This window comes from Mus musculus, chromosome 4 (assembly GCF_000001635.26).
Source record: "Mus musculus strain C57BL/6J chromosome 4, GRCm38.p6 C57BL/6J".
Classification (NCBI taxonomy): Eukaryota; Metazoa; Chordata; class Mammalia; order Rodentia; family Muridae; genus Mus; species Mus musculus.
This window is the reverse complement of record NC_000070.6, coordinates 6168584-6240672: the sequence shown is the minus strand read 5'-3', so window position 1 is coordinate 6240672 and position 72089 is coordinate 6168584. Positions and strand designations below refer to the sequence as shown.

Sequence of the window (72089 nt, the reverse complement as noted above, 5' to 3'; positions counted from 1 at the left end):
TAGGAGCCTAGAAAAACTGCCATCAGAGAGGCTTCACCCAGCAACTGATGGAAACAGATGCAGAGACCCACAGTCAAACATTGGGCAGAGATTGGGGAATTCTGTGGAAGAGGGGGAGGAAGGATTGAAGGAGCCAAAGAGGTCAAAGACACTACAAGAAAACCTGTAAAATCAAACTATCTCGTGCTCATAGGGGCTCACAGAGATGACAAACAGAGAACATGAATGGAATCGACCTAAGCCCTCTGCACATAAGTAATAGCAGTACATCTCAGTCTTGGGTCCCTTTCCCCTAACTGCTGCCTTGCCTAGCCACAATAAGCGAAGATGTGCCTAGTCCTACTGCAACTTGACATGCCAAGGCTGCTGATATCCATGGGAAACCTCCCCTTTTCTGAGGAAAAAGGAAGGAAGGAGGTGAGAAACGGGATGGGGAGGAGAGGAGGGAGGGGACATGCAATAGAATGTAAAGTAAATAAATAAAAAATAAAGAAATAATTTGCTTATAAAGGAGCAAAAAAGAAAAGCAAACAAATTGAAAAAAGGGGAAAGTGAAAGGACTTAGGAAGAAGGGGGGTTGTTCAGTAAGAGGGGAGGGGGATGAGAGGATAAGGAGAGAGGAACTGTTAAAGAATAAGTAAATAAAAACCAAGCAAAATATTTTCTATTTTCTAGGTAGTAGTGGGTAAAGCAAAGGACCAAGTACAGTCAGTCATAGACAGATAGACATTACTATGTTGTTCAAGATTTCACAGAGGAGAAGGGTTTGTCTGAGGACTCACTGATAGTTAATCCATGGACTTGAGTTTTAGTTATACTTTCCCCAACCCATGCCATTTATGCACACTGCATTGTTCCTCTGGAAGCTTGCATGGAACACAGGCATTAAGAAGTTAATGAGCTCAAGTGTGTAATTTGATGAGCTCAGTTGGGGATGCTGATCTAGTGGAATTTAGTGAGGCACTGTTTTAAGCATCTGGCCAGGGGACAAGCTGTTCTTCTGTTCTTCTTGCTTGCTCAACTGATTCTAGCCACAGGGAAGTTCAAGGAAGGAAAACAAGAACATTTTCACACTCTGGCCTCCATTTTATATCAGGACATATTTTGTTGGTCACAGGGTAAGTTCTACAGAAGTTTTGAAAAATAAATCTTAAAGAAATCATTGGTTGTACACAGATACAATAACTGAACTGCGACAACTATGTTTTCCTTTGTTCTATTCAGTTCTTAGATATTCAAAGTTCATACAATAGGCTCATAAAAAGGCGAGTTAGTGATTCATATGTATTAGAACCAAGAAATATCATAAGTAAGGTGTGCATGTGTGTACTAGATAGCTTAGACATGCCAAGAGTTCAGTAACTAAAGAGCTAGCTGTATGGTTTCCAAAGTCAATATAGTCTTGTGTTACATAGAGAGCCAGATCCAAGATCAAGGTTGTTTACTGACAAGAGTAGACCTTGAACTGAACTTAACAAGGTCTTTGGGGGGAGGGGCCATTGGCATCAGACTAAACTTGCATGTAGCTTTGATCTTTTGGGTACTTATGCTTATATTAAGGTAATTATATATTCTTAGGCTTACAAGCTTTAGTCAGATGATATGCCAAACCAAACAACACAGTAATGCTACAGATCCATCTTAAGAATAAGAAATCAAACCTCCATAAACTGGCAGGCAAATGCCATTTACTACAACTTCTGAAAAAGGCAAATTGCTTTCTACAGAATTGCTCCTGTGTTGCAATTCCTTCTGGGGACACCAATTGACTTGGTTAGGGACTCAGTTTATTATTTAGCAAAGGTAGCTATCAAGAAAAATAAGGCATGTACAGTTCCTTTCCAAGGTTTTGTTTCTTCAGAGATAGAGTGCATGTAAAACCACAGACATTTCCAAGTTCAATATCTGTGTCATTGTAGAATGAGTCTAAACCATACATAAAGGATAGCAAGATGGTGGTACATAAATCAAATTGGCCAAGGATGCTCATGAAAATGAAGTCGGGGGTTGGAGAGAGAGCTCAGTGATTAAGAGCAGTGACTACTCTTCCAGAAGTCCTCACTTCAATTCCCAGAAACCACATGGTGACTTACAACCATCTGTTATCGGTTCTGATGCCCTCTTCTGGTGTGTCTGAAGACAGCAGCAGAGTACTCATATACATAAAATTTAAAAAATCTTTTTTTAAAAAAGAAAGAAAATGAAGTTAGCTGGCAATGCTGGAGAATGCTGGGAAAGGCTCGATATGGAATGAGAATTAAGATCTATCTCAGACAAAAATTAGAAGGAAGGGATCTGGAGCCATATATGCCCACCATATATCCTATCCTCTCTCTCCTCCTCCCTCCCTATCACTCCACTAACACTGTATCCTTGGGGCTTGGTGTGGTTAACAAATATGTAACTATCTCTGTATCACTTATTATTTCCCCACATTTGGAATATACTATTAGCTGTTGTTTGTAAATATTTCTGTATCAGTTATTATTTTTCCACGTTTGGAATATACTATTAGATGTTGTTTATCTTGCAAGTGAAGACAGAATTGTGAGTCACATTTCCAGAGACACACAAGAATAAGTAGCAGAAATAGGAATCATAGATCTTTCTCAGTCTGGGTGATCAATTACACCAGGCTATTCAGAACTGACTGAGATGGATATTTGCACTGGAAGTGAGGGGAACCCCTAGCTACTTAACATCTAAATAGCTGATAGACATGTTTTAGTGACTCTAAATATTGATCTCTACTTTCAGATCTCTAAAGAAGTAAGTAGGAATTAATTTTGATACAGCATTTTTCTCTTAAAATTTATCAAAATTAATCTTTATCAAAATTAATTTTCTTAGGTGAGTTTGGATATTAGTTACTTTTCTATTGCTGTAGTAAAATATCATGACCAACAGCTACTCAAGGAAGAAAAAGAATATTTGGATTTCAGCTCCAGAGGTAGAGTCCATGACGGCCAGGGCAGGATGACAACAAGTGGCTGGAGTAGGAGGCTGAGGGGTCACATCTCAACCACACACAGGAAGCAGAGTGAGAAGAGCATGCGGGGTACAGCTATAAACCCTTAAATCCCATCCCCAGTACTGACTTTCCAATAAGGCTGCATTTCCTAAAGGTTCGTAACCTTCCGAACAGTGCAATGGAGGAACCACGTGTTGTAGTATATGATCCAATAGGAAGCACTTCTTACCTAAATCATAAATTTGTTAAACAAAGTAGAATGATTTTCTATTTTCCAACAGAAATGAGAAGAACTTGAGACAAATTGAAATAAAAATATGGAAAAATACCCACTATTAACAAGTGAGGGGTAAGGCAAAGAGAATGACAACTATGCCATTTTCAGAGTTGAATTGTGTGTTTCTTTTTTTTTTAAAGGCCAGGTAGATGTCAGTTAATACAGAAGACCAGATTTTTAAAATTTTATTTAATTATTTTTTACAGAATGCAGAGGTTATTTGGGCTTACAGTGACAGGGCTAAGAGAGAGTCCATCATGGCAGGGAGGCATAACAGCAAGGAGCAGGTGAGACGACCAGATCTTTTTTTTTTTTTTTTTTTTTTTTTTTTGGGTTTTTTGAGACAGGGTTTTTCTGTACAGCCCTGGCTGTCCTGGAACTCACTTTGTAGACCAGACTGAACTCGAACTCAGAAATCCACCTGCCTCTACCTCCCAAGTGCTGGGATTAAAGGCGTGTGCCACCACTACCCGGCTGAGATGATCAGATCTTAACTATACACTACTAAAATATTTGAAGACCAGAGAGTATAATGATTTCAGATTTAATAATGATATTGGGGGGCAGTACAAAAATATAACTTTATTTAAGGGGTCTTGACAAGATCTGGAAATCACTTGCAATATGCTTTTTTTAATTAGATATTTTCTTTATTTACATTTCAAATGTTATTCCCTTTTCTGGTTTCCCCTTATCCCTTTCCCTTTCCCCTGCTCATGAACCTACCCACTTCCACTTCTGACCCTGGCTTTCCCCTACACTGGGGCATAGAGCCTTCACAGGACCAAGGGCCTCTCCTCCCATTGATGACCAACTAGGACATCCTCTGCTACAAATGCAGCTAGAGCCATGAGTCCCACCATGTGTACTCTTTGGTTGGTGGTTTAGTCCCTGAGTTCTGGGGGAACTGTTTGTTTCATATTGTTGTTCCTTCTCTTGGACTGCAAACCCCTTCAGCTCCTTGAGCTCTTTCTCTAGCTCCTTCATTGGGGACCCTGTGCTCAGTCCAATTGTTGGCTGAGAGCATCCACCTCTGTATTTGTCAAGCACTGGTAGAGCCACTCAGAAGACAGCTATATCAGGCTCCTGTCAGCAAATACCTGTTGGCATCCGCAATAACGTCTGGGTTTGGTGACTATATATGGGATGGATCCCCAGGTGGGGCAGTCTCTGGATGGCCTTTCCTTCAGTCTCTGTTCCACATTTTGTCTCTGTAACTCCTCCTATGGGTATTTTGTTCCCCCTTCTATGAAGGAGCGAAGTACCCACACTTTTGTCTTCCTTCTTGAATTTCATGTGAAGTTTGACTCCAGAAAACCAAATAACCCTATTTAAAAAGGGATTAAAGAGCTAAACAAAGAATTCTCAACTGAGGAATACCGAATGGCCGAGAAACACCTAAAGAAATGTTCAACATCCTTAGTCATCAGGGAAATACAAATCAAAACAACCCTGAGATTCTACCTCACACCAGGCAGAATGGCTAAGATTTAAAACTCAGGTGACAGTAGATGCTGGTGAGGATGTGGAGAAAGAGGAACACTCCTCCATTGCTGGTGGGATTGCAAGCTGGTACAACTACTCAGTTTGGTGGTTTCTCAGAAAATTGGACATAGTAGTACCTGAGGACCCAGCAAAACCACTCCTAGGCATACACCAGAAGATGCTCCAACATGTAATAAGAACACATGGTCCACTATGCTCATAGCAGCCTTATTTATAATAGCCAGAAACTGGAAAGAACCCAGATGTCCTTTATCAGAGAAATGGATACAGAAAATGTGGTACATTTACACAATGGAGTACTATTCAGCTATTAAAAACAATGACTTCATGAAATTCTTAGGCAAATGGATGGAACTAGAAAATATCACCCTGAGTGAAGTAACCCAGTCACAAACGAACACACATGGTTATATACCCACTGATAAGTGGATATTAGTCCAGAAGCTCGGGATACTCAAGATACTATGCAATATGCTTTTTAAGATTTGGGAAGGAAGGAGTGCTTTGCACTCGTGCTTGACAGTGTTGTCACTGTTTGTTTCTTGTCTTCCACTCCTGCATCTGGATGAAAGTTCACTGACATTGGTGTTACCTAGGCAAGCTTGCCTGAATGAGAGGTCTATGATTTAAGCTATAGTGCCCATCCTCACTTCTGGCTAAATAAACTCACAGGGGTCAGGTGTGGCTTTGCACTGTTCTGGCTCCTTAGCATGTTTTACAATTGGTGCTATTTTCCTCTCAAAAACATCTCTTTCTTGTTTTATTGACTTTAATGTAGAAAGATGTTTTTTAAAAGTTTATTTATTTATTCACTTTACATCCCAATATCAGCCCCTCCTCTCCTGTCAGAATCCTCTCATGAAGATCCTCCAGCCATTCCCCCTCCCTTCTCCTCTGAGAGGGGAAGTGCCCCTCTGGGTATCACCCCACCCCCACTCTGGCACATCATGCGACAATTCACTGCATGAAGAGGTGCATCCTTTCCCACTGAGACCAGACAAGGCAGCCCAGAGAGGGGAATGGGATCTATAGGTAGGCACCAGATTCAGAGACAGCCCCTGTGCCAATTGCTAGGGGACCCACATGAAGACAAGCTGCATATCTGCTACATTTGTGGGGGGTTGCATGGGGGTTGGCTAGGTCCAGCCTGTGGTTGCTCTTTGGTGGTTCAGTCTCTGGGAGTTCCACAGGGTCCAGGTTACCTGTTGGTCTTCCTGTAGAGTCCCTATCTCCTCTGGGAACCTCAACCCTTCCCTAACTCTTCCATAAAACTACCCAAGTTCCATCTAACGTTTGGTTGTTGGTCTCTATATCTATCCATTGGCTCCTGAGTAGAGACTCTCATAGGACAGTTATGCTAGGCTCCTGTGTGCATGAATATCAGAAGGAGTTACAGAAACACGTATGGAACAGATACTGAAGGAAAGATCATCTAGAGATTGCCTCACCTGGGGATCCATCCCATATACAATCACCAAACCCAGGCACTATTGTGGATGCCAACAAGTACTTGCTGACAGGAACCTGATATAGCTGTCTTCTGAGAGGGTCTATCAGTGCCTGACAAATACAGAAGTGGATGCTCTCAGCCAACCATTGGACTGAGCACAGGGTCCCCAATGAAGGAGCTAGAGAAAGTATCCAAAGAGCTGTAGGGGTTTGCAGATCCATAGAAGGAACAACAATGTGGACTAACCAGTACCTCCAGAGCTCCCAAGGACTAAACCACCAACCAAAGAGTACACATGGTCTGACTCATGGCTCCAGCTGCATATGTAGCAGAGGATGTCATCAATGGGAGGAGAGGCCCTTGGTCCTGTGAAGGCTCTATGCCACAGTGTAGGGGAAAGCCAGGGCCAGGAAGCGGGAGGGGGTGGGTTGGTGAGCAGGAGGAGGGGGGAGAGGATAGGTGGTGGGGGCTTTCGGGGGGGGGGTGGGAACCAGGAAAGGGAATAACATTTGAAATGTAAATGAAGAAAATATCTAATGAGAAAAATCGTGTCAGGGATTTGTGCATGCCCATGGGGTAGGTCTCAATTTGGGCCAGTCACTGGTTGGTCAATCCCTCCATCTCTGCTCTATCTTTGTCTCTGCATGTCTTGAAGACAGGACACGTTTTGGGTCGAAAGTTTTGTGGGTAGGTTGCTGTCCATATCCCTCCACTGAGAGTCCTGCCTGGCTATGGGTGCGGTCACTTTAGGATCTGTATTCCTCATTCCTAGGGGTCTCAGCTAGAATACCCCCATAGACACCCTGGAGCTCCCCCGCCCAATTCCATGTCTCTGGCATGTTCTAGACATTGCCTTCTACACCCGATAATGATATTTATAAAAGATGTTATTATAGATGTTTCTGAAAACAATGGTGACAGTGAATAGAACCCAAGTGGTTCCACTTGATAGCTGAAGCAATTCACGTGTTTATATGAAGCACCTTCAGAGAAAATTTGCACACAGAAGCAAGATAAAGAAAATATGAAACCATTATAGATATATGAACATGCAAAGATATATTTTAACATTATGTACTTTAGTTTTAAGATGTCAAAAGCTAGAGAATTATGAAGAATCAGTAAAGAAAAAAGTATATTGCTTCAGAGTTAGAGTAAGAAAGTATTAGGGATCATCGAATTGTTTAATGCCTATGAGAAATGAATAATTATATAGTAGGCATTATGTAATAGAAATATTTACTATCACACAGGCACCAAAGAATAATTTTGTAGTCTTACAGGGGGAGAAAAAGCTGAGTGAGAATGAACATAAGAACCAACAGTGGAAATAAAAATAAAACTAAGTGAAATATAAAATAACAAGAAAGGAGTTAGGAGAACTGAGAAAGAAGAACATAGATGGGCTAATCCTCAGGGTGGTAGTGGGAAAGGCCAGCAGTTGTTAAACAACCCATAGTTCTCAGAAGCCCCAATTTTCTGGGACAGTGAGGTGAGGCACCAAAGAGGACAGACATGTCCTGACATAAAGTCGCCAGTGATGAGAACTCAGGTTTCCAATCCACACCTGTGTGTAAAGCCTAGGCTCCACTCAAACCATTTCACCATTTTTTTGTGTTAGTAACAGTGTCTTAGTTAGGGTTTTACTGCTGTGAACAGGCACCATGACCAATACAAGTCTTATAAAAGACAACATTTAATTGGGGCTGGCTTACAGGTTCAGAGGTTCAGTCTAGTATCATCAAGGTGGGGACATGGCAGTATCCAAGTTGTATTTGTGTAGGAAGAGCTGAGAGTTCTACATCTTCATCTGAAGGCTGCTAGTGGAAGACTGGCTTCCAGGCAGAAGGTAAACAGCTCAAACCATCTTGAGAAAATCCCTGAATCTGACCATTTCACTAGGACCCTCCCTCCCAAGACTATATGGTAAAGACTTCTGAGAGTCCCTCTGAGACAAGTCAAGATGCAAAGAAGATTCTGAGACTAAACCAGCTAGCAGCCTGGAAGAAGCAGAAACCAGATGAGCTGCATAGACCAACTGATGCACCTGGAAAAGACACTCTCCAACTTGCTGAGCTGCCTGCAGGCTGAGCAGTGCGTGTTAGAATTCCAGTGATTAGTAGCTGCCACCCATGCTGGGGTGAGCTTTGGTGAAGTAGCTGTTTTTGAGTCATTTCTGCTCACATAAGGAGCCCCAATAACACTCATTAGTTCACCAAGTTGGACTTTGATGGTGTCTGGGGTATAGATGCATGGGTTGTGTTTTTCCACAAAGTTTTTTTTTCACATAAGTGTACATATATACGGTAGATGAGGAAGATGTTCTCATATTTGGGATATTTCATATTCTAAAGTACAAAAAGTAAACGTACAAAGATGCTTGTAAAGGTTTTTCTGGCACAAGGGCATCTTTACAGTCTGGAGCCAAGGAAGTCCACAAAGTCACACCATGCAGCAAAGCTCACCCAGATTTATTGGGGAGAAGAAAAGGATGGTGCTGTTATCTGAATGGAAAGAGACATCAGAGGGCTGGAGGAGACGCTCAGGGACATGATCTTAGTGGGAAAGTATCTTATGATAGGAACCATTGTTAGGTCATTAACACTGAGTCGAGGGGTGGGATTTCCAAGTCTCTAAGCTTAGGTCAAAACAGGGGTAGGGTGCTTTTCCTTTGTCCCATGTCCTCAGGCTTGGGGGTCAAGTTGGGGCCGGGATGTTCTTTTCCTAGCACTTTTACCCTACAACTTTTGGTCCCAAGCACTTCAGACCAGTGACATTCAGTCTGTATTTGAAAACTGAGGAATTGAAGGGACAGACACTGGGGTTCCTATTGGAACTGCATGGCCGTTGTCCTCCTTGCATTGAGGTCGCTGCAGCAGGAATGTTTTAGCCGTGGTGAAGAGTAAGGAATGAGCAGATAACGAGCACTGAGAGTCCTGATGCACAAGGTGCTGGGCAGACTCCACAGGCACGACCCAGATGGTCTCTGTTAATGTTATTTCCCCATGAGGACGTTGGGTTCCAGGAGGTTGAGTAACTTGGGTGAGGTCTAACAGGAGTCTCAATCTATGCTGTTTTCCACAAAAGCACCGAGGCTTACCAACAACTGAAATGGAAGGGGTTACAAAATAGATTTTGTATGTATATGTATGTGTGTAATTTGTTCATCCCCATTCATATATATGACATATGTGCACATACATGCTTATATAATAGCTAAACGTGATTCCACATATGAGGAAGAACATTTCCTTTCCCCACTGCCCACTCCTGTTCTACCCGTCCCTATCCCTCTCCCTTTGACCACTTGCCCTCCTCACACAGTCCTTCTTCCTTTTCACATCCTATGTGTACATATTTTTACAATTTCCATTCTGCATCTGAGAGAACACATGACATTTGTCTTTCTGAATGTGTTGGACATTATTTTCTTACAGATGATGTCATTTCATTCCTCTTTATGGCTGGAAGTTTCCAAGGAAGGCTTGCTAGATTTTAAGTTGAACTTAACAGAAGCAAAGCTGAGTTAACCATGGAGGGACACATCTGCGGTCCCAGGGCTGCACAGTAAGATTTTACATGAAGCAATCAAACAAACAAACAAGCAAGCAAAAATACCAGGTGATGTATACATACTACAGGCTCTATGTGTGTATTCATACATACAGTGCAGTAGGAGGTAGCTAATAATAGTCAGTCATCACACCATTAGATTTGGTCAGTGAATTAAAATAATAGCACTGATGACTTTATTTTTCACTGTACAATTTTATCTTCTTTTTCCCTCTGCCATTCTCTAGTGACAAGAACATAATATTTTTGGTAATACTTGGGCAAATCACACACGAAGTTTATCTCCCTAACAACCTATCACCTAATAATTTTAACACTAACTGGTAATCATTTGCTGAATCAGTTTCCCCAGGGTCTTCAAAATGATGATGTGTTTTTACTATTTCATTTATTATTTGTAGTTATTAGCTAGCATTCTGCCTTAGGAGAATAGGCCTACATGTTACTCACAAACACAAGTCCAACTAGAAAGGGAAAATAATGAATACTTCCCTCCACATATCCACTGTTAATGCAGAGTTGGCTTAAAGGCTACTTCAAATGGTGAAAGAGGTCTTGATGGCTTGAGAGTCGGGGTGGGCTTACACATTTTCACGATCCCGTTTGTTTGGTTATATGTATCTCCATGTTCTCAACGGATGCCAAAGTAAGTGGTAGGGGATGAATCAACCCTTAACATATGACTCTGCTGGTCTTCCCATACTTCTGGTGACAAGATAATCTGAGCTTATGTTATGTTTTCCTGTCTCAAGCCTGTGAGTAATCAGTCATTTATTCAAAATTCTATGCTCGGTTTTCGTGAAGAGTAATAACTGAGATCAAAATTTGGTTTAAAACAGTAAACACCCAAACCCACCAAACTAAAATAAATTGTATTCCTAAGGTAAGTTTATTTTCTTTGTTTTATCATGAATTCCTCACATGAATTTAGCATGAATTCCTTATATTCTATAAGACACTCTAAGACCACTGAACACTGTGCTTTAAGGATATCATGTTCTTTCATAGGCATGTGTGGATGGTTTGGAAAGCATTAGGGTTTGGAAAATACTGTAGCGGTCCTGAACATTTTCACTGACTATATTTGTGAATGTTATTCTTTACCAGATATCTCACACATGTAACTAGACTAGTGTGTGTGTGTGTGTGTGTGTGTGTGAGAGAGAGAGAGAGAGAGAGAGAGAGAGAGAGAGAGAGAGAGAGAGAGAGAGACTAGGGATTGGACCTAGGACTGTGTATGCACTAAACAGGCACTTGAACATTAAAATACACTTCCTCTTTAAAATGTTTCCAGTAAGACCTGCCAAATTTTCTTATCAGAAAACTAACAAAGAAGAGAAGAACACAAGCTATATTTTCCTAAATTCACTTAGTACTTCTCAATGACTTGAGTCATTTCTCTATCTTTAAATCCATCTGAGCATCTTCAGGCACACATTGAGTACCTACTTTTGTGAAATAGAAGGAGAACTGAAGGACTGTGTTTCGATCTTCTATCTTTACTGAAATTGTATGTGTTTGAGATACACAATGTGACATATTGACAGACACACAAGACTGTAGTGATTACCACAGTGAAAGAAATTAGTGTATCATGTTACACATACTTTGTGGTGAAAACACTTGAGATCTGCTCAGCAGTTCTCAAACATACATTTAGTATTATATTGTTCTTCAGCGCTTATTCATCTTAGAACTCAGTCTGTGGAGATGAGTCAGTATCCCAGTCTGTAATGACATTTACACCCCGATCTGTAGTAACCGTTCTGTCATTACAGTGAGCTCATGTTTTTCCTTCCCACACTGCACCACGTAGTATTTGTCTTTGGCCTTAGGGTTATTTCCCTTAGCACAGCATCTCCCAGGCTTGACCATGTTATCACAAATGGCAAGGGTCCCTTCTTTTTAAAGGCTAATAGCCCTGTTATATGTATGCATCAGTCTAACTGTTAACCTCTTGTAGAACACTTAGGTTGATACTATCTTCTGTCTATTGTAAACATGCCGCATTAAACACAGGGATGAATATATTTCAAGACAGGGATGCTATTCCCTTTGGCTATATACTGAGTAATGGTGGCTGTGGAGCTGGACTTTTTTCTACAGTGGCTATACCAAATCACAGTGTCTGATAGCTGCATTCTGCAGATGAGAGAGTTGAAGCTTCAATGTTGATGGGAATGATTCATCTTGGTTATCTCCTTCACCAGGAAGAGATGTCTAGGGAACTGGTAAAGTATGTTCTTATTCCTGAGTACATCTGTGAGGGAATTTGTAGAGACAACTGGTATGTGGGTCAAGGAAGTGACCTACAGTCAGGGTGAGGCAGTATACAATAAACTAGAAGACTGGAATAAAAAGTGGCCTACTGCTTTCTGAGTAGGCATGTTTTCACTAGTACCATTGTCCACAGACAGCCGAGTTCAGACTCATTCTTTGACTCTTCAGGAGGCACCTGGACCTTCAGCATTGAACTATGGCTCAACCACTGGTTTCCATTATTCTCAGAATTCCTATTTCCATGAACGAGCAGCTACTATGTTCAGCAGCTTTCCAGGTTACAGAAAACGCCAGTAGTACTATTTAGCTTATGATTTTATAAGCTAGTTTAATAATGCTAAATGAGTATGTGCACACATGTGCATTTCCTGTTAGGCCTCTTTCTCTGATGGAGCCTAGTACATTGGTGGTATGAGGAATTTAGGATACTCAACTCCTATGCTAATCCCCACTCATTTTAGAATTCTGCCCCTCAAGTCTCTGTTATTGGACATGGTAATTATAAATTTGCACCAGCAACCAATATATTGGGAAAAGATCTTTACCAACCCTACATCTGATAGAGGGCTAATATCCAATATATACAAAGAACTCAAGAAGTTAGACTCCAGAGAACCAAATAACCCTATTTAAAAATGGATTAAAGAGCTAAACAAAGAATTCTCAACTGAGGAATCCCGAATGGCCAAGAAGCACCTAAAGAAATGTCATCAGGGAAATGCAAATCAAAACAACCCTGAGATTCCACCTCACACCAGGCAGAATGGCTAAGATTTAAAACTCAGGTGACAGTAGATGCTGGTGAGGATGTGGAGAAAGAGGAACACTCCTCCATTGTTGGTGGGATTACAAGCTGGTACAACTACTCAGTTTGGTGGTTCCTCAGAAAATTGGACTACCTGAGGACCCAGCAATACCACTTCTGTATACCCAGAAGATGCTCCAACATGTAATAAAAACAGATGGTCCACTATGCTCATAGCAGCTTTACTTATAATAGCCAGCAGCCGGAAAGAACCTAGATGTCCCTCAACAGAAGATTAGATACAGAAAATGTGATACATTTACACAATGGATTACAACTCAGCTATTAAAAACAATGACTTCATGAAATTCTTAGGCAAATTCATGGAACTAGAAAATACCATCCTGAGTGAGTAACTCAATCACAAGAGAACACACATGGTATATATTCACTGAGAAGTGGATATTAGTCCAGAAGCTGAGAATACCCACAAAACAATTCACAGATCACATGAAGCTCAAGAAGAAGGAAGACCAAAGTGTGGATATTTTGGTCCTTCTGAGAAGGGGGAACTAAATACCCATGGGAGGAGTTAGTTACAGAGACAAAGTGTGGAGCAGAGTGCGGGAAGCTGGTACGGCCGCATGGGCCTAGATGGCACCCTGGCCCATTGCCAGGCCCCGAGAACCCCACATGTTTACTGCCTTGACCGAGCATGCGCAGTGAAAACGCATGCGTGAGCTGCCTGCCAGGTTGGATTGTTCCTCGTGATCCGGACGTGTCAGCCTATCGGTGACCGACCTGAGCTCATGCCTGGAGCGTGTGTGATTTCTGATTGGATGAGGTGGGGTGGAGCGAGATGAGGTCAGTCGGGGTGAGTATAAGAAGGTTGTTGTTGTTGTTGCTGCCCTTGCCTAAGTGGAGAGGTTGTTGTAAGTAAAGCTGCAAGAAGGAGTAGAAGAAGCTGCTGGGGAAGAGAGCTGTAGGAGAAAAGGCCACAAGTAAAGAAGCTGCTGCGTGAACCTGCCTTGGCGTCCGTGTCGTTCTTGTCTCTGCGGAAGAAAGGACTGCGACAGCAGAGACTGAAGGAAAGGCTATCCAGAGACTGTCCGACCTAATCTATCCCATATACAACCACCAAACCCAGACACTATTGTGGACGCCAGGAAGTGCATGCTGACAGGAGTCTGATATAGCTGTCTGCTGAAAGGCTCCACCAGTGCCTGACAAATACAGATGTGGATGCTTTCAGCCAACCATTGGACTGAGCACAGGGTCCCCAATGGAGGAGCTAGAGAAAGTATCCAATGAGCTGAAGAGGTTTGCAGCCCTATAGGAGAAACAACAATATGAACCAACTAGTACCCCCAGAGTTCCCAAGGACTAAACCACTAACCAAAGAGTGCACATGGAGGGACCCATGGTTCTAGCCTCATATGTAGCAGAGGATGGCCTTGTCTGTCAGCCATCAATGGGAGGAGAGGCCCTTGGGCCTGTGAAGGTTCTTTGCCCCAGTGTAGGGGGAAAGCCAGGGCCAGAAAGTGGGAGTAGGTGGGTTGGTGATCAGGGTGAGATGGGGGAAGATAGGAGATTTTTTTTTTTTTAAAGATTTATTTTATTATTATATGTAAATACACTGTAGTCTGTAGACACTCCAGAAGAGGGCATCAGATCTTGTTGAGGATGGTTGTGAGCCACCATGTGGTTGCTGGGATTTGAACTTTGGACCTTTGGAAGAGCAGTCGGGTGCTCTTACCCACTGAGCCATCTCACCAGCCCCCGATAGGAGATTTTTGGAGGGAAACCAGGAAAGGAGATAACATTTGAAATGTAAATAAAGAAAATATCTAATAAAAAATTTGCCTCATTAGTTTCGAGAGATACAGATCAAAGTAATTGACTTTGGTAAGAATTGATGACTGCAAAGGTATAGGAAAACCAAGAAGTGAAATTCAAGAAACAGAATATAGGCAAGCAAATAGGAATGGAAGCAATGTGAATTTTAAAAAGGAAAGACTACTACATTTTATGTTGATGCATTCAAATGGATACTGTACTAAGGAAAGTAAACACAGTGAGGCAAGCCACATGATTTACATACAGGAAGAAACTTTGTAAGTAATTCACTCAAGTGATGTTTACATCGAAAAGCACAGGGCCTACTGAAGTGATAGCACCAATGTGTTTATAAACTATTATCACACTACTGAAATGTTAATCACATTAGGCTATCACATCTGTAGGGGGGACAGACAGTGCAGGTCACAAATGGCATTGCTAAATGATTATTTGTGTCTGGGTTAATCCTGGTAACTAACAAGTACTTTTGATCCCATTATAGCAAAGGCAATGAGACTGATGAAATTCTTTCCTAGTGTCTGCTCGCCCCCTGGTGGAGAAAATCAGTAACTACATGCTCACAATGCTTTGCCCTCAGCAGTAAGGAACACGGGCTGAGAATACCAGGACCCTTGGCCCGAAGGATTCATTTCCAGGTGCTGTTGAAAACTGTGACCATTGCTTCACTAATTGTTACCTCACATAGCCCCTCCCCTACACATATCGACAGTAGAGATGCAGGGTTTTTGCCTATTGTCACATGTCGTGTTTTTGGAAGAAGTGAAATACAGTAAAACAACTTTTGAAAAATGTGCATGTGTGTGCTGGCATGCTTGAATGTGGAGATCAGTGGGCAAGCTCAACGCTGGCCTCATCTTGTTTGAGACAGGGTCTCTTTGTTGTTCATGGCTATGTAGTCCAGGCTAGCTATGAAGTCCTGTGAGCTTCAGAAATTCTCCATCTTAGCCCTCCAATTGCAGAAGTTGCAAGTGACCTTGTGCAGCTTTAGGTAGGTGAGTTTTAGAGAGAGAGAAACAGTACATTGAACTGGGTGAGTAGTTACCATATCTGCTTACACAGAATATAATCTACAAAATCAAGTTTGGCAACTTCAGCCACACACCGAGCTTAAGCCTGGACTGGACTATATTCACATACATGCATGCATTTATGCACACAAAAGATGGGGGCTCCCAACATACAGCACGGAACTTTGGTATGTAAAGAACTTCAAAGGGAACTGTAAGGTCCAAGAAGCGACCTAAGCTAAGTGTCTGGCTCCTGCCTCACCAGTCCTCCTGATGTGACTTATTAAAACTGGATGTCCTCTTCTTCAAAATGATAAGACTTGAAGTCTTCTCCGGACAGCAAGCAGTCTCCTTTCTCCTTCCAGCTCTGGTTCCAGAGGCCCCTGGATTATGCACGGAGAGTCCCCTGAGCCCTCAGGCCTTGCTATGGCCATTCATTCAATTACAGCTGTCCACTCCTCAAAGGACCTAAGCATAAAGCTTTCCATGGGGCTTGGGTCTTCGTATTTACAGGCAACTGGTACATAAAACATGCAGTGAGCATGCACACACCTTTGCCTTTGGCCTTAGGAGACAGATGTGAGACTTGTGTAGCGGATAACTCCTCGTTCCATCTCCAATTACCCCAAATGGTAGAGCAATGGAAGACAAACCACAGCCATGATGGCGGGATTGCTGACTTCATCATTGCTGATTTCTGGAAGTCAGTTAGCATTTCTCCCATGAAAATCTTGTTTGTTCCTCTCACCTTTCAGTGACCTCAGAATGGCTATATGAAATAATGCATGGAAAAAAGGATTTTAAGTTACTATTATTTGTAGATATATCTCATTTAAAAATCCAATGTCCTTTGTGCTTTTAGCATGAACTGATTTGCATAATTGAGCCATTCAGAATATAATCAATGATAATGTCTAGAGATTCATCCAATTATCAAGCATTTGGCAGCTGAACAGGCTCCAATGTGAGTCTAATTTTATATGTGAAACATTCTTGACAGAGGGCATGTTTGTAATACAGCTTTGTAACCCTCAGTGAGAGCTTATAACAACCAACTACGCTCTGCCTTGTCCATGTTGTTGGCACAGCTCTGACTACACCAGGCTCCTCCCCCTACTCCTTTTAGAATGGAGAACTTACTGTCCCAAGCAAAATTCCCAGGAATCTAAAAGCCTAGGGAAGCCATATTTAGAAGCATATGAAGGGCTTGTGATACAGACCGGTCACAGAGCAAATACCCAGCCAGCACGTACCTGGCTTGAGTTTAATTACCAGTTCTGAAAACAACAGAAAACAGGGCACCCAAAATGCTTTAAATAGGCAGAAAAATGAGTGGAAGTGAAGGCTTCTAAGTTGGAGAACTTCCACGTGTTTGGACATGAACAGAGCAAAGGCAGGAATCAACTATTATTTGCAGAATAAAGAATGAATAACCATGCTTTTCCATATATTTAAATGCCATTATCCAATGAAATCTTAGCTTTCCATAATCACTTATAAAAGTGAAATTGAGACTTACTTGCATATATGAAATAAAAAAGCATAAATAAACTTCTAGAAATGTACATATCTCATTATTTTCAGATAGATTAAGATGGGTTCTCCTTATTAAAAACTACCATTTTAGGAGAAGTGAAAAATAACTTGTGACTTGTCTGGCAGCCCTTTGCAACTGGGTGCAAGCCAAACTTATCTCATAGCCAATATCACCAAGGAATAGGCACAACAACCTGGAGTTGCGTCAGTATGCTGCCGTCTTCCTTACACCAAAACCAGATTAAACAAAAATAAGAACAGGAAGAGCCCCAGATGCCTGGGAGGGAATACAGCTGTGCTAAGAGTGACTTACTTCATGGACTGCACAGACAATGCTTCTTGCTATCAGGAGCTTTAGGGCTGGGTTTTGTCAAGTATAATTAAAATCCATGTATGTAAGTAAAAATGAATCTGTTGAGTTTATTATTTTGGGATATCAAAATGTAGACTTCCACCACATCTTTCTCAAAATAATTCCAAGAACACTGAAACACATGCATGTTTGCGGAGTTTCTTATGTGCTTATAAAGGTTATTTGGAAATCCGTAACTACAGGCCATTTCTGCTGCCTCTGCTTGCGTGGGAGATTGCACAATGGAGTATAGTCAGAGAACAAGAACAATATATCATGAAAGTGAGACATCTTTAGAGGTGCAGCCAATTTAGAGCTGGGCCAAAATCAACAGCTCCTCATGCTGGATTATGCAAGATGTCTGCTGCCCTGTTGTTAAGTCTCTATTATCATTTGCTCTTCTGACGCTTCTTAATCTAAAAGATTATTAAATATATTTTAATGGACACTCAATTTACTAGTTATATTTTCTGAACTGCTCTTTCACATTTTAGGGGCATCGGTAGCCATGTGAAATTAATGAAAAGTGAGTAGATATTATGTTAGCACCGAGGTCTGTATAAAGATACAAACTTATTTCAGACTACATGACCGTGACCTTATGGTTGCTTTTGAGCAAACAAATAGAAACCATTCAGCAGGTTGAAAACTTTCCACTGGATCTGGCTGCGGAGAGCAGAGCTCAGTTCATCAGCAGAACGTTTTAAATAACGGATCACCAAGGAGAACAAAGACAAGGAAGTGCAGATGGAAAATTCCATGGGAACATCACGGTTGCACGTTCCTCTCCTTGAAGGGGAATGTCTGTTGTACAGACCATTTCCCTCTCCCCTGAGTGTACCAGAGGTCAGAGTTACTCTCAGACACAGGACTCTTAGTAGGATCTCCCTTATTGTCACACTTCTGCAATCAGCGCACACAGACAGGGACTCAGAAAACATCTCCTGCTGTTAGTTCCCCAGGAAGGAGTTCCTTGGGTGTTTCCAGCCATTACCAAGGACAGCCACTGGGCACTTTACTTTCACTATGCTACATATGCAACTAGTCCTGGAAATGAACCATGATGACATTTCCAGAATGTATTCTCCTTTCCAAACCCAGTAAAGTTACAAACATTTGCTATTGTCGGTATCAGTTCTTGGTATCTTTCTGAATCTCTGTTTAGAAACATAAATGCATACGTTGTCCAGTGTCCAGAGACTGCTATTTTCGTACTAACTTATCACTTGGCCATTCAGAGCCACTCTTACGTAAAGTACTGGCATGCGACCTAGGGATCCCGTGGACCAAAGTCCCTGCCCTGTCTGAGATGTTGGGGAATGAGAAGTGCTAGCAGACAAGAAGCTAAGTTACTACCATTAGGAGAAGCTCCCGTAAACAGGGTAAGGGGGCTATGGAGACAGAGATGTCACACTGAGGCACGAAAGGAGGCTTCTCTGAGCAAACGGTATTTATTAAGCTAAAATCAGGACAAGCTATTCAATACAGTGACATCATCTATAACACAGCTGTAGAGAATGCTGATCTCAGGAAGGCTTCGGTAAGAAATAAACCCACACATCTCAAAGAGATGTACTCTTTATCAAAACGGAATGGCATACATGCTTAGTATTACAGAATACAAAGAAAGACAGTCTGAGTTGCTATAAAGTACCTATGTGCACAATATTTTAAACACTTCCATATAAATATTTATATGTTTTAAGGGGTATTCCTAGACTCATTATTATGCATTTTTATAAACATGAAAACATGGTTTTGCATACAACTTTATTACATGAATAAAAATAAATACCTCATGCCTTAGAATGTTGAATGTAACATTGTATCCATCTTCAGGAAACAAGAACATTTAAGACTTTCTTACTCTTACAGCTTTAAACCTTAGTACAAATCCCAGGCTACTGAAAGCAGCCCATTTGTCCATTTGCTCTCAACTATGCTCACAATATGATTTTTCAAGTCTACCATTTCCTAAAAATATGTATTATTTATATTTGCCACTTTTAAATTAACACAGATTGGCATATAACACTAAAAATGAGTTATCGTTCTTGACCCTAAAATAAAAGTGGCAAAGTTAGCAAGGAAATAAGACTTTGCCATAGAGTTAAAAATCAAAATAAAATGGGGAAGATTTTTAAAATGAAAAGCACATAAAATAACCCTTTATTACTTTGTTCTGAAAAACACATTCAAAGGTACATTGCGTAGAGGAGGGCACAAAGTCAAAAGGGCGCTTAGTAGTCTCTGAATGTTCCAGTACTCAGACACAGGGCCAAGCTCCTGCAGACTGCAGAGGGAAAGGCAGGACAGCGAAGACTGTTTAACACAGGGCAGTGAGCACTCCCTCATCTTTAGTCTCTTGCCCCCCTTTTTGGTGTGTTGTAAATTAGACAATATCCTAACTTGCCAGGAGAAAAAGGGTTGTGTCGCTAATTTTGTACAAGGTTGTTAAGTCCACCCTACTGTGTTAACTAGACATTTATTTGGTCCTGCAACAAAAGGCAGTGTTACAATACAACCAGTGGTGACTCATTAACTTTCTTCCTTGATGTCCTTCCTTTAAGGAGTTTTCTTTGAAATCAACTGCAGCATACAAGGGAACTCTTAAGGTAGCTGCGGATTACAGTGAGTCTAAGTCTGCTTCATATATAAACAGTTATCTAAAGGAAAAGGGACCACCAAGTCCAAACCTTCTAAAGAGCATCCCCAGGACCCCGGATCTTGGCAATGCGGTCTTTCTTAAGTTTTGTTAAGTTGTAAGACACAGAAGTCATTGTTCTGGACTGTGTAAACACACACACACACACACACACACACGCACACACACTCTTATATATGCACCAGGACTTCTTTTATAAACTCTTTAACTGAAATTACAGATATTTCAGAGTATAAAAACTTCCTTGGCTTTTGGCAATATTGGCCAGATATGCATTATCAACATGGATACAAAATCTTAAGGGGAAACTGAATGTGCCTTATAATCATACATTTTATGCCAATGTTTTCAGAACTACACAGAGGCAAACAGCCAAAAAGTACCTGAAATCTATTTCTGTAGTAGAACAGAAATAGAAAAGGCAAACTCAGCCATATGAATTAAGTCATATGAAAATACTCAAGTTTAACCCAGTCAACCACTTAAGTCAAACCTACACATCATGGCTAATTTGAGAATCATTCAATGAGTTTCAATAAAAACATTATTTGTAAGCAGATATTAAAAACTTTTATTACATCATCATTTAAAACAACTGTCCTCAGACACTTTCCTAACTGCTTATGTGGCCACCTTGTCTTGTGATAGTGATACATTTTAAAAGTTATGGTGCCTAGAGTATATGTGGATTCTCAATAAAGCATACACTGGAGTCGCTGTCAAAGTCCCCGTCATCCATGCAGGCATTCGATTCTTTGTCCTAATGCACACCTCTGTCTTTTGGAAAACAATTGTGCACAAAAACAGCAGCCATCCTTTTTGTATATGCACCTGTAGGCATTCCATATAATGGATAAAAACACTACAAGAAAAATTCAAATTATTTTAAAGGTTTAGAGATTTTTTTTTCCCATTTTAAAAACAGGTAATGCCCATTTGTTTCCAATGATTAAGGTATTTCTCCATTTTTGCTTTTTTTTTTTTTTTGCACATGTATGTTGGGGAGGAGGCAACCCCAGGATTATGTATGCCCATACGTGTGTGTGTGCCTAGAGGGCTGAAGCTGACCACGACTTCCTGATTGTTCTCTAGTTATTGAAGAAGGACCTCTTGCGGAGTCTGGAAGTACCCAATCCAGCCAGTCTAGTTAGCCCCCTGTTCCAGACAGCACCACTTCTGCCTGCCCCGTCCTGAGACTACAGGTGGCCACATAGCTGCTGGGACTGACATGGATTCTGGGCCTGCAGGTTCTGCTCCTCATCCCTGCTCTACCTACTGATTCCATCTCTCTGGCACTACTTTTCCTCCATCTGAAATTATGTGTTTTCCTGTTTTGTTTTGTTTTGAAGGCAGTTTTATACTGTAGCCTAGGCTGGTCTCCAGTGGTCTTTCCTTAGTGGTAGGATCAGGCGTGTGTGCCCACAGCTGGCTTTAGTAATCTTTTGAGCTACAACTGTTACCCACATTGTACTTAACACAGGAAAAGGGGCAGGGCAGAGTCTGTATAGTGAGAGGAAAGATTCTGAAGTGTTTGTTTTCTATATGACTGAGAAAAATTCTCCAGAGATCTTGTTGCAACAGACTCAAGTATTTAAAATCTTAGCTCTCAGATGACACAGGACTTTAATCCTAGCACTCAGGAGGTAGAGGCAGGCAGATCTGAGTTTGAGGTCAGCATGGTCTACCTAATGAATCCCAGACCAGCCAGGGACTATATAGCAAGACCCTGTTTCAAAGACTACAAAGCAAAAATCCCAGCTCATTTCCTTGCAATAACCAGAGAACCCTGGGTCCCTACAGCACATTCCAGCTAACCAGGAAGAAGTGGAGCCTGCTGCTGGGACAATCCCAGAAGGTAGATGTGGCTACAGACTCAGACATTCCATACAGCCACAGTGTGCAGCTGGGCAGGTATGTGACAAACAGAATTTGTATGATGAGTTTAAGACTAAGCTGAATTTTTCAAGTAAACGTTAACCTGTGTTCTCTTTGCTAGTTGTAATAGAGTTTGATAGTAAACAGAAACAGTGTGTGGAGAGGTGATTTATAAAGAGAAAGCAGGGCTTGGTAGAATACTTTGTGTATGTAAACAACTACTAACACTTAAAAAATGACAGCACTGTCAGGACAACCTGATGTATAGAAAGAAATGAGGAGGTGACTGTAAATCTTTAGAGAATGTGAGAGCAGGGGAAGGGCAGAGGAGATGGCTCAGTAGCTAAAGTGCTTGTCTTGTGGGGTGGGTAGGATGGTTGCCTACAATTCCAGCACTCAGAAGACAGAGACAGGAAATCCCTAGGGCAGGCTAGCCAAACTAGGTGCAATGGTGAACTCTGGTTGTAACTGGGAAACCCTGCCTGAATAAGGTGGAAAGAAACTGAGGAAGATGGCCACCATCACATTCAGGCTTGCCCACCCCAACGCACATCTAACAAAAAGGTATGCATATTCAGTCAAAGTTCTCTCTGAGGAGATTATGCATATGACACAGTTCCTTTTTCTCTGAAAAAGTAAAAATTAGAGACGGGATTATTTCTGTTACACAGAAAGATGCTTGGAAGTGTGTCCTACTTAGTGGGCCTAGTCTCCAAGGCTCACAGGAGATCCTGCGGTTTCTTGACAGACCTTTGCTATCTTAGCATGAAGAGTACACAGTACCATAGAAGAAGGAAGAAGCGAGCTGAGTGGCTTCTGTGAAAGGAAGGTGACAGGGACAGCCAAAACTCAGAGGCCTGAGCTGTGCAGCTGCACATCAGCCTGGGGCCTTAGATGGTGAATGGTGTGTCTGGCTGATTCTGTGTTCTTGACACCAGTGACTCCGCTTCCACTGCCTCCTGCCCCTTTACAGGTCAATGTTTATAGCATAGTTTATAATTGTCCTGCCATTAACTTGTGAGCAGACAATTGTACTGTCAAAGCCGCCCCCCCCCCAACACACACACACACACACACACACACACACACACACACACACACACACACTTAATGTAGATAATCTTAATGAGATTTGGGACTTCTGAGTCAATAAAATCCAGGTAAGGTTTTGGAGCTGGAATCAATGTACCAGGCTGGGATACCTGAGCACCTGTGAGTGGGGTGAGTTTATTTGGCAAGTGAATCTTGGAGACGGTGTGGACTCGGGTAAAAATGCATGTCAGTCCCTCCAAAGAGAAGAGCAACTCTGAAGAATGACCAAGGTTACTATAAAGTTCACACTCGGCAGTGCCAACGACTTGCCCTGTGCTCCTTCCTATCCTATCATTGTCACAGAGCCGCAATGCTGGCTGTTGATGATGGAGAGCACCACGGGGAAGGGGCACAGTGGTCTCTGGAGGCTGAGCAGCCAGGGCGGAATTCTCTGGAGCCACCATGCAATCCCACCAACACCTAGATGCTAGCAGAGAAACGTGTTCACTTTCCACTTACATAGTTCTAAACCGGTGCTACTTCAGTCACAAATTCTGTACTTTCTTATATCAACAACAGGAAATGACAGAGAAATGGTGACCACGGATAGGAGGAGCTCAGGGGGCAAACAAGTGTTTCTGTCAGTTTTGATATTTCCCAAGCTATCCAAGAAGTGCCTGGACTAGGGAAACACAAACATCTTGCTGGTAATTTTCACTTCAGTCTCTCAGACTGAGTTCCTACACTGAGGAACAGACTATGTGTTGGACACCTCCAACGGTGTTTGTGTGTGTAACAGAGTCCCTATAAAAATGCTGAATGAGTGAACAACTGTGATCCAGACAGGCTCTGGAAAGGACGATAATTTCTTGATGCTAAAGTGCTGTTTATCACATCTTACCAAGAGCTGATGACTTTTTTATCTATTAAAATTCAGTTTATGACAGTTGTAATTTTATAAAACACAAGGACAAAATATATTTTGTGGTACTAGCATGGTTTAAACAATATGCAAAAAGAATATGCAAAATCTTAATTGTTGTATGAACAAACAATTTCAAAATCAGGGGAGACACTATGGCATATATTACAGAGAAGGATCCTTTCTGGCTACTGGTCACTGCTACATTAAGAAACTTGAGTGCAAATTTTATCAAATACACTTACCAAAAAGGGGTTCTGTTCATTTCATCTGAAAATGTTATTACATTTAGCACTGAGCATGTAATAAGTTGACTGATCTAAACATTTATAAGCTATCAATACAAGCCAGCCCTACAACTAAGAATTCAAACATCAAGATCTATCCTTAGTCTAAATTTATCTAGACAAAGACTGAAAGACAGAATAACAGGAAAACCAGAATTTCTGAATAATAAAAATAATCTGGTTGTTTTATGCTGGAAGTACTTTACTAATACACACAACATTACCTATTCCTATATGCCACTACACGGGTTGGAGCAATACTATTTTAGCTGTTGGAGTATCACAGTGTTAAGAATGTCCGCTTCTTGTAGTGTCACGGTTTCATCTGTTAGTTCTTTACTTGGAAATGAAGTCACAAGAATAAAGTCAGTAGTCGCAAATTCAGGACGTGACCGTACTATAAAGTCTCGTACATCCAGAATCCTGAAGGAAGAAGGAAAATGGCTTATTGTAGAAAAGGGACATTTTTAGTGAAAACCATTCTCACACTAAAATATACATTATTTTGATGGGAAAGTTTATCAGATTTTAAAAGAAAAATAACTTTGGAGTATACATTTATAATGAAACAAAACAATCTTGAAGTGAATTGTGTATAAAATAGTGTTAAAAATATTGCTATACTATATTAAAAGTATAAGTCTGTTTTCAGAGTAAGAACTGTTAGCAGCCTAAGTGTCTAAGTCATCTGTGGACCCCGGTCAGTCTAACACTATCAAAAGGCTTTTACATGCACCCATCCATACATATAAAAGCTATGTGAGGTACAAATCTGTAATTCCACCTCTTGGAAGAGTAAGTCAAGATCACTGAGTTTGAGGCTAGCCTAGGCTACACAGTCACACAGTGAAATTCTATCATTAAAAATAGTAACAAAAAAGAATTTTAAAAATCACTCTCACATATACTTAGTGACTTAACTAAGACTATAAATGCACACTAGGGTTTTATAAGGACTCTTATGTATAGGGAAATATTTATACTCAAATGAGTATCAAAGAGACAATGGAGCAGTGTATTAGAGATTCTGTACCAACAAAATAAACTGCTTATGCCATGCATTTCCATTATGTTGTTGCTATACAGAAAGGTCTGATCAGATGTCCTAACCCTCTTGAGATAATTGCTTGTCATGTAGTTCATGCTTACTTCAAACTTGTATTGTTTTCAGTTTCCAAATGATGGGCTGACAGGTGAATACAACTGTGCCTCGCTGACAGCGACCAACATTTTAACTGAGAAAGTCCCAATAGGATCTTAGCTTAAATCTGAGTTCATTTGGCTCAGTTTTAGTCAGAATGCAAAACTACTGCTTTTACCTTTGCATTCTCTGAACTTGGACAAATTGGATAGTTTACAAAGATTATGGCCATTTATTTAATTTACTGTAGGTATTTGCTATCCTTTTAAACATTCTTCTGTCAAAAGCTTACTTTAAATTGTAATACCTTCATCTATTCAATATGCTTTGTGCGCTGTCCTGTGGATGAAACAGAAGAGAACACAAAGACCTCCAGCTGGCAGAGCCGCTTACCGGTGTGTGCTATTGAATCTCTGTACGAGACGACTTCCATCTGCCAACCTGATCTGAATTTTTGTGGTGGGCATTGAATCATCAATAAGAACAGCTGCATTCAGTATTGATTTATCCTCTTCTTCTGGGGAGGAAGGAGTACTGACGATTTCAGGTGTAAGGCTAAGAAAGAAGAGTTTATTAATTTGAGCGAACTGAGTATGTAGGCTACAGGACACTCTCAAGGAGGCAAAGCCTCAGCTCTCCAGTCAACTGTGCTGGGATCCCTCAGAGGACTTCCAAACAAGCAAGACACAGCCTCCTTCCAGCTTACTACTGCCTTCGGCTTCTTTAATTATATTAAAATTAGTCTGGAGCTTATGATTCCCACTTACTAGTCCTAGACCTCTTAGAAGACTAGCTGCAATTCTTCAACTTCATCTCTTGAGTTTTCCTCACACTGTTGACCATACAGTTTGGAGAGAAATCAGAAATCTGAGAGTTAATATCAGCATGCCCAGGAGCATAAAGAAAGCAGATTTCAAATACCAAGTAGTGGAGTTTTTACAGCTTTGTTTATTCTCTCAAATACTAAGATTTCAGGGTCCCCCATGTATTTTACTTTATACAGCTCCTGCGATGAGCACTAGGCATCGACTCTTACTCTTATTCAAAGTCTCTCCCAAACAATTATCTGATAGTAAAGTTAGCTGGTCGTTACTGCCAACACTTGCCCCTTTCACACTTCCAGATTTAGAACCAATTTGAGAAAACATGTGATAAAATAAACAAAAGGAGAAAACAGCAAATTCCTAAATACTTAAGGAAATTCTTCAAGTTCCAAACTGAAGACTTAAACAGTTGCACTGTCATACTACTGCCCAGGGGGGAGAGATGGAGATCACAAAAGAGGTACAAGATGACACAGGATGCCTTTCTCACCAATAACCACGCACACACACATCATCTCCCTCACTTGTCCTGTGTGACCCTGACAAGTGAGCCATCCCCACTGGCCCAAGTCCATCTGGTGAGAGACAACCGCTGTTCAGATTAGCTTCATCAGGCACAAAGGCACTTCTACTCTACCTAAAGGTGGGACCTACTGAGAAATGAGAAAGCTGATGTAGCTCTTTTCTATGATATAAAGCTACTTCATAATGCTGTTTCCATCATCTAAAATTTCGCTTGGAAAAAAATTTTGAGCAGATGAGCTTTTTCTTTTTTTCCTTTCTTTTTTTTTTTTCCGAGACAGGGTTTCTCTGTATAGCCCTGGCTGTCTTGGAACTCACTCTGTAGACCAGGCTGGCCTCAAACTAAGAACTCTGCCTGCATCTGCCTCCTGAGTGCTGGAATTAAAGGCGTGCGCCACCACGCCTGGCTAAGCTTTTTCTGAAACAAAAATGAAGTACAAAGCAGGGGAAATCTAGGTAGAAAGCACCTGGATGTGTCTCCTTGTAAGAAGCAGGTGTGCGAAAATGAATTATTTACAAACTGAAATGGATGAACTTTCAGAATAGGTAGGGCACCATGACAGTGGAAAGCTCTGAGGCAAAGGCAGACCAGAACTGTGTTCAATGCCAAGTTCAGCACTGGTAAGCAGGCATTGAGGTTATGTGGCTAAATTCAGTGTTCATTTTCAGAGCCACTTTTATTTGCTGTTGAAGGCTTTCGAGGCCGTGACTCATCCTGTATCTCCGGACGGCCTTGAACTGATCCTTCTGCTGCAACCCATTACTACAGGGATGACACCCGTGGACAGCAAACTTCCCCCTTATTCAACCACCACACTACAGTGGTAGTTATTTAAAAAGATTTGTTTTTATGTGTACAAGTGTTTTGCCTACATTTATGTGTATGCACTATGAGAAAGCCAAGGAAGCCATTAGTTCTTTTGAATCTGAATTTATAGATGGCTGTCATCTCTCCCACATGGGTGCTGAGAACCAAACCAGGTCATCTGTAAAAACAGCACATACTCTTAACCACTGAGCCATCCCTGCAGCCCTACAGTGACATTTTCATATACAGTTTTTGTTTTAAGGTTAATTAAAAACTATTTTAAAGAGAAAAATTAAGACATACATAAATTCTGCTAGAAAGGCAGGAAGAAAGGTTTTGGGCTAGGAGTCCTGTCTTAGTCAGGGTTTCTATTCCTGAACAAACATCATGACCAAGAAGCAATTTAGGGAGGAAAGGGTTTATTCAGCTTACTGTTCCACATCGCTGTTTATCACCAAGGAAGTCAGGACTGGAACTCAAGCAGATCAGGAAGCAGGAGCTGATGCAGAGGCCATGGAGGGATGTTCTTTACTGGATTGCTTCCCCTGGCTTGCTCAGCCTGCTCTCTTATAGAACCAAGACTACCAGCCCAGAGATGGTCCCACCCACAAGGGCCTTTCCCCCTTGATCACTAATTGAGAAAATGCCTTACAGTTGGATCTCATGGAGGCTTTTCCTCAACTGAAGCTCCTTTCTCTGTGATAACTCCAGTTGTGTCAAGTTGACACAAAACTAGCCAGTACAAGTCCTTTGGACAGTTTGAAACTTAAGGACTAACCAGGAATCTGGAAGTAACATGAAAACAATTATTATCAGGCTGAGAAATTCTTTGAAGCCCAAGCAACGGAATGTGCTTAAGCATGTCATGTGGGACTAGAACTGGGGCTGAGGGAAGGAAGCAGGGAGCATCGGGGCTCAGCCATGTAGGGTCCAGGAGGGTTCACACTAAGCAGTCCCAGCTGCAGGAGGCAGAAGGTCTGATGACTGGAGGCTTCAAGGGCTGTAGCGGGAAGCAAGGCTGGCCAGAGGTGCTGCTCAGTGTTAGGGAAGAGCATCCCTGAGGACTAGGGACCAGGGCAGAGCTCAACCTCAGTCAAAGACTATGCGGAAAGCAGAATCTTCTCTACGCAGCTTGCAAATGGACAGAGAATGCCTTTAGAAGCAGAGATCGCTATCCACGTTTCATCATTCATCATCGAACCCATGGAGAAGGCCACCTCTAGTCTTCCTGCCAACAAAAGACTCCAGCTCAACTCAGGTTATCCTGCCATTTGTCTCTCATGATTTCGTTATTTCTCTTATATAACTGGGTAACATTTTTATTCTGTGATTACTCCATAATTACGTGTGTATCACAAAACATGGCTAGCTTCCATCTGTATTGTCTTTGAATAGACTATAGGAAAGTGGATTCTTCTCTTCTAGATATTTGTGTTAAGTGGCTGACTGGCTCTCTTGGAAAATGATAATTATTAAGCGTCTATCTTAACAGTTCTTTTATTCTTTTCTTTTTTAAAATTAGATATTTTCTTTATTTACATTTCAAATGTTATCCCTTCCTGGTTGGTCCCCACCCCCACTCCTGGAATCCTCCTAGCTAATCCCCCACCCCCTCCTTCTATGAGGGTGTTCCCCCACCCACTGCCTCCCTATCCTGGCATTCCCCTACACTGGGATATCTAGCCTTCACAGGACCAAGGGCCTCTCCTCCCATTGATGCTGGACAAGGTCACCCTCTGCTACATATGTGGTTGGAGCCATGGGTCCCTCCATGTGTATTTTTTGATTGGTGGTTTAGTCCCTGGGAGCTCTTGGGGGGGGGGGGGGAGGGTCTGGTTGATTGATGTTGTTGTTCTTCCTATGGGGTTGCAAACCCCTTCAGCTCCTTCAGTCCTTTCTCTAACTCCTCCACTGGGGACCCTGTGCACAGTCCAATGGTTGGCTGCAAGCATCCTCGCCTGTTATTTGTCAGGCTCTAGTAGAGCCTCTCATTAGACAGCTACATCAGGCTTCTGTCAGCAAGCACTTCCTGGCATCCACAGCAGTGTCTGTATCTGGTGACTGTGTATGGGATGGATCCCCAGGTGGGGCAGTCTCTGGATGGCCTTTCCTTCAGTCTCTGCTCCACACTTTGTCTCCGTATTTGCTCCCCTGAGTATTTTGTTCCCCTTTCTACTTCATTGTGTAAATGTACCACATTTTCTGTATCCATTCCTCTGTTGAGGGACATCTGGGTTCTTTCCAGCTTCTGGCTATTATAAATAAGGCTGCAATGAACATAGTGGAACATGTGTCCTTCTTACCGGTTTGAACATCTTCTGGATATATGCCCAGGATATTCCCCATTTTTTAATAGGGTTATTTGGTTCTCTGGAGTCTTAACTTCTTGAGTTCTTTGGATATTAGCCCTCTATCAGATGTAGGGTTTGTAAAGATCATTTCCAAATCTGTTTGTTGCTGTGTTGTCCTATTGACAGTGTCCTTTGCCTTTCAGAAGCTTTGCAAATTTATGAGGTCCCATCTGTCTATTGTTGATCTTAGAGCATAAGCCATTGGTGTTGTGTTCAGAAATTTGTCCCTGAGCCCATGTGTTTGAGGCTCTTCCCCACTTTCTCTTCTATTAGTTTCAGTGTATCTGGTTTTATGTGGAGGTCCTTGATCCACTTGGACTTGAGTTTTGTACACGGAAATCATCTGACTTTTGACAAAGGAGCTAAAATCATCCAGTGGAAAAAAGACAGCATTTTCAACAATTGGTACTGATTCAACTGGTGGTCAGCATGTAGAAGAATACATTTCTCTCTCTCTCTTTCCATAGTTTTGGTGCCAGGGATCAAACCTTATACAGTTCTCAATCTAAATGTTCATTGTAAAGTGCTATGTATAATTCTTCACTTTATTAAATGTAATAATTAATATGAGTTTATGAGTAGAGTACATTAATATTCTAGTGTTAATTTTCTGTATAGTAAACCTGAACAAACTTCATTTTCCATTTTGAAGTAAGGTCAGGCTCTAGCCCAGGCCAGCAAGAGCAGGTATACAGCTGGGCCTGGTCACAGCCTGGCAAGAGGCTCTGTTCTTCCTGCCTCTAGTGCTTGGACTGCAGGTGTAGAGAGCAGCAGGCTAGGTTGGTAATGGTGGAGAAGGAACTTAAGGTTCCTTAATAAGTCACAGAAAACTACCAACTAAAGTCTGCTGCTCCTGCTGCAGCACCTCAGGGTTTACTCATACAGATACAGCCACTTAAAAGTGTGAGGTAAAGATACATCAACTGCGTCCTCCAGTCAGCAGTGCCTTCTACAGTTTCTCTTCTGAAGCCATAAGACTGGAAGCAGAAATGAAACTGTGCGCGCATGCGCACACACACACACACACACACACACACACACACACACACACACACAGAGGAAAAAAACCCTGAAACTGGAGAACAAAGGGGACTAGTGAAGAGGGGGGCAGTGTGTGCAGGGGTGATACGCTCAAAGCAGTATTCATTATATACTTACAGGAAAATGGCATTATGTAACCCTACATACCAAAACTGAAGCAGAGTACATGGCACAGAAGTTAGAAGCACACGCCCCAGAGTGCGTGGTTGGAACCACCACTAGTGCTAGTTCTAAAAATTCTTTAGCTCCATCATTCCGTGTGAAAATTACTGTCATTTCAAAATGGAGTAATAAGTTGCCACATATTAATTTAAATTTTCATGAATTTAAAAATTTGCTTTTCATCATGTGTGTGTGCCTATGTGGCTATGTGTACACACGTATAGACACCCATGGATGACTGGAACTGCATGCGTTACAGGTAGCTGTGAACTGCATGCCATGGGCATGGGGAACCAACGTCAGGCCCTCTGTAAGAGCAGTGTGTGTTTAAAGAGCTGTTAACAAGAGACCTTAACGTATGCGAGAAGTACTGACCTCTGGGTACTGGCTACTAGTACTATGCGGGCTGTACGCCCACTTACAGCAGCAAAGTCGTCATAACTCAGAATGCAGTTTTTACTTTACAAGCTATTTTGATTTCTTATTTTCTAAGAAATGTCATTTGGAGCAAAGAAGTGGTTTTCTCACTAGAGGAATTTTACCTTCCAAGTTTTTGCCCTTCTCCACTAAAAGCCTTGAATCGCAACCTGGGTTTTATGTACTCTTGGTCTTGATGATCCTCCATATCCAGGTTCACTTGGGCGCCATGGACCAGTCGCTGAAGCTCCAGGGGAGTCTCTCTGCAAAGGAGAGAAGGAAGGCTTCAGTTAAGAGTCCACAGAGATAAGAATAATTACATCATGAGCTACATGCTAACATAAAATGCTTCATGGTGATTTTGGGGTTCACATAGATTTTGTCACACTTTTCTAACTTTGAGAACATATTTGTCTGAGTGTTTTCTTTGTTTGTCTATGCATACCTGGTGTCCCTGAGGGATAAAGCTCCTGGGACTGGAGTTACAGATGGCCATAAAGCACCCACCATGGGAATCCAGGAACGAACTGGATCTCATGATGGCATGTGCATACACACATGTCATCTGCATACTCACACGTCATCTGCATACACACACGTCATCTGCAGACACACACGTCATCTGCATACACACATGTTCCTCCTGATGTCTCTCCCCCAACACGCTCCTCTCTGCCCTTCTGTTCTTTACTGCCACAGACAGCCTCCCTTCTCTCATCTCACGTGTACTGGTCAAGCTCTCTTTTTCCGACTTTAATAATCTCTTCTTCCCTTTCACCACCCCCTTTCTAGATTCTATATACTTATATGTAGACATAAACATTTATATATCTACTCATATATATAAAATCTTAAATCTAGATGATGCATATGAGAAAAAACACAGGGTAAGTGAGCCTGGCTGATATTACCTAACAGTTCACAGAATTTACCATACTTCCTTAATACATCCATCTGCTAATGAACACCTAAGCTGGTCCAATCTCTGGGCTATTGTGAATGGTGAATCAATAAACATGGCTGTACAAGTATTTCTATGGTATGTTGCCTTAGAGTTCTTTAGGAAAATGTGTAGCTACATAGATTCACATACCCACCATCAGTGGGTAAGTAAGGGTTCTTCATTTTTTCACATCTTTGCACTCATCACAGTGAAAAGGTTCTACATTGTAAAGACATCTTGTCTTATACAAGGACTTGTCATGGGCACATAGAATCTCCATACCTGGCTGCAAATAGCTATTTCTAACTCTATCCTAGAGGGAACTAGAAACTGACAAAGGTATTTTTGATTATCAGGTAACAGGTAAAACCCACGATTCTTCAGTGTCCAGGGCAGAGGCTGTGGAACCCAGGGCTATGGAAGACTGGTCTTACCCACCAAGGACAGCATCCCAGCTACAGCAACCAGAATGTGCCTGAGATTCCCACGGGGAACAACTCTTCTCCTTATAACGTCGGAGCCTAAGTCTATTCCGTCATACAAATAAGTAGACGCACTGCGCACTTTAGGAGGTTTCATTTTATTTTTTAATACTTTGCAATTCCAGGAATATGTCTATCGTTTAATCTACCAAGTCCTAGAATGAGTACCGCTAACAGTAATTAAGCTGAAAATTCCATACACCTCATTACGGTAATTTTCTGCTTGTTACATTTACAGAAAAAGGGCTAGATTGATGAATCAGGTATATGTATCTTAGAATATGAATTTATATTAAAGAAATAATGCAGATATCACTGCTAGACATTTTTGACTTACAGAGTTACTTCTCTCTATTTAATATATGTAAGGTAGGATGTATCTGGAGAAGTGATGTGTATAGCAGATTATACTCCCTAATACTTGCTCTTGAAGACCAGTAAAGACAGTATACCAGAGAGAACCTCAAACAGATATTCTTCCCAGAAAGGAGACTTTGCTCACTGTTTGCACGTGATATTATGTAAGCCCAATGAATGTCCTACTTGCCTGAAAATTAACTCTAGCAAATAATTACCATTTTCTTCTATTACCTTGAAGCTAGAGCGTGAGTTTGAACAATGTTGGTTTTCATGTATTACTCGAATATTTCCACTGCCCTGTTACTCTTAGTTTTCAACTGTACACTGTCTTAACTGCTATATCCAAGTACATGCCACCAATGACTTCAGCACTCCATTGATAGCATTTTGTGCCTTTGTTTGGTATCCTTACAGTATCTATGTAAATTTAAGTTAAAAATTAGATTTACACACTCACTTTCTACAATGTCTTTCTTTCAGAGTTCCTTTGTTTCAAAGGATTTTATCCCTAGCCCATTTTAGCCACTCTCCTTGGGCATGTTTCATTAAAGGGGCTCTCCCTTCTGTTTCTTTAAGGAATGCTGGAGTCTTGGTTTGTGCTGAAAGAGATAAGGAGGCAAGGAATAAAGGGTGTGGTGCCCCCAGGGAGACCCAACCCAGCTAACCCTGACACTTGTGAAAAGAAAAGGCCTAAGGAATTATCTGTTCCTAAAGAGCTTATGCCAAAGTAATTCCAGGAGGGGCCACGGTTCTACCCCAAGCAGGCAGATTTTGAGAGCTCTGGCCATAGGGTGCTGGGTTTACAGTACAAAGGATACAGGAATAAAGGGGTTATGAAAAGCTGCTGTGGAAAGGTGAGAGGCAGGGGATTCCCTCAATGCAGACCCAGAGAGGATACTACATGAAACTATGAAATGATACTTGGGTTATTTTATTTTAGAGATCCCAAGATGTTGGAGATGATAGAACCAAGGAATATCTGTCAAAGAGTATTATCTATACAGGAAGAGGAACCAAGGTGAGGGGGAGAGAGGGGGAGAGAGGGGAGGGGAGAGAGAGAGAGAGAGAGAGAGAGAGAGAGAGACAGAGAGAGAGAGAGAGAGAGAGAGAGCAAGCGCTGTAGTCAACAAAGCTGGAAGGAGATGGACTTGTAAAAAGCCATCCAAGCCATCTGATGTCAGACGCAGGAGTACAGACAGGATTTGGAGTTTGCCCTGCTGGGTTCTGGTCTTGGTTTGGTACAGTACTTTCTCACTATGTTCTGATGCCTCCTTTTTAAAATGGTCACCTGTGTCCTGTACTATTGTAGGTGAGAAGTATATAATTTGCTTTTGCTTTTGATTTTACAGAGTTACAATTAGGAGATTTCCTTGCGTCTCAGAAGACACTTGAAACTTTGAAACAGTGCTGAGACTGCTAAAGACTATCAAGACTTTTAGTTGTACTAAATGCATTTTGCATTATCATAAGGCTACAAGTCTATGGGAGCCAGGGAGTAGAATTGGGTGGTTTTGAGTAAGAATAGCTTCCACTGGCACATATATTTGAGTACTGGCCACCGTCCATAGTTGGTGGAACTACTTGGGAAGGCTTTGGAGGAGCTGTGTCACTGGGGGGTGGGCTTTGAGGTTTTATAGCCCACATCACTTCTGGTTGGCTCTGTCTCTGTCTGCTTCATGACTGCTGCTCAGATGTGAGTTCTCAGCCACTGCTTGAGTGCTATGCCTACCTGCCTACAGCCCTAATAATCATGGCCCCACCCTCTGGTGAAACAGTATGCCCTCATTAAATGCTTTTTTTTTTAAAATAAGTTACCTTAGTCATGGTGCGTTGTCATGGCACCCAGTCAACAGGAAGCAGGGCAGAAGCTTAATAGCTAGCTAGGTAGGCTGGCATTCAACTTAGTGATTTATTATATTAAGATACTTCTTAGAGGGTGTTGGAAAGATAGCGTAGTGGTTAAAAGCACTAACATCTCTTCCAGACGTTCTGAGTTCAACTCCCAGCAGCTACATGGTGGCTCACAACTATCTGTAATAGGATCTGATGCCTTCTCCTGACGTGTCTAAAGAGAGCGACAGTGTACTCACAAACATAAAATAAATAAATCTTTTTTAAAAAAGGTATTTCTTGGAGCAAAGCCTATAGTGTCATCATAGTTAAAAGAGATTCAATCATCTAATGTCCTTTCTCCACAAAGCTCCATCTCCCCCAAGTCACTTAAGTAATATGTCATAGAAATTAATTCTTGAAAGCTAGTAGTATATACGGAACAGTGATAAAAAAGGCATAGTTCTGGGGAGAGAAGCTATTTTGTCCAACTGTTGCCACCCAAGCATGGCAGCCTGAGCTCAACCTCTAGAAGAGAAACAAAAAGGCTAGATGTGGTGGTATGCACTTGCACCCCAGCTCTGGGGTCAGGGACCCAGGAGCTCAGCGACCGGTCAGCCTGGCCTATTTGGCGAATTCTCAGCAAGTGAGAAAACCACTGAGGCTGACCTATCATCCCCACATGCACTTGCACACACATACAGGCGCAGGAACATGCATGCACATACCCAAAACAGCTCCATTCAACATGATAAACAGAACACAAATAGTTCGTCTTACCCTCTCTTAACAGATTCCAAAAACTGAGCATTTGTTGGGTCACTGTAAGGCCTCAATTCTCCATCGTCTAAACTGAAACCATTGCGCCACAGCTTCAGTAAAACCTGAACCTTTGGAGATTAAAAAAAAAAAAAAAGAAAGAAAAGAAATTCATCTCTAAATAATTTTACGTTTCAATGAGGTATCTCCCAAATTACTATCTGATAAATTTATCTTAAAATATAAAGATATTTGCTTTACTCGAAGCTAACCTTGTGTCTTCATGTGTTTACTTAGTGGGTTTATTTTTAGCTTAAAGCTCTGATAATAGCTGCAAATATCGAAGGCCCACAGATGGAGCCTGGCCTCTGTGCATCACTCACACAGTGAGAAACACACAAACAGTGAGAAGTCAGCCTCTGCTTGGCACCTGTGACTTAGTCCCCTCATCCACACCCAAACTCTCCTTAGCTCCACAGCTTAAACAGCCAGGCCAAGGCGCAAGGCAGACCTTCTAAAAAGCTAAAAAATGTATCATTTTAACATTCCAAAGTCAACAGAAATAATGGTTTCATATGTTTTTTTTTAACTGAATTTGTTTTGCATTTTGAAGGTATACAATTTAAAAGGAAAATTATAAGAATTACATTCCTTCCACAAACAGTTATACATCTCTAAATGTAAGACATAGCAGATAGAAACACTGAAGTTGGAAGCACACAGGTTCTTTAACCCACAAGAGAGACTATATTTATAGTGTCAACTGTTAATTCAGAAAGGGGGAAAAATAGAAACTAGAGGCAAATGCTTAAACATTTTAGTGACTGTACCTACATCTTGGAGCTGATTTTCCCCATAGATATACTCTGATCGCTTGTAGAAGGAATTCCCCAATCTGTATCCTCCACCTGTAAATGACTAAAACACATACAATAAATGGATATAAATGGGCTAAGAGTTCTCCATGGCTTACACTCAAAATGTTATTCTTATACTTGATAGACTAAACAAATAATGATTGGCCAGACTCAAATTGACTAGGAAAATATATTGGGATGAAGACCTTAAGTTATAAAGAAGTGTGAGAAGTTAAATGTCTTTTCATAAAAACATCAGTAACTCAAAATATGAAATAACTTAGTTTGATTATCAGAAGCCACATGGTAAAAGGGCAGAACTGACTCTTGCAAGTTGTCTTCTGCCTGCCACACGTGGGTTGTGGATAAGTGCATACATGAAAACATAGATGCAAATAAATAATTGTTACAACAAAAAATTCTATATGTATTTAATAGGCTTTTAAAAAATTTTAATGTTTTTAATTAAAATATAAATTATATCACTTCCCCCTCTAGGCCCTCCCACATTCCCCCCCATTCTCAAGTTGATAACCTTTTATTATTATTATTACATGCATACATTGTTACATAATATATATGTGTATGCAAATATATACACACACACACACATACACACACACAGAATCTTTTTGTTGTTGGCATGTATATAGTTTCAAGGCTAATCACTGTATTGGACAATCAATAAAGGGTTCATCCCTGAGAGAGGTTAATTCCCTTCTCCCAACAGTCCTTAGCTGCTTGTAGTTCTTAGGAGTATGACTCCATAAAATATCCCCTTCCATGTAAATGTGCCCATTGAAACTGCCATTGCTCCAGTCTTGTTTAAGCAGGGCATTTCTAGAAGAGACTGTTTCACAGCAGCCTTCCTGGTATTCTGGCTCTTACAATCTCCCACCCCCCTCTACCTTGATACTCCCTGAACTGTGCTGGAGCTGTGATGCAGATGTTGGGGTTGGGCTCGCCATGTCATACTGATCTCACAATTTGTGCCCATTTGTTTTCTGTGATGGCCTTCACTTTAAGCTGTTTTCTATGTAAGTCAGCTGTAGTCACAATTTAATCTTATAGCAAATTGGCTATGATCACACAGGATAATTTGAGGAGAAATGGCTATTCTTTTAATTACCATTTATATCACAAATGTACTTTTAATTATAACCTTACTTTATTTTACATACTAAATCAAATCCATACTTTTCAAACAGAATTGGAGAACTTAGAGATATTAAAATGGCCTCAAGGCTTGACAGAAGTTGTCCAGCTGCTCCCAAATAAAGACTACAAGTCAGGTCTCACAGAGAACAGCCAATCTCAACAGTGGGTACCAAAATGATTAGGAAGGCTGTGCCTCTTAACTTCCCAGAAACAATGTAGTTTTAAGACAGTACTGACCTTAGTTTTGTCTTCCCTTGAAGATCTTGTGGCTTCGTTTAGAGGGACAGCTCCATGTTCCCTTGCCTCTTTGAAAAGTTCATTCACAATTTTCCCAGTTGGAGGTTGAACTATATGTAATCCATCATATTTGTGATCACCTGAATAAAGCCTTTAAACATCAGAGATCATAAATAAAAACTCACAACAGACAAACTATTTTAAAATAAGAAGCTACATAGTCTTATGAAATAACTTACATTTACAAAGAAGTACACCTGAGTTCTTCAGATGTGACCTTAAAATGGAACTCAGGCAAAAATCCAATGGGATAATTTGTATCCCTTCTGAGTTTGTGGCGATTCTGACAATTTTAGCAACATAGTAACAGGGTCCTTGCCTCCTCCCTTCACCCTGGTGACTGCCTATGAAGTTCTGTTCTCACAGACCACACTCTTCTGCTGTGGGGAAACACTCAACTCTGGGAGGCTATCCACCAGCCACATATGATTACAAACGAAGCTTTCTTCTTTGGAAATTCTTGAATTTAAAAAAGTCCTCGAATTAAGAGATTTTTTTAAATTAAAAATTGCATTATAATTCCCAGTGTAAATAATTTCATATATTCTCTGTCAGATCTACCCTGACTCTCACTTAAGTGCTCCAAAACATAAATTTTCAGTCACCTAAGATTAATATTCTTACGCCTTTAATCCCAGCACTTGGGAGGCAGAGGCGGACAGATTTCTGAGTTCGAGGCCAGCCTGGTCTACAGAGTGAGTTCCAGGACAGCCAGGGCTATACAGAGAAACCCTGTCTCGAAAAACCAAAAAAAAAAAAAAAAAAAAAAAAAAAGATTAATATTCTTTCTAGATTACTGTTTCTGTCCAGGATACTGACAAAATTTATTCAATGAAGAAACACAGAGAGACTTCCAGTATAGGGTGCAGAGTTCAGGTTTTGTTTTCCCATACGTTCTACTCCAATTCCCAATTCCCACTAACTCACACAGCAATAGTGGAAACTGTAACAGCCCTGCAGGAGGAGCAGAGGTACTCTTCAAGGTTTTCTCCTAAACTGACAAGTGACACAGGGAAATTGGCAATTCTCAGCTCCTGCAACTGCAAGACAATCCACGTGGACACAATGTGAACACCAGCAGAATCTCACTACTGCTGTGGGTGGGGCTGCCATCTTGCCAATGTCACTGACTACACTAGACCCCACCAGGCTTTCCTCCCATGCTTCTACTGTATACTTGGGGAGAGGGAGTGCAGGGGAGAAACAGCTTGCCTGTCCATCCCTGAGATAAGCAGTGTTGGAGAGGTGGGATTGGACAGTGCACGGCCTCAGGCAATTGTAAACAGAAAAGCAGAGCTAAGCCTCCTGCTATGCTTGCCCCCCATTATAGCTTCTTCTCCTCCTGCCTCTGTCTGCAAGCTGGCAAAGTAACTGATCCTGCCCCTCTGTTTTGGTGAGGAAGGCCTGAGAAAACTGAGCATAGGAACCAATTTAGCCGTTATGGCCTCCCCTACGATCATGCAAGCAAGCACTGTATTTTATTCAAGCAGTGTCTTTATTTGACCTTTTATATTCAGGTCCACAATTTGATGGCTACATATAGCATAAGGGAGAGGACAACACTAATTTCTTCCTTTTGTTGCATATTTGTAACAAAATTCTCCTTGTTACTCTGCAGTGGCATCTTTGTCACAAGTCAAACAGCCATCTCCATAGGTCTAAGACTGAATTTGGATCTTGGCTTACTGGTCAGTCTCCATCATTCCTCTGAAGTTTTGGTACGTCTTCATAGTCAGTACTTTAAATCCTGACCTTGGGTTCTTCATGAATTCTCCAGCCATTCTTGTGCAGACAGGCACCAACAGTATTTACAACTGGTGCAATAAACATGTTCCAGTTTCTTCTCCTCATTTCATATCTGAACATGTCCTTCTCTGACTTTCTCAAGAGCAAAACTGTTTCTCTGTGTAGTGGATTCCAGCTGTGATTTGGTTTTACTATATTTCCTTTCTTCATTTTCCACAATAAGATGGTGATGCCGTTGCCGTCTATTCTCCTCTTATTTGATCAACAAAATATTTATCCTCTCAGATTGCAACTTCTGCTAGCATAACTTGAAAGTATGATTCAAACTTTTGATTTTCTAGCCTTAGTCATACAAGCACTGACATTACAAGCATACAGCATCATGCTTAGCACTTCCTTACTTTGTTTGACTGGTTGCTTGGGGCAGGCATGAGACAGGGTCTCATGTACGTGAGTACTCGAGTCTGGTTTTGAACTTAGTGCATAGCTGACCCTGACCTTCAGCTCCTGATCTTCCTGCATTTACCTTCCAAGTGTTACAAGTAGAGACATGTGCCACCATGCCTGCTCTTCCCCTTTAACTTATTGATATTTAAAAGTTTGTAAAGACCTAAACAAACAAACAAACAAACAAACAAAAACTGAAAACCTAAAACCAAAGCACCTATTCAATAATTCTGCATGACTGAAGCCCATTAACACCAAGGTTAGCCATGTTCCATGCTGAATCCCTCTGTCAGCAAGCACGCATGGCTCTTCTACCACAGATCCCAAACCTGTCTCTTTCCTACTTGTGCTGTGCATTGCTCGTCATAAAGTTTCTACAGTCAACTTTTAAAAAGTACTAGAATAATTCCATCCCCTCTCTTTCATTCCAGTGGAATCACCAAATCTATTTTTACTGTCACTTGTAATCTAAGATTACAAATTATCATCTTCTTGAGTTGCCTCTTTCTTCTGAACCTCTGCTGTAATTTTACCCTATTTTTCTAAAAGAGATAGTACTTTTCTAAAATGATACACTTTTCCTATTTCGTAAAAGGGTTAATAGTAAATATTACCAAAGGGCAAATATATGTTCACATTATTCTTATAAATAAACTCTCATTTTTTTGGATAAGAAAACAGAGCCTATGGGAGGTTAATGAAAAAGACACACACACACACAGACACACACACACCATATAAACATGGGGGCTGAGAGGAATCTCTTTTTAGAGCCAGGTCTTGTCATGACAGCACTTTATCACTCAAAGGACTTTACTGCACAATAGTATTTCCACCATTCTACAGTCACCTGCCCAGGGACGGCACTGCCCAAAGTGGGCTGGACCATCCCACATAACTCATTAATCAAGAAAATGCCCCACAGACATGCCCTTAGGCATTGGATAGAGGTCACCTCTCATATGAGAGCCTTCTTCCCACAAGACTCTAGCTGTGTCAAGTGGATAAAAATCAAACCAGTGGGATTGAAAAGCCAGTGTACCACATGTGGTGGTGCTAGCAGACTCTGGACATCTTGACATTGGGAGGCTGAAGCAGGGGGATCGACTGTTTGAGGGTAGCTGGAGTGACAGTGAGTTCCAGGCCTGCCTAGGCTACACAATGATACCCTGAAAACCACAAGAACAAGATGACAATCAATATATAATTGTTTTGGTCTCTAATGCTACCCTAGGAGGACATGACAATTAAAGACACCCGTTTGAAGTACAATGAAGACACAACAGGGCAAGTGTTCTTACTGAGTGTAGAGCAAGGGAGTGGGAAGTGCTCTAGTGGATGGAAAGCAGCATCATGCTTACAAAGGACTGCCAATGGTCCTCACACTATCTCCAGTGAGTCAACAGTCACTACATCTTCTAAAGAAACTCGGCTTGTTGTGTAGTAAATAATGCAAGAGGTCAAACTTGAGGCAAGAAGTCTTTAATAACTACATCACTGGTTGCAGAGGTATAGTCCAGCAGTAAGAAGGACATGGGATAGGTGTGGGATACTAAACTATCACATTCCCAAACACAAACAAACCAAAGCGCATTATGAAATTAAAACTACCAACAACAAACTATATTCATCTGAAGAAAGAGTTCTAGGGATTGAACCCAGCGTCTTGCATATGCTAGGCAAAACTCTACTACTGAGCCACATCCACAGACCTTAGTTTTTTGGGGCAGTTCAAACTGGTTTGAACTTGCTTGGCAGCTTAGGGAGACTTGAATTCCAGGTCACAGAATTAACACGTGAAGAGCAAGGAAAATATTTATACATCTTATAAGAATTCAAATATTAGATTTATTTTATTTAGAGCAATATTAAGTTATTCTGCATGTGCTCAAACCAGGGAGCCAAAAGTTAACTACCACAATACCAAGGTATAGTAACATATTAAATACTACAAAACTTTGGGGAATATATACAGTAGGCGTCAGTTAACATATTACACATATCTACATATACTCATTTATCTAACAAGAAAGAATTACATCAAAGGATAGTATATTCAAACCATGCCGAGATACCAACCTGCTGATTACAAAGACAAACTGTACCTGACAATGGAGTGATGTGGTGGTCAGCACCTTAATCAAGTGAGCATATCACCAATAGTGGAAAAACTTGAAATTATATGGCTCCTGATGTGATATAATAAAAAGCAGACAGTATCACTTATCTAATACTCTTGACAAAAATGTTTAACAAGAATCTAATTATGAGGAAACAGTGATCTAGAATGTGGGACGTTTTGAGACATCTGGAGCATACATTTTAAAATTGAGTGTATTACATTTTAGATTATGTAGGTGAGCTAAAAACAGACAAAAAAGAGAGGATGCCCTGCATTAAAACTCAACACAGGAAAAATCAGATGCAATGAGTAGTCTCTAACTGGGTCCCAAAATCCCCAAAGCTGGAAGAAATGGCTGCCTCCAGGCTCTACGTTAAACTTCCAGGCTCTAAGTTAAAGGACGTCGTTAACCTATACTTTTAGATTTTAGGTTATATACTTTATTCTTAGGGATGCACGATGAAATATCTAGAGTTGAGCATCACAGTGGCTATAATGTGCTTTCCGACAGTTGACAAGAGAGTGAGCATGTGAGAGCGCATGCTCCACTCTAACACGTGACAAACTCGGAAGCAGAGGAAATGGTTAGTGTTTCGTCATCTTACTCGTCTTTACATTTTCTATGGGCTTTAAAAAAAAATTTTTTTTTTTTTTAGTACAGAAAAATGCATCATTTTTGTCTCCCCTACAAAAAATAATGTGAAGTGGCAAAAACCTAATGTTCAACGAACTTTTCTACTTCTGTTAACAAAGTATTTTTTCAGAATGAGAGATAATCAGAAAATTCAAGTTTGCATTCTTAATACTAGAAAAATAAATAAAAACACTCACAATACAATATCTGTGATTCTTATCTTCTAAATCTCTTAGTCCATTCTTTTTATAGTTCAGAGATTTTTTTTTAAAGATTTATTTATTTATTTTATGTATCTGAGTATGCTGTAGCTGTCTTCAGACACAACAGAAGAGGGCATCAGATCTCATTACAGATAGTTGTGAGCCACCATGTGGTTTCTTGGAATTGAACTCAGGACCTCTGGAGTGCTCTTCACTGCTAAGCCATCTCTCCAGCTCTAGTTCAGAGATTTTAATAATAACAAATACATACAAGGAAATCATTTGTAGGACTAGGCATCACACAACAGGATCACACACAGAAACTTGAGACTCTTTAATGGGGACCAAAGACTTACCATGGTCCCAAGAAGGGTGGTGAGAAACCTGCTGGCCCTCAACTGATAAGATTGCATATAAAAGCAGCTTTGGAAGGAGAGGGCTGACGTGCCATCAGAGCTCAATAGGGCCCTGACAAAACTATTAAAGAGCCACTGGGCCTGAGAAAACAGGATTCAAGATATAATTTCATATGGTGCCTATGATAATATCATATACTAACGTAATTCTTCTGAAAATTTTTTAGCTGATTATTAAAAAATTAGGAATAATACTTCCATATCTATTTTTAAAACTTTAATTTAAAAAGTCCTAAGGTCACTTAAAATAGTTTGGGCTTAGTGAGCTAAGCAGGGTAGATGTTTAGAAGCAACACTCACCGATGTGGCGGTGTTCGTGGGCTCCTACAGGTTGCAGGTGTGGATCTGTCAGGCTTGGAAGACTTGCATTTCATTTCATCTTCATATAATTCTGCCAAGGCCAACTACACAGAACAACAGGTTTGTTATACAGATGACACTAGAATCAGACTTCTAGACAGATATCTGAGGAGCAGCTACTGGCTTGAAATTGAGCAATAGCAATTTTGTATGAAAAAATGAAGGTTGTTGTCTCAAAAGATATCTTTCCAAGGCTAATTCCTGAGGTCTCATACTGTTCAACTAATCAAACTGCCTATTGTCAGAAAAAAATTGTTACAATAATTATTTTAATTAACTAGTCAACAGTTTAAAAACTGAGCTTGGCAGTATGTTTGCTGTGGACCTGTGTAACTTTCTTCCATGTCTTAAAGAATTCTTGAAGACAGTTCAAGCTATTGCCAATTTCTCTAATTCACTCTCACAATATAATTTCACTTAGTTGTTTTCAAAACCTAAGTACAAAAAACAAGTTCAAAAGTATTGCTTAAAAGTCTATAAGACACAAATTTAATCAAGTTTAGGGAAAGGAGATTCTATAAAAGACAATGAAGTAAATATAGATTTTAGTCATTTATGAATTAATACTGAAAAATTATGCATTGTAGATATATAGCTGGTTACCTTGTAAATAAAGTAAAAATAAACTTGTCCTTGAAATAGAATTTAAAATAGTAATGGAATTATCAATTATTATAGTTTTTCCTTCTCCTTTTGCTATTTTTAGCAATAATTTAAAATTTTTCAACCAGGCAGAGTGGTAAATACCTTCAATCCTAGCACTTAGGAAGGAGAAGCAGGAGATCTCTGTGAATTTGAGGCCAGCCTTGTCTACACAGTGAGTTCCTGGACAATCAGGCCTGTATAAGAGACACCCCTGTCTCAAAAAACAAACAACAACATAAACTTCCTTAACGTTGCTAGTCGGTATTCAATTGGTATGATTGTAATATCTGGGCTCTCACTCCAAGGTTAGGCACTGAACCCAGGCAGGCTCATACACATAAGAAAAGCTCTCTAACACCCAGTGACTTGCCCTGGCCCTGGAAGATTCCACAGCCGTTATATAAACACATTTAAAGTACACCCTCAAGACACACAGAAGACAGCTTCCCCCTCCTTCAACTGTCTTATTCCTACTCCTCTCTCACTGTCATAGATGCACCAACCTGTGAATTTCTAAAGCAGCTGTTTCCCTAGAAATGCAAATCAATGGCTCTGACCTCCTAAGAACTGAACTCAAAAATTCTACAGACCTCTAAGTTCTTGAAATTAAAATATAATTCCATCATTTTCTCCCTTCTTTTTCCTCCCACTCCCTCCTCCCCCATGTTCACACACCCAGTTGTTGCTCTCAACTGGATCCAAATCTTGACTTAGGAACACACTGTGTAACATTGGGTGACACTGTGTAACATCATCTGGTGACACTGTGTAACACTGGGTGACACTGTGTAACATTGTGTGACACTGTGTAACATTGTGTGACACTGTGTAACATCATCTGGTGACACTGTGTAGCATTGGGTGACACTGTGTAACATTTGGTGACACTGTGTTAACATCATCTTAGTGATACTGTGTAACATCTGGTGGATTACTGAACATCCTTGAGCATAGTTACTTCTTTAAATGCCTATCAAAATTCTTCTGACAATCAGCTGAAAGATTAATGTGTGCAGAGCACAAGCCCACACCCATCCCATCAATACAGGATTTAACTGTGACACTGCTGTGTCAGTGTCCCTGTTTTCACTTTCTATGTGTCTTCCTGGCATGCTTTGCTACTCCTACCCTCCAAAACCCCACACTAAACCCAAAGCAAGCTAGGGGAGGGACCATGACTACAGTAAGCATCCAACTTACCCTCCAGAAGGCTCTTTAAAACAGTCTTCTTTGATGGATCACCTCCTGAGCCAACTGTATTATTTCAGATCTATGAATGACTTATATGCTCAATACATGTATCTCATACAGTGTTATCTGTATTCCAAACACCTGTTTCAGGGGACCTATGTAAATATGGCTTCGAATTTTCTTAAGCATCCTTTTCTAAACCCACATAATATATGCTGTCCTCCCAATGACATTTACCTTAGGTGCCAATTGTAATGGGGAATTGTCAGTGTCAACTGGACTAGGAACCTCCTCGGAGATATGCCTTTGCATGTGTTTTTGGCATTATTTCTAAAGAAAAAAACCCTTTCTTCCCTGAGCATCATGGGCTAGGGTCTTGGGCTGAAGAAAAAGGCAAAAGCTGCTATGTTTCAGCTTTCTTGATCCACACAGATATGAGGAACCTAGCTGTATGCCCTACTTCAGGAAGTCTACCATGCCTGCCCCACCAGGTTCTTTTCCTTAGCCACTATTTGATTGTTGCCAATCAAAATACTTTTCTTCTGTAAAATAAATAAAGCACCTTTGACTTTATGGAAAGTAGAAAAGGAACACTAAGAACGTGGTCCAAGCATTATTTCCCGAGACTTGAACAAGTTCTTCAGAAGGAGTTGGCACCAGTCACAGATTATGACATGGGCCCACTCATGATTATTAAATCTTTATTTTTATTTTTTATTATTTTCTTCATTTACATTTCAAATGTTATCCCAAAAGTCCCCTATACGCCCCCCACCCCCGCCCTGCTCCCCTACCCACTCACTCCCACTTCTTGGCCCTGGCATTCCTCTGTACTGGGGCATATAAAGTTTGCTAGACCAAGGGGCCTCTCTTCCCAATGATGGCCAAGTAGGCCATCTTCTGCTACATATGCAGCTAGAGATACTCTTTAAAGTGTAGATTATTAGACACAGAGACTGAGCACTCCTGAGATTATATTATTTGAAATTAAATAAAGAAGATTAATTCAAGTACCAGATAAAAGTATAATGACAAAACCAGCGCTTCCTAAGTAAGAGACATTCTTGCTCCAATTCTTCCCAAGTCAAGGACTGATATTCTTTCCAGTCTGGAAGGTAACCTGAATCTAAGTCACTGTGAAGGGCAGAAACACAGCAAGAGAGAACTAGAAGGCTCAGCCTTATGCTACATTGTAGAAAACACAGTAAAGTTAACTGTACAGACTAGCCACACCTGGGAATCTGGGAAATACATAATGCTCAAGTCCCACTCTGTACCTATTAGATATGGGTATGAGCGCTAGTGTCTGCTTTATCAAGCCTTTCCAGGGACATTATTTCACTGAGAACCAGTGATCTAGATAGCCTCAGACAAGTTTACTCCTCCCCAAATGCTAATCTGGATGGAAACACGGAATTAAGAGCAGCAATCCTGTTGATATTATTCTGGAGGAACATTGGGAAATATGCAATTAAATACCTTAAACAACTTTAAACCCTATGACGAATTGCCTGGAGGACACTACACAACAGCCTTAGAAACAGTCCAGAAGTCACAACAGAGAGACACTTCAGGAGATAACTATATAGCCCTCTTCCTAAAACCCTCCTTCCTGATGTAGAGGCTGACAGACTATTCTGAATGGCAGCTGAGATAGATTTCTGTTCAGCTGGTCATTAATTCACTGGTTTTTATCTCCTACCTGATGCTGATCTCTGCATTCTCCAAGTTCATCTTCTGAACTGCCTTTGTTTTGTTTTGTTTTGTTTTGTTTTGTTTTTTGCTTTGTTTTATTTTGTTTTTTTGTTTTTTGTTTTTTGTTTTTTTTTTGGCATTCAGTGATGCTTCAAACTATGCTTAGTTCTCCAAACAGTTATGAAGGTGTCCAAAAGGTTATATGTGGTTAAAATAGAGACTGTTCAGGACAATTAAACCTAGATTATTCATAAAACAAAATAGAATTCCTGAATGAGGCAGCTTCTAGACCCAGAGCATGTTGGGAAAACTCCAAGTGACAATAAGATGTGACTTTATGAAAACTAGCAAGCCAGACACAGAAAATACACTGCCTCACTAGTGTGCTGTTTAGTTTTATGTCAACTTGACAAAGCCAGAGATATCAGGGAAAGGGGGGCTCGATGAAAAAAAAATGCCTTCATAAGGCTGTAGGCAAGTCTTTGGAGCATTTTCTTAATTAGTGATGGATGGTGGAGGGCCACACACACTATGGGTGGTGCCAAACCGGGGCTGTGAGCCCAGGGTCCTATAAGAAAGCAGGCTGAAGAAACCTTGGGGAGCAAACCAGTACGTAGCACCCTTCATAGCCTCTGCATCGGCTCCTGCCTCCATGTTCCTGCTCTGACGTCCTGTCTGATAAGGAACTGTGAGTGGAAGCATGAGTCTTTCCTCCCCAAGCTGCTTTGGTCATGGTGTTTCATCACAGTGACAATTACTCTAAGATAACGAGCTAACTGGCTCCGGGGTCACCGGAACCAACCAGTGCTCAATTAATACCATTAGAATTCTGCATTGGCTTGGTCTGTAAAGCTGCTTTACAAGCCTGTTTCAAATCTGAGACCTTTCACAAAATTTGATAGCACACAACAGTATCCACTACTACTTCTGGATTTGATGTCCTATTTGTATCCACATTTCCCAGAGCTTCAGCACAAAGTTAGAATGGCAAACGGTCAGTACGTCTGGTTACAGAATGAAGACCTGCTATAAAAATGCTCTGTCAAGGTTTGCGAATCCAGGCTCATTTATTCTGAACTATAACCCCTAATATATGTTTAATCGTTTGAGTTTTATCAATGATTTCATGAGGAGATAGAAAAAAAAGGCTAAAATGGACAAGCAGTATTAGCATCGGACAAGTGTTTAGCTAATGCCAGCATCCTAACATTGCTGAGTTTTATTTCTGTTAAGCTGTTTTGTGAACTCTTTCAAGCGAGCTGTGACCAAAGCCTGAACTGTTTTAAGCTCTCCCCTGCAAAACCGCAGGCTTTTGGAGAAGAAAGTGCTTTTAATGTATAAATCATCAAACGTGAAAAAGCATCCAGGAGAACAAACCAGCACGCGTCATTTTTAAAGTTACTTTTTTAGTGATGGCTGATTTATCACTGGCCACAGCAACTCCCCAAATGCAGGCAGCATCAGCTGGGAGGCACCCAGATGGCTCGGCAAAATGACATTTGCTTTGTGCATCCAGCGTGAAGGGAACCCCTGTACCGCCGCCTGAGGCTAGGGCACAGGATTCCACACGCACCCCTCCGCAATGCGCCTCCAGGAGAGACCCTCCAGTTCTCCGGAGACAGGCTCAGGTGAGGTACAAAGTGGCTCTGGCCCGCGCCCGCCATGCCCACGCCCTCTCGCCCGCCGCCGCCGCGCTCCATGCCTGCGCACCTGTAAGTCCCGCGCACTTGGGGGCCGTGGCCTGGAGGACCCACGCTCCTGCTCCTCCGGCTCCGCACGGCCACCCTCCGCCATCTTTCACCCGCTTGCGGCGCCTGCCCCGGACCGCGACTTCCGGGGTTGGTTGCTTAGCGACTGTGGAAGGGGCGGAGCCACTCCGTGACTCCCACTGCCTTGGAGAGGGGGCGGAGCCGTGCCGGGTTCGTGGTGTTCCTCCGGGCTCCTTTTCCCCCCACCAGCCGGTGCGCACTCGCTGTAGGGTTCCGGTCCGCAGGGCTCGCCAGTTTTTCAGTTTTTGAGATCTCTCTATAGTCACCATTCGACTCGCTGGGAGATGCTGTAGGTTGCCTTTAGAGCGCAGCGTTGTCTTCCAAGTTCATTTAACTCAACAATGCAATATCTTAGCAGATGAACAACTCCACCTTTCATTTCCCCTTATCTGTCATTTTCCCTTATCCAGGATTGGATGGTAAATTAGTCCTTCTGAGTGGATCCGTATTGAGGATAGGAAACACGGTAAAGCTTTTGGCAATGAGAATGGAGACTCTTAAGCCATCTTCTTTTCTGCTGGGATTGACTTAACTCTCATCTTAAGTCCCAGACACTTACACCTCCAAGAATTGCCTCCCAAGAAAAAAAAAAGAAGCCTTTATGAAATTTATAAGCTAGGAAGGGAAAGAAAGATATAAGCAGGTAACAGAGTACACTTTACTTTGCAAAGAGTATTTATTACTCGCGGACTGTATGTGAATGGAGAATACTCTCTTGGTGCCTGTTGTGTGTACCATGCTAGGTGGGAGCCTACAGCCTGCTGCCTTGGCTGTTCTTTGAGTTTCGAGCACTTAAAAAAAATAAACAAAAACAAAAACTTATGAGGTAGAGAAGATGAAACTGAGAGGTCTGCAACAGACCTTTTAGAATTAAATCCACATCTTAGCTACTTTTCTTGGTTGCCCCTGGTATGTAGATACAGCCACACAGGCTTTCAGGTTTCCCACGAAGACGCTAATCACATGATTGTTTTAAAAAAAATAAAATGTGTGTCCTTTTCTCCTGAAAATTTATTTAGTTCAGTTTTATTTTCAGCTTGAGACTCAGAAGGCAAAGGATAATGGTCCCTCTCCCCAGTTCAGTTAACTCAACAGTGCTCCACTCATATTGCTGAGTATGTAATGATGTACTTGAGCGAGGCAAATGATAATTAAACTAGAAACTAGCAGTACAAGTTACCAAACCTTGCATTGCTGTCTTGATACACATTCTGCCTTAAAAATTCCCATCATGTTTTTGACAAGAAATGACCTTTTAATGTTGGGCCTTGAAGGAGAAGAACTTTTCACAGTTGTTGGGCCAGGAAAGACCACAAGTAAAAAGTCACAGATAAGTTCTAAGACAGATAATGGAAACATCTTACACATGTCAGCAAAATACTACCTGGTTGTTTAGAAATGATTTTTTTTTTTAGAAGCGATTATGAGGTGGTCAGAAAGAGCCTTAGACTAGAGTTTTGGGCTAAGTTAGATTCTGATGTGTAAGCAGCCAGGCTTATTTACTGGGCCAAGGTCACCAGATGTGGCCTTGAGTAATGAAAATCAGTCCAACTGGAGAGACCACAGCAAGACTGAGACTGTGACAATTCTTTTCAATTTTTTTATTAGATATTTTCTTCATTTATATTTCAAATGCTATCCCGAAAGTCCCTTATACCCTCCCCCCACCCTGCTCCCCTACCCACCCACTCCCACTTTTTGGCCCTGCCATCCCCCTGTACTGGGGCATATAAAGTTTGCAAGACCAAGGGGCCTTCCTAGGCCATCTTCTGCTACTAGAAGAAGATGCAGCTAGAGACACAAGCTCTGGGGGTACTGGTTAGTTCATATTGTTGTTCCACCTATAGGGTTGCAGACCCCTTCAGCTCCTTGGGTACTTTCTCTAGCTCCTGCATTGGGGCCCCTGTGTTCCATCCAATAGATGACTATGAGCATCCACTTCTGTATTTGCTAGGCACTGGTATAGTCACCAGAGACAGCTATATCAGGGTCCTTTCATCAAAATCTTGCTGGCATATGCAATAGTATCTGCGTTTGGTGGCTGATTATGGAATGGATTCCCCTGGTGGGGCAGAATCCCATTTTTCAATAGGGTTATTTGATTTTCTGGAGTCCATTTTCTTGAGTTCTTTATATATATTGGATATTAGACCCTTATCTGATTTAGGGTTGGTAAAGATCCTTTCCCAATCTGTTGGTAGCCTTTTTGTCTTACTGACAGTGTCTTTTGCCTTACAGAAGCTTTGCAATTTTATGAGGTCCCATTTGTCAATTCTTGATCTTAAAGCACAAGCCATTGCTCTTCTGTTCAGGAATTTTTCCCCTGTGCCCATATTGTGGAGGCTTTTCCCTACTTTCTCCTCTATAAGTTTCAGTGTCTCTGGTTTTATGTGGAGTTCCTTGATCCACTTAGACTTGACCTTAGTACAAGGAGATAAGAATGGATCAATTCGCATTCTTCTACATGATAACTACCAGTTGTGCCAGCACCACTTGTTGAAAATGTTGTCTTTTTTATCACTGGATGATTTTAGCTCCCTTGTCAAAGATCAAGTGACCATAGGTGTGTGGGTTCATTTCTGGGTCTTCAATTCTATTCCATTGATCTACCTGTCTGTCGTTGTACCAGTACTATATAGGGTTTGTTTGTTTGTTTGTTTGTTTCCACAATTGCTCTGTAGTACAGCTTTAGGTCAGGCATGGTGATTCCACCAGCAGTTCTTTTATCATTGAGAAAAGTTATTGCTATCCTAGGTTTTTTGTTATTCCAGGTGAATTTGCAAATTGCCCTTTCTAATTCATTCAAGAATTGAGTTGGAATTTTGATGGGGTTGAATCTGTAGATGGCTTTTGGCAAGATAGCCATTTTTACTATATTGATCCTGCCAATCCATGAGCATGGGAGATCTTTCCATCTTCTGAGATCTTCTTTGATTTCTTTCTTCAGAGACTTGAAGTTTTTATCATACAGACCTTTCACTTCCTTAGTTAGAGTCACACCAAGGTATTTTATATTATTTGTGACTACTGTGGAGGGTGTTGTTTCCCTTTAGGGTGTTTAATTCCTTTCTCAGCCTGTTTATCCTTTGTGTAGAGAAAGGCCACTGATTTGTTCGAGTTAATTTTATATCCAGCTACTTCACTGAAGCTGATTATCAGGTTTAGGAGTTCTCTGGTGGAATTTTTAGGATCACTTATATATACTATTGTATCATCTGCAAATAGTGATATTTTGACTTCTTCCTTTCCAATTTGTATCCCCTTGACCTCCTTTTGTTGTCTAATTGCTCTGGCTAGGACTTCGATTACTATATTGAATAGGTAGGGAGAAAGTGGGTAGCCTTGTCTACTCCCTGATTTTAATGGGATTGCTTCCAGCTTCTCTTCATTTACTTTGATGTTGGCTACTGGTTTGCTGTAGATTGCTTTTATTATGTTTATGTATGGGCCTCAAATTCCTGATCTTTCCAAGACTTTTATCATGAATGGGTGTTGGATTTTGTCAAATGCTTTTTCTGCATCTAACGAGATGATCACGTGGTTTTTGCCTTTGAGTTTGTTTATATAGTGGATTATGTTGATGGATTTCCGTATATTAAACCATCCCTGCATCCCTGAAATGAAGCCTACTTGATCATGATGGATGATTGTTTTGACGTGTTCTTAGATTCGGTTAGCGAGAATTTTATTGAGTAGTTTTGCATCGATATTCATAAGGGAAATTGGTCTGAAGTTCTCTATCTTTGTTGGGTCTTTATGTGGTTTCAGTATCTGAGTAACTGTGGCTTCATAGAATGAATTGGGTAGATACCTTCTGTTTCTATTTTGTGGAATAGTTTGAGAAGAACTGGAATTAGGTCTTCTTTGAAGGTCTGATAGAACTCTGCACTAAACCCATATGTCCTTGGCTTTTTTGGTTGGGAGAGTATTAAAGACTGCTTCTACTTCTTTAGGGGATATGGGACTGTTTAGGTCATTTATCTGAACCTGATTTAACTTTGGTACCTGGTATCTGTCTAGAAATTTGTCCATTTCATACAGGTTTTCCAGTTTTGTTGAGTATAGCCTTTTGTAGTAGGATCTGAGTATGTGTTTTGGATTTCCTCAGGTTTTGTTGTTATGTCTCCCTTTTCATTTCTGTTTTTGTTAATTAGGATACTGTCCCTGTGCCCTCTAGTGAGTCTGGCTAAGGGTTTATCTATCTTGTTGATTTTCTCAAAGAACCAGCTCCTGGTTTGGTTGATTCTCTGAATAGTTCTTTTTGTTTCCACTTGGTTGATTTCAGCCCTGAGTTTGATTATTTTCTGTCATCTAGTCCTCTTGGGTGAATTTGCTTCCTATTGTTCTAGAGCTTTTAGGTGTGCAGTCAAGCTGCTAGTGTATGCTCTCTCTAGTTTCTTTTTGGAGGCACTCACAGCTATGAGTTTTCCCTTTAGGAATGCTTTTACTGTGTCCCATAAGTTTGGGTATGTTTTGGCTTTATTTTCATTAAACTCTAAAAAGTCTTTAATTTCTTTCTTTATTTCTTCCTTGAGCAGAGTGTTCTTCAGCGTCCTTGTGAATGTTGGCCAGAATGCTTCACTGTCTGAGGGAGTATATCAGTCTCTCAACAACTGGAAAGCACTTTGTTCTCCAGGAGCCATGGACGCTAACATTAAAAAGCAATGACACATGCCTTTCAAGGCAGCTAGGCCAGGCCAACCTCATGATTCCTGTCACTAAAGAAATGTATTTTTGTGGTCTGTATGAGGGAATTCATGAAAAGAAGTAGTGGTGATCTGTAACTGGGACAGAGATTGCCTGTCTTCATAGCACCTTTTCTATTCTTGGTAAGTCATGAACCACAATAGTAAGATGAACCAGGGGACAACCTCATCAGGCATGGACAACTCTAACCTTGTAACTTACATAAAATTCATATTTGTGTAATTGTCCTTATCCTGAACATCACTGAGGTGAAGCTCAGAGCAGGCTTTTACCTGTTGCTTCATCTGTTGAAATATTTTTATCCTGTTTCTAAAACATTTGACAGAAGAGAATATGTTTAGAGCTGGTAATTTTCATGGCTTGCATATACTATTTATGCCCTCTACAATAACTTCTGATGGAGGTATTGTCTTCATATTTTAGAAGTAAGGGTTGGGGAGAGACAGAGAAATAAGATGGATTTTCTTATGTCACTCAGCTAATAAGCACCAGAACTAAGTTTTAAATTCAAGTGCGTTATACTCAAAAGTTCATGCTTGTCTTTTGACCCTCTTTCCCTGATTCCTGGGAGCTGCTCTGTAGCTCCTGGCAAGATTTCACTGCTTTATTGCCTAAAGACCTCTCACTATCTTTTGTATCTTTTTTTGCAGGAGGGGGTGGGTGGAGGGGGAGTCAGCCATCCATCAACAACATCTAGCCCTTAACCAATGACATTCCCTTGGGTCCTTGAGTTCTGCTTTAGCATTTTTTGTTCTTTGGCTGTGTGCAACTTCACTATACAGTATCATCTGTTCTTATACCTATCGTGTCGATACAGCTGATTCTCATTATCTACAGTTGTGTTCCATGGACTTGCCAAGCACACTAAATTAATGAATACTGAATTATTGCTGTTGAGATACAAGGTTATGTCCTTGAAGCCCCTGTTAATGTTTACCAGGTGATAGGTACATAGTCTTGTTCTATGTCTGTTTCTGTATAAAGACACTTTATGTGATATATACTATGGCTTCATTAACATTGAACTCACCATCCCAGCACTGTAATTCCTTCTTGAAGGATGTTTGCCTAAAATGTATTCTCCTCAAGGCACATCCACTTAGGAACACTAGACAACACGTCAGCACTGCACTAGCAGGCAGTTTTAAATAGATCTGAAAGGAGAAGCACAGAATATGAAGGATGTAGCATCATTAAACAGACTGCCAAAAAGGCTACTTCTTTACAGCGTAAGAGCTGAAAAAGGCATAGTCTCACCTTGTTTGACCTCGTTTAGAAACAAGCTCATCAAACATTTGCTTCCCCGTGCATATCTGTGGTTTGGGGTAAGTAACAACAGTATGCAGCCAGTTGCAACAAGTATGCAACTTTCATATATACACTTTGCAAATAATATAGATTGAGTATATATAGAATTTCCAAGTCTGGTTTTTCAGTAGCCATCCAGTTCTTCCCATTACTCCAGATCTACATTTCTAATTGCTTTTTAAAATTGTTTGTCCATTTGAATGTCTCAAAAACATTGCTACCTCAACTTGGAACTCTCCCTTTTCTCCTCCAAACTGCTACTTTGTTCATTATGTTCCTGACAATATCATCATTGTCTTAGTTAGGGTTTCCATGGCTGTCAAGAGATACCATGACCAAGGCAACTCTTACAACATTTAATTGGGGCTGGCTTACAGAGTCAGAGGTTTAGTCCATTATCATCATGGCAGGAAGCATGGCAGCATCAAAGCAAGCATGGCACTGGAGAAGCTGACAGTTCTATATCTTGTTCTGAAGGCAAATAGGAGGAGACTGACTCTCACATGCCTAGGAGGAGGGTCTCAAAGCTCACCCCCACAGTGACACACTTCCTCCAACAAGGCTACAGCTCCTAATAGTACCATTCCCTGGGCCAAGCATGTTCAAATCACCACAATCATCTAACATTTGAAATTAGTCATTGGGATGTCACTGAGGCTTTTTATGAAGTTAAAATTTCCAGGGCTGATGTGGGCTTGAGCCATTATGACTAGAGCAAGGGCTCTCGAGGTAGACATTGTGGCCAACAGCTGACATTTCAGTTTTTTTCCTAGCTGAAGTGCAGCTCCAGACACTCAATGTGTTCGACAAGATAGAGTTGTCAGGGGGAGGCTGTATCGTTCAGAACTTCCCACCCAAGGTCACCAGGCACCATAGTCTTACAAGTGTCAGAAGGGCAAAGTTTCAAAAAGGAAATATATGTAGGCATGATTAAAGAAGCATGCAATATGGCTTGAATAGAAGACCCAAGGAGTGAAGAAATGGCTTGGCAATGGCCAGGATAGACCACAAACACAACGCTAAGGAGTCTAATTCTTATTTCTACAAGTATACTTACAAAAATCAAAGGGTTTGGTGGGAAAATGCTGATCTTCTTGCATTTTAGCAATAAAATGTGGTTGACCAGAGCAGCTGAGGGCAAGATTGGAAGTCAGTGGAGTGGCAAAAGCTCTTTGAAGCACCTTTTGGGTGGAGGCAGTGAGGCTGTAAATCAAATCAGTTTGTGGTAGCATGAAGGTGAGACATGGGCTTCAGCTGAGGTAGACCAGGTTTATTCATGAAACATTGTTTGTGAAGATATTATAAGTCTTTGGCACTATGACTATTTAAATCTTAAGTTTGATGACTTTTTTGACATGTTTTATTTTATTTTATTTTTTCCGTATATGGCTATTCTTTGGTCCTAAATTTATGGCTGTCATTAGGAGATTATTGTTATATAAACTGTTTTGATATCACTGGTTCTTCAACTTCAAAGTTATTAATACTGTTTGGTTTTGCACTTATGTTAATGAATAATAGTAGCTTGCTTTTTTTCTCTTTTTAAAAAATTCCTTGCTTAGTTTTAACACCAGGTTTATTCTAGCTTGTCAGACATTCTGGTCATTTTCTTTTTCTTTTTAATCCCTAGAAAAGCTAAAGTTATGTTTTTTGTTGTTTAAAAGACTTTTAAAAATTGGTTCTTTTTATTTTATGTGTATGTGTATTTTGCTGTGTGCGTGTGTGTGTGTTCACTCTGTATGTGCATATGGGGACCAGAAGAGAGTGGATATACAAACAGCTCACAGGAGTGAGCTACCATGTGGGAGCTGGGGATAGAACCCTATCCTTTGCAATAATACTATGCTGTCTTAACCACTAAACCACCTCTCCAGTAATGTTATTCTATATCTTTATTATTTTTTTCCCTTTAATGTGGGGCTAGAGTTTATTAGAAAGAGTGTTCAGGCCCAGATTTTTCCCATGGGGGAAAATTAAAATTAAATAACTTATTTAATAGTTATGAATTTATTTGGATTATCTAGTTTTAGATCAGCTTTATTTTTTTTTCTCCTTTTACATTTATGTTTTGTTGGCCTAAATGGTGCATTAATGAGCTTTCTATTATTCTAATAAATACTCAAAAAGGGCAAAAAATGGGTGGATGAGATAGCTCACTGGTTAAACTCATTTGCTGCCAACACTGATGAGCTGAAATTTGTCCTCTGGACCTACATGGTGGAAGGAGAGAAGCTACTACTACAAGTCCTCTGCCAATCCATGGGAACTCTGTGACACATGCCTCACTCCCACACAAATAAATACATGTGATTTTAAAATGAAAAGACATTTTTTGGGCTCATGATTTTGGAGGATTATAACCCTATGACTGCTTGGCTCTGTTGCTTTGGGCTGTGGCAGCACATGGTAGGTGAAGAATGGTATGGAACCAAATTATTCTCCGTGTAACCAGGAGGCAAATGAGAGAAAGAGCAGGGGTCCTTCACTTTGGGACAACTCCTGTTATCTGTTCAACACCTCGGGCTTTTGAACATATGGGCTTTGGGACCATTGTAGATAAAACTATTGCAAGGGGGCAGCCTGTCTTATAATCATATATTATAGATAAAAACCACATTAGTGCCCTTATCATAGTTGATTCTGCTTAATTCCCCTCTCCCCATCCCCTTTATTAGCTTTGCCAGGTTATCCTCTGCCTTTCTATATATCCAAGATTAGACACAATGAAAAAAACCCAAAGTAAGGCAACGCTGGAGATAGAAACCCTAGGAAAGAAATCTGGAACCATAGACGCGAGCATCAGCAACAGAATACAAGAGATGGAAGAGAGAATCTCAGGTGCAGAAGATTCCATAGAGAATATCGGCACAACAATCAAAGAAAATACAAAACGCAAAAAGATCCTAAATCAAAACATCCAGGAAATCCAGGACACAATGAGAAGACCAAACCTACAGATAATAGGAGTTGATGAGAATGAAGATTTTCAACTTAAAAGGCCAGCAAATATCTTCAACAAAATTATAGAAGAAAACTTCCCAAACCTAAAGAAAGAGATGCCCATGAACATACAAGAAGCCTACAGAACTCCAAATAGACTGGACCAGAAAAGAAATTCCTCCCAACACATAGTAATCAGAACAACAAATGCACTAAATAAAGAGAGAATATTAAAAGCAGTAAGGGAGAAAGGTCAAGTAACATATAAAGGCAGGCCTATCAGAATTACACCAGACTTTTCACCAGAGACTATGAAAGCCAGAAGAGCCTGGACAGATGTTATACAGACACTAAGAGAACACAAATGCCAGCCCAGGCTACTATACTACGGCCAAACTCTCAATTACCATAGATGGAGAAACCAAAGTATTCTACGACAAAACCAAATTCACACATTATCTTTCCACAAATCCAGCCCTTCAAAGGATAATAACAGAAAAAAAAAAAAACAAAAACAAAAACAATACAAGGACGGAAATCACACCCTAGAAATAGCAGGAAAGTAATTCCTCAACAAACCAAAAAGAAGACAGCCACAAGAACAGAATGCCAACTCTAACAACAACAACAAAAAAAGGAAGCAACAATTACGTGTCCTTAATATCTCTTAATATCAATGGACTCAATTCCCCAATAAAAAGACATAGACTAACAGACTGGCTACACAAACAGGACCCAACATTCTGCTGCTTACAGGAAACCCATCTCAGGGAAAAAGACAGACACTACCTCAGAGTGAAAGGCTGGAAAACAATTTTCCAAGCAAATGGTCTGAAGAAACAAGCTGGAGTAGCCATTCTAATATCAGACAAAATCGACTTCCAACCCAAAGTTATCAAAAAAGACAAGGAGGGACACTTCATACTCATCAAAGGTAAAATCCTCCAAGATGAACTATCAATTCTGAATATCTATGCTCCAAATGCAAGGGCAGCCACATTCATTAAAGACACTTTAGTAAAGCTCAAAGCACACATTGCACCTCACACAATAATAGTGGGAGACTTCAACACACCACTTTCATCAATGAACAGATCGTGGAAACAGAAACTAAACAGGGACACAGTGAAACTAACAGAAGTTACGAAACAAATGGATCTGACAGATATCTACAGAACATTTTATCCTAAAACAAAAAGATATACCTTCTTCTCAGCACCTCATGGGACCATCTCCAAAATTGACCATATAATTGGTCACAAAACAGGCCTCAACAGATACAAAAATATTGAAATTATTCCATGCATCCTATCAGACCACCATGGACTAAGGCTGATCTTCAATAACAACGTAAATAATGGAAAGCCAACACTCACGTGGAAATTGAACAATACTCTTGTCAATGATACCTTGGTCAAGGAAGGAATAAAGAAAGAAATTAGTTTTTAGAATTTAATGAAAATGAAGCCACAACATACCCAAACTTATGGGACACAATGAAAGCATTTCTAAGAGGGAAACTCATAGCTCTGAGTGCCTCCAAGAAGAAACTGGAGAGAGCACATGCTAGCAGCTTGACAACACACCTAAAAACTCTAGAACAAAGGGAAGCAAATTCACCCAAGAGGAGTAGGCAGCAGGAAATAATCAAACTCAGGGCTGAAATCAACCAAGTGGAAACAAAAAGAACTATTCAGAGAATCAACCAAACCAGGAGCTGGTTCTTTGAGAAAATCAACAAGATAGATAAACCCTTAGCCAGATTCACTAGAGGGCACAGGGACAACATCCTAATTAACAAAATCAGAAATGAACAGGGAGACATAACAACAGATCCTGAAGTAATCCAAAACACCATCAGATCCTTCTACAAAAGGCTATACTCAACAAAACTAGAAAACCTGGACGAAATGGAAAAATTTCTAGACAGATACCAGGTACCAAAGTTAAATCAGGATGAAGTTAATGATCTAAACAGTCCCATATCCCCTAAAGAAATAGAAGCAGTCATTAATAGTCTCCCAGCCAAAAAAAGCCCAGGACCAGAAGGGTTTAGTGCAGAGTTCTACCAGAACTTCAAAGAAGATCTAATTCCAGTTCTGTACAAACTATTCCACAAAATAGAAGTAGAGGGAACTCTACCCAACTCATTCTATGAAGCCACAATTACTCTGATACCTAAGCCACAGAAAGATCCAACAAAGATAGAGAACTTCAGACCAATTTCCCTTATGAATATCGATGCAAAAATACTCAATAAAATTGTCGCTAACCGAATCCAAGAACACATTAAAACAATCATCCATCCTGACCAAGTAGGTTTTATTCCAGGGATGCAGGGATGGTTTAATATATGGAAATCCATCAACATAAGCCATTATATAAACAAACTCAAAGACAAAAACCACATTATCATCTCGTTAGTTGCGGAAAAAGCGTTCGTCAAGATCCAACACCCATGCATGATAAAAGTCTTGGAAAGATCAGGAATTCAAGGCCCATACCTAAACATGATAAAAGCAATCTACAGCAAACCAGTAGCCAACATCAAAGTAAATGGTGAGAAGCTTCAAGCAATCCCACTAAATTCAGGTAGTAGACAAGGCTGCCCACTTTCTCCCTACCTATTCAACATAGTACTTGAAGTCCTAGCTAGAGCAATTCAACAACAAAAGGAGATTAAGGGGATAGAAATTGGAAAAGATGAAGTCAAAATATCACTTTTTGCAGATGATAATATAGTATATATAAGTGACCCTAAAAATTCCACCAGAGAACTCCTAAACCTGATAAACAGCTTCGGTGAAGTAGCTGGATATAAAATTAACTCAAACAAATCAATGGCCTTTCTCTACACAAAGAATAAACAGGCTGAGAAAGAAATTAGGGAAACAACACCCTTCTCAATAGTCACAAATAATATAAAATATCTTGGCATGACTCTAACTAAGGAAGTGAAAGATCTGTATGATAAGAACTTCAAGTCTCTGAAGAAAGAAATTAAAGAAGATCTCAGAAGATGGAAAGATCTCCCATGCTCATGGATTGGCAGGATCAACATTGTAAAAATGGCTATCTTGCCAAAAGCAATCTACAGATTCAATGCAATCCCCATCAAAATTCCAACTCAATTCTTCAACGAATTAGAAAGAGCAATCTGCAAATTCATCTGGAATAACAAAAAACCTAGGATAGTAAAATCTCTTCTCAAGGATAAAAGTACCTCTGGTGAAATCACCATACCTGACCTAAAGCTTTACTACAGAGCAATTGTGATAAAAACTGCATGGTACTGGTATAGTGACAGACAAGTAGACCAATGGAATAGAATTGAAGACCCAGAAATGAACCCACACACCTATGGTCACTTGATCTTCGACAAGGGAGCTAAAACCATCCAGTGGAAGAAAGACAGCATTTTCAACAAATTGTGCTGGCACAACTGGTTGTTATCGTGTAGAAGAATGCGAATTGATCCATTTCAATCTCCTTGTACTAAGGTCAAATCTAAGTGGATCAAGGAACTTCACATAAAACCAGAGACACTGAAACTTATAGAGGAGAAAGTGGGGAAAAGCCTCGAAGATATGGGCACAGGGGAAAAATTCCTGAATAGAACAGCAATGGCTTGTGCTGTAAGATCGAGGATTGACAAATGGGACCTCATGAAACTTCAAAGCTTCTGTAAGGCAAAAGACACCGTCAATAAGACAAAAAGGCCACCAACAGTTTGGGAATGGATCTTTACCTATCCTAAATCTGATAGGGGACTATATCCAATATATATAAAGAACTCAAGAGGGTGGACTCCAGAAAATCAAATAACCCCCTTAAAAGATGGGGCTCAGAGCTAAACAAAGAATTCTCACCTGAGGAATACCGAATGCCTGAGAAGCACCTGAAAAAATGTTCAACATCCTTAATCATCAGGGAAATGCAAATCAAAACAACCCTGAGATTCCATCTCACACCAGTCAGAATGGCTAAGATAAAAAATTCAGGTGACAGTAGATGCTGGCAAGGATGTTGAGAAAGAGGAACACTCCTCCATTGTTGGTGGGATTGCAAGCTTTACAACCACTCTGGAAATCAGTCTGGCGGTTCCTCAGAAAATTGCACATAATACTACCGGAGGATCCCGCAATACCTCTCCTGGGCATATATCCAGAAGATGTCCCAACCGGTAAGAAGGACACATGCTCCACTATGTTCATAGCAGCCTTATTTATAATAGCCAGAAGCTGGAAAGACCCAGATGCCCCTCAACAGAGGAATGGATACAAAAAATGTGGTACATTTACACAGTGGAGCTATTACTCAGCTATTAAAAAGAATGAATTTATGAAATTCCTAGTCAAATGGTTAGACCTGGAGGGCATCATCCTGAGTGAGGTAACACAATCACAAAAGAACTCAAATGATATGTACTCACTGATAAGTCGATATTAGCCCAGAAACTTAGTATAGCGAGATATAAGGTACAATTTGCAAAACACATGAAACTGAAGAAGAAGGAAGACCAAAGTGTGGACACTTTCCCCTTTATTAGAATTGGAAACAATCACCCATGGAAGGAGTTACAGAGACAAAGTTTGGAGTTGAGACAAAAGGATGGACCATCTAGAGACTGCCATATCCAGGGATCCATCCCATAATTAGCCTCCAAACGATGACACCATTGCATACACTAGCAAGCGTTTGATGCAAGGACTGTGATATAGCTGTCTCTTGTGAGACTAGGCCGGGGCCCAGCAAACACAGAAGTGGATGCTCACAGTCAACTATTGGATGTATCACAGGGCCCCTAATGGAGGAGCTAGAGAAAGTATCCAAGGAGCTAAAGAGATCTGCATCCCTGTAGGTGCAACATTATGAACTAACCAGTACCCCGGAGCTCTTGTCTCTAGCTTCGTATGTATCAAAAGATGGCCTAATCGGCCATTACTGGAAACAGAGGCCCATTGGACAGGCAAACTTTATATGGCCCAGTACAGGGGAACGCCAGGGCCAAAAAATGGTAAAGGATGGGTAGGGGGGTGTGTGGAGGGGGGAGGGTGTGGGGGACTTTTGGGATAGCATTGGAAATGTAATTGAGGAAAATACGTAAATATATATATATATATATGTATATATATATATATATATAGTATATTTTCAAGTCATTTGAATTGTCACCCAGTTCTATTCTCTGAATCTAATATTTTTTTAAAAAGTATTTCCAATAAGCATGAACAACCATTTATATCTGCTGGATCCAAATTTTTGTTATTGACATAAAATAATACAAGAGAAAAACTGTCTCAACTAGAATTTTAGGGTTTTTATGGTTCCTGACACTCCTGTGAAATTATTGGTACCTTCACAGCCAGCCAGCTCTGAGATTTTATTGGATAATAAATAAAATCTTATTTATCCTTAGCAATGGGGACATGTGCTCAAAAACAACAGTCAATTCCCACAACTGAAGATGGTATAAACCTAGTTTACAAATTTGTGAGACATTAAATATAATAAGAACTATTAATGTACTATAAGAAAGTTTATATTCATGTGGTCTCAAAAAATATTCTTTTTATGTTCACATTTTTACTTGAAGGAAGCATGTTGCAGTTTCTCTTTGCATCTCCAAAGGGTCAAGGTAGTCTCTCTTGCATGCTGGAGGCCTTGTGTAAATCGAAGGTGTCAAGAACATTGTGTGTTGCAAATTGGGATTGGGGACAGAGGGGAGAAGGAAGCCTCGGACTCGGAGGTCAGGTTATAGTAACTTATTTATTCATAAACAGAAATAGATAGCGAGATGGGATTGCATTCGTTTTCACATATATACTTCCCTAACCTCCAGTCTGGCCTGATGTTGAGTAGCCTGGCTTGATGGCAGTGTGTTGGTAAGGTTCTCGACGTGTTCTTCAGCTTTCAGGTTCGGTCCTCCATATGGCCTCCTCTCGTCCACTGATGGACGTCCTGGTGGGTGAACTCGATCTCTCAGCATGATGGCATGGCCTTGGGACTCTGAAAGCAAGTGAGTTGCGGTGGCCAGAATGAGCTATTTAAGATACAATTAGCCAATCATAATTAAAGTGTTCACACATTACTTCATCGGGCATTTACCTCACTTTAACTTTATCATACTCACGCACATACTGTAGGTTTGGTTTCCATGGTTACATTCATCCATGGTATTGCTTCCTTATGTTGTTTATATCTTGTTCCTTACATTGTGATAAAGGGACAGATGCTCTGAGAACTGAGATGGACACTCAGTGGCTAACGGGTTGCTGAAGTGGGCAGTGTGCAGTCTGAATAAGCTGAAAAGGGAACTGATGCAGATCCCAGACAGGACAAAAGCAAAACTGCGAAGTTTCTATGCTGTACAGATGTGTCTATGATTTCACAGCAATAAATTATTTCTGAAAACTTCCATATATATCTATCTCTATATGGACATGTAGAGATAGATAGATAGATAGATAGATAGATAGATAGATAGATAGATAGATAGATAGATAGATAGATAGACAGGTGGGGAACACACTACTGTAATATATCATTTGAAGAACTTAGGCTGAGAGCGTGACATGATTGGAGGCTCTCCTATGTTGTTCTTGCTTTAAGATGAGAGTAATGCCACATTTATCTTCTGAAAGAGCAGAGGGAATGGGTAATTGTGGTTTGAATATGCCTGACCCACGTGAAGTGGCAGTATTAGGAGGTGAGGCCTCGTTGGAGTAGGTGTGGCCTTGTTGGAAGAAGTGTGTCACTGTGGGGGTGGGCTTTGAGGTCTCAGTGCTCAGGCTCCATCCCAGTATGGAAGAGACCCTCTTTTTGGCTCCTAGTTGCCTTTGGATCAGGTGTAGAGCTCTCAGGTCCTCCAGCACCATATCTGCAGAGCTGCTGCCATGCTTCCCACCATGATGATAATGGATTGAACCTCTGAAACTGTAAGCCAGTCCTTGATAAGAGTTGCCTTGGACATGGTGTCTCTTCACAGCAATGAAACCCTAAGATAGTAATCCAACTCAGGGCTGAGAATTTCATCCTGCTAGTACCATCCATGTTTCCTTGAGCAAAGCACAACCTTTATGCTGCTTAATAACTGAATTGTAGGTGAAAAAAAAAAAAAGCCAAGAGTAAAAGTTTCTAGATACAGGGCAACAAAAAGTAATTCAAAACCAAATGCAGAATGAGAGAATGAGTCTGAGGTGTTTCTGGCAGTTCTGTCCCATCTTGAGTCATGTAATGTCACTGAAGCCTTGGCTCTAAAGTCAAATGTGCCTGTTGCCCTGCCCTGCTGTACCAAACAATGCTGTCTGGAATAGCTTGACCCGAGTTGAGACTGTTGTCTGTCAGTTGAGACTGAATTAAAGTATAATTACTATACATACAATGTTTCCTGCTCTTGTCAAACATAGTGATATAAACATGGAAGACAAAGGCTTTGTAGTTTCTAATTATCATTCATCAGCATGGAATGTTAGATTACTACATTTTTAGATTGTATTATGTTAGAATGTTTGACTTAAAAAAAAAAAACAAAAAACCCTGCTGTTTGAGTCACTGACTTGAAACGGGAAAAAATTGCAATCAGGTCAGAATTTCCAACAACTTCCTAAATGGTCCTAAAAACACTTCTATGTCTTATCCTACATATTTGTACTAAATAATATTCTCAGTATTGATAATGTTAAAATCAAAATAGCGATCCATTTTTAAAAACATTGATGATGTGTGCTCTCCAATATCAAAGCTTTAATGAAAATGTATTTTTATATAAAACAACTGTATTTATCTTCTCAGTATATGAATTTGCTTTCCTTTTTAATTAGTGAGAAAATTATTTGAACACCAAATAATTGTTTGAAAATAAAATTCTAAGAACATTTTTTATCTGTATACTTATTTATATATATTTATATATATTGTATATTTATTTGTATACTTATTCCCTGGAATTGTGTAAAAATTGTGAGGCATAAGTGTTATGAACAGAAAAAGTTTAAGACTAGCAAATGCCATGATGTAAGACCACTGTGGTCTTCCCTCAGTCAGGCTGGAGACAAAAGTCAGAACTGTTATCAGCCATTTCAGAACTCTGCAAGCCTCCTGTCAGCCTTATGCAGGGACCTTGTATCATCTGTTTGTGCAAGACATACCCCTTGTGCAAGAGAGTCTCTAGGGTTTTTGCGGCTTCTTTTGATCAAAAGATTCTGATACAGACTCCCAACCACAGAATCTCCCTGGCATCCACAGGGTAGACTGAGGTTGGGCTGAGCTTCTGAAGTTTTCAGCTCTAGTGAAGCAGTATGGTGTGTGGAGGTACAAGCCTTGAACCTCTGTCTATGACTTTCATGTCCTGTGTGACTTTGGCTCTGAAAAGGGCTGGGGAACATCCACCTGGAGCACCACTTTCATCGTTTCTCAACCCTCACGCAGTAGGAGACAGCAGTAATTGAGCTTCACTGACTTAGAAGGACCATGGCATTTCATATGGTAACTCTGGGCTTCTCTAGATTTGGTCTGGGGGCTGTATAACTAGTTGCCATAACAAAGCAGCACACATATGGGCTTTTAAGCACTGATGTTTATTGTCTCGTAGTTCTAGAAACTGAAAAGTCAAGATGGCCAGTGGGTTCTGGCCAAGACATCTTTCCTGAAATTTTGATGGCTGCATTCTTACTATGTCCTTGAACTGTGGTGTTGGAAAAGAGATTGTTGTAGTGTCTATTGAAATAAGGATACCAATGTTATGAACAGGATTGAATTGCTTCCCATATCTCTACTTCACAATGTTATCTTTAGGACTAGAGCTTCATGTTTTAAATATATGAATTAGCAGTACAACACCGTGCAGTCCATAGCAGCTCCCCAAATCCTGCGAGATAGAGAATTCAGACTCTACATCTTCTTATCTTCAATGTTTTCTCTACTGCAAGATCCCAGGTAAGCTCAGCAACCAGGCTCACAGTGTGAGCATTCTGACTTGCATTTTCTCCCTGGTATCTACTATGATAGGTTGTCCCGGGGTGAGGATAGAATTTTTCTCTCCCTAACTCTGAAACTCAAGTTCCCTATCTGTTAGTGTTGAATCAAGAATCCTCTCTGCAAGTTCGTGCAATTGAATACTTGATCTCCAACTGATTGAACTGTTCTAGGAGCTAGAACTTTTGTGTTATTAGACCTAGCCGTCAGACACAGGCCAGTAGGGCTAGATTCTGAGCCTTATTGCTTAGCCTTAATCTGGTCCTTTTCTCTGCTTCTTGATCTGCTAATGTGAACAATCTACATCACAAAATCTCACTACTAACAACTGCCTCTCTCCTGCTAATAATCCTTCCACATTCTCCATGGATTTGTTCCCACCTGAAACTGAGCCACAGAGTCCATCCACAAGTTGCTTCTCTTATTTATTTATTTAGCACAAGAAAACCAACTAATATACCATTTAACATTTAAGAACAATAACAATGAGTTATCTTTGGGGTTTCCCTTTCTACTGTAAACTGTTTTTACTCTATGTTGCCAAGAAAAGCTGGACCTAATTGTGTCTGGTTTGGCTATTTCTCTTTAACAAAATCTGGGGCTGGAAAAATGTCTCAGAGGTTATGAACACTGTCTGTTCTTCCAGAGGTCCTGAGTTCAAATCCCAGCAACCACATGGTGGCTCACAACCATCTCTAATGGGATCTGATGCCTTCTTCCAGTGTGTTTAAAGACAACTATAGTGTACTCATATACATAAAATAAATAAATCTTAAAAAAATTCTGCAGAGAAGTTTTTGGTGAATACAAGTTCAGTCAGTGGAGTGTGTGTGTGTGTGTGTATGAAAAGATTTTGCAAGCTACATCTTAATTGTTAAAACTATTCCTTGGTTTGTGATTATGCTCCCACATTTTAAAAAAGAAGCAAAAGCTTATTCAGTGTGACACATTTCCACAAGAGGGCCCACCAGCATCAACACAGAGCCTTGAGCTCTAACTTGAGCCCCAGCACCAAACTTCTAATCTTTTATCACACAGGAAGTCTCCAGGAAAGTAGTGTTTATAAAATATACAGGGTGAGGGGATCAACTATCTTGCTGTGACTAGTGTTCCGTGTGGAACTGTACAGTTGAGTTTGATTAACAAAAGGATGAACTGCTAATATGAAATTTGCAGCTGCTGTTTATTCATTTCATAATCCTTTAAGGTTTAGAAAGCAATTTTAAAGCAGCCAGGGTAACTGAATTTTTATTTCACTTATTGATTTAGTGAAAAATGTTAATAAGAGATTCCTTGAGTGTCCTTCTGTTTCTAGGGACACCCCCCCCCCCCGCCCCCCTTCCTGCTGCTCCTCTCTTTCCCTTGCCCTCTGCCTAACACAAGCATGCTGCCCACCACAGTCCAGGCAGTGACGTCTCAGTCTCTGCCTGGGCTCTCCCTAATATGCATAATAAAAGCCTCAACCCCTTAAGAGCACTCACACCTTCTCTTTGTTTGTTTGTTTCCTTTTTTTTTTTTTTTTTTTTTTTCTATTCAGAGGGTGGTGAATTACTGAGAGCAGTTATTGTAAAGTAAGTTACTTTAAATAAAAGAATAGTAAAAAGATACTTTGAAACCTGTTCTGTGAGTCTGCCTTTATCTCTGTAAAGACTCCCAGCCAGGTAAACTGCCTTTCTTCGCAGGAGACCTAGCAGCTCTGGAAACGTGAGGCCTGAGACCTGATTTAAATTAATTAACAAGGCAACTGCAGCCTCTGAGAAGGAGCTGGTCCGCCTGCTGTTATTAAAGCATACAGTTAGCCAGTCAATGTCGTCCTATATCTGAGAATTTTCAATTGATTAATTATAGCAGGAAGTATAATCCAAATGGCTTGTCAACTTAAATGAGTGACTTATGGGCAGAGGTCTTCAGCTGTCATGCAGGACAGCATTTAATCTTCAGCTGCTACACAGAGCAGCGCTGGCTTTCAGTTTCCAGACCTAGAAGATCTGAGAACGTTTTCTGTGGTGAAGGGACCTGGGAAAACTGACCAGGCACAGTATGGCAACCAATCCAATAGTGCCCACGGTTTGGGCAGAGCTCTGGCGGCAGGCGCGGCCTGGGAATAATGTTACCACAATTCAGGTGATATAGTTGGCGCCTCATTGTCTTCATTGGAGACCTTAGGGTTGCTGCTAGAACTGGCATTTTGTCTATCACAGCAAGCCCCCCCCCCCCATTATGTTTTATAATTTATTTTTTTATATCCCATTCGAGGGCAACCCCTCACAGAGTCCTTCCTTCCATCCTCCCTCCCCTTCTCCTCTGAGAGGGTGGACCCCCTCCTGAGTATTCCTACCCTACCCGTTTGGCCTTGCTCCTCAAGTGGCTGCAGGGCTGGGTGTGTCTTCTCCCACAGGCCAGGCAAGGCAGCCCTGTTTGGGAACAGATTCCACGGTCAGGCAACAGCTTTATTGACAGCCTCTGCTCCAGTTGTTGAGGGACCCACATGGAGACTGAGCTTCATGTCTGCTACATACGTGCCCAGGGCCTTGGTCCAGTCTATGCATGCTCTTTGGTTGGTGGCTCAGTCTCTGAGAGCTCACAAGGGTCCAGGTTTGTTGACTCCATTGGTCTTACTGTGGAGTTCCTATCCCCTTCAGGGCCTTCAATCCTTCCACAAAACTTTCAACCCCAAAATTTACTTGTCTAAAAGAAATGCAGGGACAAAGATGGAACAGAGACTCAAGGAATGGCCAACCAATAACCAGCTCAATTTGAGATCCATCCCATGGATAAGCACCAATCCCTGACATTATTAGTGATACTCTGTTATGTTTGAAGACAGGAGCCTAGCATGACTGTCCTCTGAGAGGGTCTACCCAGCAGCTGACTGAAACAGATATATACTCACAGCCAAACATTGTATGGAGGTGGGGTACTTTTATTGAATAGTTGGGGGAAGGATTGAGGGCATGGCAAACTTATATATATATATATATATATATATATATATATATATATATATGTATGTATATATAATCTTTCTGCATGTATTCCTGAATGTCAGAAGAGGGCATCAGAACCCATGGGGGAAGGACTGAGGACATGGCAAACTTATATATATATATCTTTCTGCATGTATTCCTGAATGTCAGAAGAGAGCATCAGAACCCATTACAGATGGTTGAGATGGTTACTGGAAATTGAACTCAGGATCTCTGGAAGAGTGGCCAGTGCTCTTAACTGCTGAGCCATTCCCTCCAGCCCCCTGCAAACTTTTAAATTAAACATTTTGTTTTTGTTTTGACATAGGGTTTCTCTGTGTGGCTCTGGCTGTCCTAGAAGTTGCTTTGTAGACCAGGCTGGCCTCGAACTCAGAGATCCACCTGATTCTTCTTCCCAAAGTCATGCACCAACATTGCCCCAGCTATTAGACATTTTAAATACCATATTCAGCAGATCTCTGAAGAGTTTGAGAACCATCTATTACATATACCTGAATTTAAGTAAACTTTATTGTTTTAGACTTAACCTTAAAAACATAAGCAAGAAGCTAAATAAAACTTGCCATTAAATGAATTATATAACAGTTTACAAGTTGGTAACTTTTATAAGGTTAGGAATTTTAAGCTTTATCTCTGTTAAATTTGAGCCTTAAGAATTAGAGTCGATGTAAAAAAGTAACCAATTTTTTTTCTCCTAGCCCCTGTTTCTGGAATTACAACTCTGAAATTAATTATTTTTTAATAAATGCCTAGGTCATAAGATTTGACTTATTTTTTTTTATTATCTCTTTTATTCTAATTTGGGTTCAGCTATGTGACTGTTTTTTTCTCCTTGTCTTATGTCTGTCTCTTCAAAGTTCCTGGGGCAAATCTCCCCTTTATTCTATCCTCAGTTAAGGTACCTGCTGCTTTATGTCTGTCTCCTCCATGTTGCAGCTCTCCCTGAAGCATATCCCACCTCCTATTTTCTGCCTCAGCTCATTGCCTATAATAAGCTTTTTATTGACAGGTTGTGCTTATAAGAGATTTTCTGTGCAAGTTAAAGATTTAGTTGAAGATCCTTTAGCATCAAAATAGAACTTTAAATCAGAAATGTAGTAAACTTTAAACCATAAATACAGTCCATAGAGAGACTAGAAGGTTTATAAAACCATAAATATAGTGCATAGATAGGTTGAGAACTTAATCATTTTATAGAGCACAATTTTCGAGTATCAGTTTCTTGTTTGAGACAGTTTACACAAGTAGCCAAAGGTTTACAAAGTCAGCAAAGACAAAAAGGGTAGACATTCATCTTTAAGTCAGTTACTGCTAACCTGAGTAGACCTTAGGAATTTATAAATTATTAAAGATATCTTATTCAAACATGTTTCTTATTTAAGTTTTCTAGAAGCCTGGTGTGGAACAGTTAACAATGATGTAAGTGGCTAAGCAACCATCTCTAAATCAGTGTTTGTTAAACTGAGTCCAACTTATAACCTTAGGACTTTATAAACCTTAGAAAACTCATACGAATCTAAACTGCTTCAGAGGCCTGTGTTGTCTCCTTATACTGAAAAGCAAGTGCAGCGATACACAGAAGGTTCTGTAGGACCAAGGAGCTTCATAGGTGCTGCCTTAGTTTACCATGTGGTTATCTTAAGATGTTGGTGA

The 72089-nt window shown here is 40.7% G+C and overlaps 1 protein-coding gene across 1 annotated transcript; it reads right to left on the bottom strand.

The window, feature by feature from the left end:
* Positions 1–20884: 20884 nt before the first annotated feature.
* Ubxn2b (UBX domain protein 2B) lies at positions 20885–49568 on the bottom strand. The gene is made up of 8 exons (NM_026534.2): positions 49460–49568; positions 44159–44262; positions 38231–38381; positions 36813–36896; positions 36000–36109; positions 31730–31867; positions 25873–26034; positions 20885–24761 (listed from the first exon to the last, which is right to left on the bottom strand). Exons 1-8 carry the CDS (start codon positions 49541–49543, stop codon positions 24599–24601), a joined length of 996 nt encoding a protein of 331 aa, NP_080810.2. The 5' UTR covers positions 49544–49568; the 3' UTR covers positions 20885–24598.
* Between the last annotated feature and the right edge of the window lie 22521 nt (positions 49569–72089).

Bases quoted from the DNA above. Each gene is read 5' to 3' on its own strand.
- Ubxn2b (NM_026534.2), bottom strand. From the start codon at position 49,543: ATGGCGGAGGGTGGCCGTGCGGAGCCGGAGGAGCAGGAGCGTGGGTCC. The intron at 31,868-35,999 runs GTAAGACGAACT...TCTCCTTTGCAG, and splicing joins TTGGAATCTGTTAAGAGAGG to AGAGACTCCCCTGGAGCTTC. The intron at 24,762-25,872 runs GTAAGCGGCTCT...TTCTTCCTTCAG, and splicing joins AGATTCAATAGCACACACCG to GATTCTGGATGTACGAGACT.